Source organism: Strigops habroptila, chromosome 10 (genome assembly GCF_004027225.2).
Source record: "Strigops habroptila isolate Jane chromosome 10, bStrHab1.2.pri, whole genome shotgun sequence".
NCBI classification, from domain to species: Eukaryota; Metazoa; Chordata; class Aves; order Psittaciformes; family Psittacidae; genus Strigops; species Strigops habroptila.
The window spans coordinates 10,894,478-10,964,592 of record NC_046359.1 but is presented as its reverse complement, the minus strand read 5'-3'; the positions used below and the strand labels follow the sequence as shown (position 1 = coordinate 10,964,592).

General features: G+C 42.3%; 4 protein-coding genes and 1 long non-coding RNA gene across 11 annotated transcripts in view; all 5 read left to right on the top strand.

The window, feature by feature from the left end:
- The window catches only part of RPS6KA2 (ribosomal protein S6 kinase A2), a 280,539-nt gene extending 270,906 nt beyond the window's left edge, over positions 1 to 9,633 (top strand). For all 3 annotated transcript variants that reach the window (XM_030499206.1, XM_030499204.1, XM_030499205.1), the window contains 4 exons: positions 3,704 to 3,780; positions 5,729 to 5,846; positions 6,887 to 7,024; positions 7,422 to 9,633. In XM_030499206.1, the coding sequence (XP_030355066.1) occupies positions 3,704 to 3,780; positions 5,729 to 5,846; positions 6,887 to 7,024; positions 7,422 to 7,547 (459 nt within the window). In that variant the 3' untranslated portion in view covers positions 7,548 to 9,633. The remainder of the gene's footprint in view (positions 1 to 3,703; positions 3,781 to 5,728; positions 5,847 to 6,886; positions 7,025 to 7,421) is intronic.
- A 16,326-nt stretch (positions 9,634 to 25,959) lies between these two features.
- Positions 25,960 to 37,985, top strand: MPC1 (mitochondrial pyruvate carrier 1). 2 transcript variants are annotated; one of them, XM_030499203.1, is made up of 5 exons: positions 25,960 to 26,282; positions 31,225 to 31,228; positions 33,760 to 33,856; positions 36,126 to 36,258; positions 37,025 to 37,985. In XM_030499203.1, the coding sequence occupies exons 1-5, from the start codon at positions 26,212 to 26,214 to the stop codon at positions 37,041 to 37,043; spliced, it is 324 nt and encodes a 107-aa protein (XP_030355063.1). In that variant the 5' UTR covers positions 25,960 to 26,211; the 3' UTR covers positions 37,044 to 37,985. The 2 variants fall into 2 exon arrangements, with proteins under 2 accessions (XP_030355063.1, XP_030355062.1); XM_030499202.1 differs by having other exon boundaries at positions 26,115 to 26,282; positions 31,225 to 31,524.
- Positions 37,986 to 46,605: 8,620 nt separating this feature from the next.
- On the top strand, positions 46,606 to 65,500 carry SFT2D1 (SFT2 domain containing 1). Of its 4 annotated transcripts, XR_003993495.1 has the most exons (9): positions 46,627 to 46,753; positions 51,053 to 51,075; positions 52,629 to 52,715; positions 55,329 to 55,411; positions 57,852 to 57,933; positions 60,342 to 60,377; positions 61,143 to 61,201; positions 62,707 to 62,736; positions 64,789 to 65,500. XR_003993495.1 is itself a non-coding variant. In XM_030499638.2 (8 exons), exons 1-8 carry the CDS (start codon positions 46,691 to 46,693, stop codon positions 64,826 to 64,828), a joined length of 480 nt encoding a protein of 159 aa, XP_030355498.1. In that variant the 5' UTR covers positions 46,606 to 46,690; the 3' UTR covers positions 64,829 to 65,500. The 4 variants fall into 4 exon arrangements, 3 of the variants coding, with proteins under 3 accessions (XP_030355498.1, XP_030355500.1, XP_030355499.1); XM_030499638.2 differs by lacking the exon at positions 51,053 to 51,075 and having other exon boundaries at positions 46,606 to 46,753; XM_030499640.1 differs by lacking the exon at positions 55,329 to 55,411 and having other exon boundaries at positions 46,613 to 46,753.
- On the top strand, positions 53,490 to 54,864 carry LOC115613748. The gene is made up of 2 exons (XR_003993496.1): positions 53,490 to 54,683; positions 54,802 to 54,864. It is a non-coding gene; the product is annotated as an uncharacterized LOC115613748 (long non-coding RNA).
- Positions 65,501 to 66,000: 500 nt separating the features above from the next.
- PRR18 (proline rich 18) lies at positions 66,001 to 68,422 on the top strand. Its single transcript, XM_030499637.1, has one exon. The coding sequence runs from the start codon at positions 67,210 to 67,212 to the stop codon at positions 68,008 to 68,010; it is 801 nt and encodes a 266-aa protein (XP_030355497.1). The 5' UTR covers positions 66,001 to 67,209; the 3' UTR covers positions 68,011 to 68,422.
- Positions 68,423 to 70,115: the final 1,693 nt, after the last annotated feature.

Below are 70,115 nucleotides of genomic sequence, written 5' to 3'. Positions count from 1 at the left end.
AAGGAGCAAAAGGTTAATTTCCTGGGTAATTCTCCATTTCTTGGGGTGATGCTTATCAGCAGTTTTGGTATCTGCAATACACAACTTCAGGTGTCTGTCTTCCTCTGCTTGCTATGGTCCTTATAAGAAAAATACAAAGCTATTGCCTTTCAATACTTCATCTGTTCTCTACTGTCAAATATTGCTGTCTCTCAGTTGGTATCATTCAACAATCTTTTCTTCCCCATAACTCTCCTCCATCCAGTGTTCATCTGATACATAATTGCAAAGAGAAAAATGAGATGATCTTTCTGTGAAAGGTCCTTTTGTGATACCAAAAAGTTACAGGGATCACAGCCTTCCAGCATCAGAAGGAGATTTATTAAATTGAGACTGTTGCCAGGGCAGTATAAATTCGAAGCAGGTTTTTTTCAGAAAAAAATAAAAAGTCTTCCATTGCCAAGACAGATTGATTTGTGATTTTATTGCTGTTTGGTTGGGTTCTCGTTTTAGAAACTGGAATGAGCTGCTTAAAATTTATCAAAATACATTAAAAAAGTTCTGTGGCACCACAGCACCTCAATTTCTAAACAAAACAAAAACAAAAAAAACAAACAAAAAAAAAAAAAAAAAAGAAAAAGAACCCAAAAAAAAACCGCCCCCCCAAAAAAAATTCATGTTTGCAAGATTTAAAGCACTTGTATTTTTTCCAAGATACAATGTGCTTAAAATAGGTATAGCTACTTTTCATTATGGGCTATTTTGTATAGTGTCTGTAGCCACAAGCGTTGCCAGCACAGTGCAGTTTCAGGTCACTCTTCTGATTTGAACTGAAAGCAGAAATCATGCTCCCAGACATGTGCGATGAATAAGACAGGTCCTGCTAATGCAGGAAACTTTGGAGATTAATTGAAACATTACCAAAACTGGCAAAGAGCTTATATAAAGCCTTAAGTGCTTTTACATTTTACCTGTGACATAACGCTGCCCTCCAGCCTGGGCTTGATTTTCGTGATCCCTGTCTGAGCCCTGCTGCTATGTCTGCCATACGTCCATGAAACTGGACAAGGCGTCAGAAAATCATCTGAGCCCATGACACAAGAGGACAGTGGCAGAGGGAGGAGGACGTGTTTGCCCGCTTGGATCTCCCTTTATTTTGGAAACGTTGAATTTGGGGGTTAGAGGAGAAGATGAGCAAAGATGAAGGCCGCCCGGGAGAAAGGCGCACGCTGCCACCTAGTGCGAGCCCTGCCCGGTGCAGGGAGGAAGGAGCAGGCCTGGGACAGAGGGGTAAGACAGCCTGGTCCTTCCCTACTAATGCAGCACGGTCCTTTGGGATAAAGTAAAAACATTTCATCCTGCAGTTTTCCCCCAAAATCCCTGAAGAACTACTGTTTTGGCATTTGAAATTAAGAGATTCTTTATTAGCTTTCATACGCATCCCTGCTTGCCTCAAAACTGAGATAAGCCTGGCTTTGTAACATTGTCAATGCAAAAAATCAAAGCCTATAGAAATAAACCAGGGCTGGATAAATATCTGAGCTGTTATCAGAATTGGATGAACCCAGTGGAAGTTTCTTCCTTATCATCACAAGGCACCCGCCGTGTGCAGTGCTAAGAACCAGCTCATGCCTGTACTTCACTTCCCACCAAATTCTCAAGGTGATCTAAACCCCTTCATGGGTGGTAAATTCTTCAGCATCCATTACAGCAGGACAGCACTGCATCTTTTGCAAAGCCCATTCCCTGACTGATTTATTTCTAAGACACATGCCTGTTACTGTTTGATAATATCTGCCCCCCTCTAGGTCAAACACTAATCTTTTTGGCCAAGGTTTCCCACACTTGCTCCTGCCAGCTCAGTGTTCTTGCTTTAACCACAATTGCACAGAGCTGCTGGAGACATTTTCAAATAGCAGTGACACTAACTGATAACTCTCACTAGATCTTGTTTATTTCCATGGGGTGAAGCTGCTATCGATAAAAAGTAATTGCCAGCAAAGCTTTCCCTAGACACTGGCACACAGTGAGTGTCTCTGTTACCGAGCAGCATTCTTGCAAACTGAATAATAGCACATAGCGACACCTGCCCGTCATTCTCGGATTGTGTAACCACTTGCTTAATAGCCTACTCCACTAAATATCATCACTGCCCTATTTTTCTGTCATTTGCCTTGGACTGGATTGTCCTTGGTTACTGGAGGAAGACAATGATGGCAATGAAAATGTAGCTGTTCAAAGAAGCCATGAGAATGGCCACACCAAAAGATAAGTGCTGGGTATTCAGTCTCACAGGCAAAGCAAGAAGGAACTGAGTTTGTCAAATAGCAAATAAGTTTTTCCCATAAAAAAGAACATTAATAGAGGGGGAATTAATGCAAGAACTAAAGAAATAGAAACAAATAGAACAGCCAGTGAGCATATATGTGATGTGCAGAGGAGAGATGCAGAAGCAGGACTTTACCAGCTTTATTAATACACAGGAGGAAACGCGAATTCTTCTACATGTTTTTTTTTTCCAGGTAGCAAATGTTCGCTCAGCAGCATACCTGGCAGATGGTTGTTTTCCCACTCATCATTTGTAAAGTCTGTTGAGGCAACACTTTCTGAAACTCTTTCATCCTAGAAGTCCTTGGTCTTTTCTGTGATAGATTTCAGATAGCTCAAAGCACTCTTGGGTAATAAGGCTGCAGGTCAGAGAAAGACTTGCTGAATTCATACGTTCCTCTTCCCTGTGCTTTGCAAAAATTAATGTATCTACTGATCCACGAGAAGGAAACAAAACTCTCCTTGTGTGCAAGAGCTGAGTAAACAGAGGGGTAGTTTGCTTTCATGAGCAGGTGGAAGATCTGGAGGTGTCCTTGAGTTTTGCTGAGCCAAACAATGTTTTTCTCCTAATCTCAGGAATGCTGTCTTAGTGGTGACTTCACTTTCACTTGGACATGCACTGACTCAAATAGGCATTTCTTGTAACATGCGCCACCATAAACGAAATCTAGATTTTACCCTTACTGCTATAACTTGCCATCCTGCACCAATATTGAACCTACTGGTCAGATCTCTGCTGAGTACCATGGGTCTTGTTTTCCCCATAGGAAAAAGGGATCAAGTTCTAGCCTGTTATCTGGTAAGTCCAGTTGAAATGTGGCTACTTTTCTTAATACAGAAGTAAGATAAGATTAAGCCTTTTAGCTTTCCTTGCAGTTGTCATGCATCTTTACTAGTCTGACATTAGATATGGTTAGTTGTACCAAATCCAAACTAAGCTTAGACATACTTATCACTGTCACTCAGCCCTATGCTTGTTGCATCTACAGTGTTCTTGGTAACCTTTGTGTTTGAAGGATACATTTCAAAGTATGAACAAGCTTTTGTTAAGAAACACTGTAAAACACTGAAATGTTGTTCTGCTTTGCTGCGTGTTAGATGGTCAGAGAGGCTCCCAGAGCCTCCAACAGACTGCACTCATCTCTCTGTGTTGTAGAGGTAACAGATGTGCTGGGCTTGAACACTAAACTGCACATTCCAGCTGGGGCTTCACCTTGCTCCACACCACTACTGAACATTTTGATCCTGAGGCAGCCACCTGTTCAAGCCAGATATGCGGTTAAGCCCCGGAAATGTCACCAGATACAACCACTAATCGGTGCTGTTTGAAGATCAGAAGCTAAAAATTCAGGAATGCAGATTAACCTATTTTCACCTCTCTCTTTCCTTCACACAGGTCCTTAAACGCCAAGGTTATGATGCAGCCTGTGACATCTGGAGCTTGGGGATCCTACTGTATACCATGTTGGCAGGGTGAGTGGAGAGGTTTTGCTAGAGCTGCAGTCTCTTGTGGGCTCAGCACTTCAGTACTGATTAAACCAGAAGGAAGTCACAGCAAACTGTTTGGCCTCCTTTGGGAAATGTGCTCAGTTTTATGAGGCAAGAAAATAGATGCCAAGACCTAGAATTAGAATAAGTTTCTCCAGAACACATAAATATCTTTGACACTTTACAAGTTGTTTTGGTTTTTAACAGCCTGTGCCATAAGCATGCAGGAGACCTAAACTCCTAAAAGGCTCATTCACCACTTAAACAGTGTGAAACTTTACACTAGGGAAGGAGCATAGGAGTATGAAGAGCCATATCATGTTCACCTCATTCATAAGAGGATGTCCATTCATTTCTATTGATATATGTGTTCTTCTTTGACTGTTGTTATCGATGTATCTGACCACATTTAAAGGCTAAAAAAAACTCCCACAAACCCAAACATTTTTTTCAGATGCTATTTGAAAAATATGCTGCAGAAAGGACAAAAAGTAAATGAACAGACCAGCAAGAAGACCAACAGGCAGCAGGAACATTTGCGGGGTACTTGGCAAAAATACCCCTACCAATGTGTTGGCTAAAGTTAAATATTGACACAGGAAGACCCAGAGAAAGAGACATATTGAAATAAGCAGTGAAGGGTAGGCATAAGATGTGCTGGGGCGAATGGGAAATACAGTGTGCAAACCCAATCTGGAGTTATCAGGCCCCTGAATTTCATACCTCAGGGTATGGTATGTGCGTATTTATTGTACCTAAGTGCAGCTTGAAACTTTTCAGTGACTTTCACAGCTCTTTAATCTGCTTCATGATCATTCAGCTGTGGCAAAAAGCTTGAATTCATTCCTAGATTTATACAGAAAACAAAGACCTGGACTCTACCTTTCTGTTATTCATGTCTCTTGCCTCATGGATTATAGAAAAGGTGACAGGAGTTTCTGTCACATCTGTTTTGTTCCTGAGTACAAATGAGTTCACCGTTAGCTGAAACACATTGTAACCTTCAGGGACAGTCTCACAGTCTCCTGGGATTTCCAAAAACCTGTTTCTATTTGGCTAATGCTATGGATCTGCAGTGATACACAACCAGAAGCAGTAAAATAAAATCACCACATTACCCACTGTCACGTTTGTTTAGCTGAATATATTCAAAATGTTTCTTTTTTTAGATGTGAAAAACCCCAAAACAAAATAAATATATCTGAACTGGAAATTTAAATTGCACTACTTAGTGGATATTAAATTTGCTGACAGGTGCTATTAACTTGTATCTCACTTTTTTCAGCACTTAAAAGAGCATGCAAACCGTCGAGAAGTGCTGACTTTTTAGGTGCCACCACTACATTTAGGGATGTTCTTGTTCTTCCTCACTGGAGGAGAGTTAGTAGGAACTGACTATTATGCACATCCAGGATTTTACTCTGCCATCATCACTATAAGCAGAGACAGTTCAGACAGCCAGGACTAGAGCACAAGCCTGGGATCCTGTTAATGCAGGTAGTGACAGACCTCAGAGTTCTAGCTAATCCTTAATTCTTAGTGCATCCCTCCTGATAGTTATATACTGGAATAATTTTTTTTTTAATTATTATTATTTTTATCCTTTCTTGGCTTTGCCAAGGTACTTCTGTTGGCAATAAAGTGGAGTTAAAACAATTAGAGAGGTAAAAACCTGTCTATTTTTTAAAAAGAATATTCCTAAAAAATGAGAACAGAACAAAAATTTAAAAACCAATTAAGGAATCAGTCTTCATCTGCAGAACAACTTAAGAGGAACCACTGGACCATATAGTTTGAGTGAAAATATAGCAGAGATACCTGGTCCACTCTGGAACCAATTCCTGTTGTAATTGATGGCAAGTTAGCACTAGATTCTAAAAATCAGATACTTGCAAATTACGCTACATTATTTTTATTCTCTTTTTTTTAATAGGTTCACTCCTTTTGCAAATGGACCAGATGACACCCCAGAGGAGATTCTGGCCAGAATTGGCAGTGGTAAATATGCACTTACAGGAGGAAACTGGGATTCAGTATCTGATACCGCAAAGGTCAGTGAACTCCTACGCAGATTATTTTCTTGTTCTCTGAAACGGGCTTGCAGTCTGCAGTTGTAGCAAACTTCAGAGAGAGATACTCAGAAAGGTTATTTCTCAGTGCCTTGTGGAATAAAAGCTTGCTTCTTCATGTTTCTACCACTCCACATGAAATAGTGTGTTAGGAATTCTGGTAGTTTATTTCATTATACTAAAGCATAATATAGCACCATCAGCTGTGAACGCTCTTGAGATTTAAATGGCACAGAACTCTTTTTTGGTGCAACTGAACTTTTAAAAGAAGCATAGAATTGTCAATGACACAAATGTATGGTCTATATTTGAATCACCTTTTTGCTCCTCAAAGCTAGCGAGGAGCAGGCAGTTTACAAACTAGCATTTTTAACTCCTGTACAGTTCACAGTGTAGGCTGCCCATCTGTCATAAAGCATGGGAACCCCAGGAGATAACATTCATCTGGTGCTGAGACTTTTGAGCATGAAGCTGTGCACTAGTCTGTGAGACAAGTAGATGGGCAGGAAAGCTGGCAAGCTTCCAGTTGCCTGGCATTAATCAGAAACTTTGACAGGATTCAGAGATTCCTGCAAGAGATTTCAGTTCTAGCAACTGGAAGTATCCAATGGAAGAACATTGACGTATCCCACGGCAAAACTGCAAGCAATCCTAGTAACATCTTAATCTTGCTACTAACACCTGTGAGCTTCACAGTGTGTTTTTTATCAGATGTCCAGTTTTGAAATGAAAACTTTCAGATGTGGTAGAAGTGATCTCATTGAATTTTAGCCACCTGGACATTAGATTTCTATTCTAAGCTCCTTCTGTAAGCATGCTTTGGAGTCAGTGAGCAGATCCCTCCAGATGGCATCCTCTCTAGGGGGAGTTTATCACCCCTATGAGGTCTAAATAGATATCTAAAGTGCATCACTCTCTCCATTGGACATGCCAGTGGTGACACTGCCACCAGGAAGATCTTAGTAAAACCTGAACTGCTGTTAATTACTTCTGTTTTGCTTTTTTCGTCTTTTTAAACCCAGGACATTGTGTCTAAGATGCTTCACGTAGACCCTCATCAGCGCCTCACAGCAGTCCAAGTCCTAAGACATCCATGGATAGTGAACAGGGAGTATCTGTCTCAAAATCAACTCAGCAGACAGGATGTTCACCTGGTGAAGGTACATCCTACACCCGTGCCTCTTCCTTCTTGCAGAATGAGCTGTCATCTGTGTAAATATTGCTGAAAGTGATAGAGGAATTGGGAAGATTATTTGCCTCAGAGGCCAAATTTAATGTGGCATTGTATTAATAGTAATGATTTGTGACCTGTCACCTGCTCACTGTTTTTAACTTCAAGCTGCATTGTAATGACCTGCTGGCGTTCTGTGCACATACTGCTACCCACCACTTTGAATCAGAGACAGTCTAGCTGTCTGCCAGCCTAAATGTTGTTATCATTTCATGGAAATTGTCCATGCATGTCCATTCTTTTCGGGGACTGTATAGGGGAAGAGAGGGCAAAAATACCAAAGAACTGAATTTCAACCCAGCATTTTCTCCTTCTCTATTTTACAGGGTGCAATGGCAGCCACTTACTTTGCTTTAAACCGAGCACCTCAGGCACCAAGGCTGGAGCCTGTATTGTCCTCCAGTCTGGCCCAGCGGCGGGGCATGAAAAGACTTACCTCTACCAGGTTGTAGCAGTACCTCCAGAAGGCCTCTTTGAAAACACACAATTTATTATTTGAGAAATTCATCTTTACTTGGCTAGCAGAACTTTTTTGGACAACCTGCACATGAAATCGCAAGAACTAGCAGAAACCCAGCGTAAGGAAAAGTTCTTCTTTGCTCCATTGTTTCTTTTACATTCCGGCCAGGGTCCCAAGTTTAACAACTTCACAAAGATGTGCCAATTTTGCCAGTAGCTCTGTTCCTTACTGAGATAAAGCCAAATAAAGTAGGTGTGCTCCATCCTTCCTGCCTTAGGAAACACTATTTTTGAGTCCTTAAGATGTTCCATGAGAACACTGTTTTCATTTTGTTTCTCAAGAAAAGCACTTTTTGTTATGAAGAATGAAGTCGGGTTTGAATGTTTCCAGCTGTTCCAGCACGCATCATGATGAGGTGACTTGGCTGGTCACCAGCTGACATTACTGATCTCCACTCACCCCAGGAAGAGTGAAGGCTGCAGAGACACATTAATTAAACCTTACTTGAAACAAGTTCTACACAACATGAAGGAGAGAGAGCTGTCGGTCGTGGAAATACCTTCTGATTTTAAGAAATCCTTTGCACTTCACCCCTGCCCTCTCTGGAACGAAGACAGCACAGCTCAAGGAGCATGTGCCACCAGCCCTGATGTACACAGAGGTCTCCAAGAGCAGAAAACCTCCGAGAAACTCGGTCCTCTGAGGAAAGTATTGGGTCTTGTGAGACTGTGGGAAAGCCTTCACGTAAAACATCATGAGTAGGAGCCTGTGGATCAGTGGAGAAAAAGGTGTCTGGTCTCAGCCAGCAAGTGGGAGGTCTGGGAGGGCTAGGTGAGGGGGCTGGGGAACTGAGCAGAGGCAGGAAAAGGTGTGGGTGACTGAGGACAGCAGGCAAAATACCCTGTGGCAGCATGGTGAGAAGTACTGCCAAAGGGAACTGGTGTGCATGTGCTTGGGGGGCAAACCGGGACCCTCTTTAAAAGCAAGGGACAGTCCCTGTCCAGCGGCTGGTACAGAAGAGAGTTGGTGGGTGGCTGGGCTGACAAGGGCTGGCTGGGTCATGCAGCTGTCCTCCCATGCCATCACCAAATCAGCTCTGGCAGGCCAGAGTGCCACCCTGGAGCATGTGAGGCCATTTCCAGTCTCTCTGCATTTTCACTGCTCTCTGCCCTCCCCTGGCTGCTTACCTGAATCCGCCTCCATCACCCAACGTTTCCTGTCCTTGCCTGGCTGTTCTGCTCTAGCAGAGCTAAACTCCCTGTAAAGTGTGTACAGAGAGTACCCACTTCTGAAGAATCCAGCTAACTCTATTACAAGCTTTAATAATAATAAATTATGAGGAGAAACTGGAGGATGCTCTGCTTTTATATTTATATAAATATGTAGATGTGTATTTATATATATATAAAACAAAAGTTCTGTACCCTAATACCTGGATTTTCCAGGTTCAGGGAAAGAAAACTTTGTTGAAATGCTCTCAGCAAAATGGACCTTTTTTCTCATTCCTTGATTTCAAAGAAAGTGAGCAAGGTTTGTGGTGTCAGATGTGAACTATTTTTTTATTCTTTTTCTTAACCCATCTTGGCTTATGGTGGTCAGAAGCTGACCAGGATTCTTCTTTGTACTGCTTTTGTTAATTTTTATTTTCCAAGTAAATTTTGTCACCTCAGATGCTTTGTGGGAAAAGTGAATGTGCTATGTTGGCTTCTTTTTCTGTCATGATGGGAAAAAAAGAAAAATGTGAACATGGAGCTTCATATGCTAGAGATGGTAATTTTTCCTTGTTCAGTAGTATGTGCATCTCAGTGTTGAACTGGAATTACCAGATCATTGCCTCAGAATGTCCAAGGGAACAAGGAGCTGCATTTGCTGTAGCAATATGCTTCCTGAAACCAGCTCTGTTCCAGTGTTGCCTGAAATTTGTTTGCATTAGTCTATTTTTAAATTTAAATTTATTCTTAATAATTTAAACTGATATTTAATGTTCAGGTTCATGTGCTGTGCACAGAGGACTGCTGCAAAGCAGCTCTCCTTGAAGTCCTTATCTTTTCTAGAATAAAAAATGCTGTGAAACTTCACGCAGTGGCTGAACCCATTTGGACTGATGCGTGCAAACATGCGCAGGTGCGTGTCTGTGGTTAGAGACATAGCAGCCCTTATTCTCTCCTCCAGCTAAATTGTGCTCAGTATCAGCTGTTTGCTGCCTTTACATTTTTCCTCTTGTTAGAAGTTAAGTTTCACATATTTCTGCTACCAGCACACTGTGAGGCGAGTCCACAGGCAGGGGATACCCTGGCTGATGCAGAAACTCTCTGGCCAGGCCCTGTTTGCCTGGAAGTGACTTCTACCCTGGAAGAAGGCAAGGCGGGCACAAGGATGCTAAGGGCAGCCTGGAGAGAGGGCTGGATTTTCTGGGCTCCCATCTGATTTGTGCTGTTTCAACAAAATGTAGTTTTAATGGTCCGTGTAATTGTACTGTCTGTGGGCAGAAAGAGTGTTGTAAATATTATGTACAGTTTTTGTCTCCCCCTGAAATTTCCTGGCCATTTTTCATTGCTTCAGTTTGCTTTCTCTTCACAGTCATTGGCAACAGTCTAATTCCCTCTTGATATGCTTGGTCTTAATTCTTTGAGCATTTTTTTTCATCTGAATATTATTGTAGGCCAAGCTTAGAAGATGTTGCTCTTCCCAAAGTTTAGTGGTTTGAATCTCTTCCTGATTTAGCTCTTTCTAACCCACCAGCTATTACCCTATTAACCATACAAAGTTAACATACAGAATTATATGTGTTGATGCTCATTAATTACTTTATAAGCCTATAAATTACATATAAGGGAGTTTTCTTATTAAGATTTTGTTGCCAGTGCATCCAGATGTATGCACGTGTGTGTGTGTATGTAAATACATGCACAAAAAAGTGCTGTCCCAGCTTGTCCAGATGAGGATAGAAGCTTAATTAGCGCTTGAGGCAACACTCAGAAGAGTTTTGTCTGCAGCATTCTTGAAAATCTGTCATTGAAAATGGTATTGGTTACCCTGGATGTGCATAGGTGCTGTGGCCAGAAGAAGCTGTCCTGTCCAGCCTCTTCTCTGTCCTAGCTGTGTCTCCCCACACACCCCCAAGGCAGACCAGCCCCCCCGCTGCAGGCTTGCCATGGGAGATGCTCTTCTGTAGGTTTCATGACCTATTTCAGTCAAGATGAACCCAATTAAATTATTTCCACATCAGTCTTGCTGATCCAGCTCATTTGGGACTGAAATACAAGAGCTTCCATCAGCAAATCCAACAGACAGTTGCTCCCAGCAGAGGGGCAAGAATATGCCATTGGCACTCGTTATTTCAGACTGATAGCACCCACCACTTCCCCTGGCCCAGCTGGATCCAGGCAAAGATGCATGGCCATGGTCTAATTACTGCTGTAGCTGCTTTTATACCAGTATCTCCTTTCCAGACTCCTTGCTTACAGTATAGCTCAGCAATAAGCATTTATTCTTTGTAGGAGAAAGCATAACTGAAAAAGTCTCTCTTTCTTTCTCTCTTTTTAATCTTAAAGGACTTCTACTAAATGTTAGGTTTACCTCCTGAAAGCCTAAAAATCACTTTGAATTAAATCATACCATCTTGCAGGTCATTAGTCCACAAAGTGACCTAGTGCCTTAGGCTATTACAAATGGTATAGTTACATTTCTGAACCATAAAAGTGTGCAAAGCAACAACCATCCAAGGCATACTCCTTGTTCGACATGACTTTGTGGCATAATATTGTGTGTCACACTCTTAAAAAGTACAGATTGTGTGTCCCTGTGCTTCATCTAATCCTGGACGTACTACTGAAACCCTTTTCAGCCAGGCAGAAGGTTGAATAGGTTTTGGACTGAGTTTGAAAGGGACAATAAATCTGTTGGCTTACAGGGTAGATCAGACTCTTATCAGAAATCAGTATGCAGATCTTTAAGGGACAGGCTGGTTTTGCCTGTGTAGTGCAGTGCTCTCTAACAACTTGTACCCAGCAATGGTACACCCAAATACATCCAAACCTGGGTCAAGTATGGCAACTGTTGTGTGTCTATAATATGAATTACGCCAAGGCTTGGATCATCCCCTAAAGTCATGGGTGCCTCAAGGATTTCTTATGCTGTTGACCCACAGAGCTTATGCCAGCACATGCAAGTGCTGATGCTAAAAAAGGCAGGCAGTCACTTTCTCCTGACTTCAGCTGCTCATCTGTCCTTTTGTACATCCCTTATCCAGGTCACCACTGGGCAAAGCAAATGTTTGTGCGTCAGTGTGGCTGGGAACAGCAGGAAGGCAACAGCACCTTTTTTGCCAGCAGTGCTACCAATGCCTTGGTGTCACCTTTCTCCCTCTGAGTTATGCTGAGCTGAGCCTAGGTGTGGCTCAGAGTCAGAGCAATAAATGACGGGATGTTTGCACAGCAGCAGGTTACCAGTGCCAGGTTGTGAGTACAGAAGGGGAGGACAAGTTCAGGCTTCTGAAAACTCACCACAAGTTCATATAGACTCCCTATAAGCAGAAGGTGTAAGGCCACAGATGACATGCCATGGGGAAATAATCTTGACTGTGTGTATTTTTACCACCAATAACTTTATAAAGAGGATAGAAAAAGTCCTGGGGTTTAATTCACTAGTTTTACAGAGGAAATCTGTGATTTTGTGGAGTGCTACAGCTTTCAAGATCCCTAGAAGGCGTAAGGCAGACAAACGTGGAAGACAAAACAGATTACTATAGCAGAAAACAAGATAACTTCGCTTTCACTTGGAAATTATTTTAATTCATGTGTTTTGAAGCTGTCTTAAGATGTGTGTAGGAAAAACACAAAGCAAATATTTGGAAGCAAAGTCCTCTTGTTGAACATCTGCAGATGGCGCCCTTCAACAAGAACCACCTGAGCTCCAGGGTCACATATCTGAATCCTGAAAGATAGGCAAGCAGCACAACTCAGCCAACCACCTCCGATATTCCTTACATTAAAATAAAAAGGCCTAAAATAATGTTAATAAGATGCTTTACTGTAGCTCATTAAAAATGAAAATGTGCAAGCCTATTTTCTTTTCCTATTTTGAAGTATACATCATAATTCTTTAGAAGTGTATGTTCCTACCTCCTAGCTGAACCTGCTCCTAAATTCATATATTGCCCCGAGACATTGCAGCTAAGCTGCTTCTAGTACCTCAGTTCCTGTGTGAACACAGTCCCACACTCCCCTCTCTGTGTCTGCCCAGAACAGACACAAGCAACAGTTGTGCATCCTTTCCTATTCTTAAAGTTAGCAAAAATTTGAGTGTTTAAACTCGGAAGATAAAGTGAATTAAAAGTAAGGCTCTCACTGTGCACAGAACTAAAATTCTCAGTATTTAGGTGAAGGTTACGTAGAAGCCTGTGCAGAATAAGAATGTCACAGAGCAAATGCAGCCACAGTAGTTCTTAGAGCCAAATTTTAGCTAAAATCTATTCATAAGTTTTGTGAGCCCAGACCTTGCATTTGCATGTGCAACCAGGTGACAACACATGCACGTCAGCCAGCTAACCAGGCATCTGATCATGCATGCCAGTACAGGCTTGCACACAGAAATATTTTGCAGCCCAAAGTTTAGAGTCTAAGATTAAACTGGCCCTTTGCATTAGCCTGTGTTGTGTAAACCATGATGTTCAGTGTTGAACTGTACAACCACTGCTTTTGTGCTGGTACGTGTAGTTACAAAGCCAAGTTGTGCTCCATTATGTCTCCTAAATGGATGTTGTGGTCATAGTTTTCAGAGACTCTGTAGCCTGTAAGGCAAATGAGGAAAATGCATGCCCTCTTTGATAAAGGCAAATTTTGAAAGGGGAGGCTGGAAATAAGCACTTGAAGTGCAGAAAATTAAAACCACTTGCTGAAAGATTGTTTCTGAATTGCTACTCAGAGCCAAATCTTGATTCCTTTGCTCTTGTCATATTAGTTCCATACGCACCTTCAGTGAAATGAGGGAGACAGCTCGGAGCAGGGTCGTCTTTCCTGTCACAGTGGTGGAGTCTGGCCATTAGGTGATGACATGTGCCAGGGGTGTAGTTGAGTAGTATTAAATGAATTTGACAAAATATGAACCGTGATCTAGCACTTTGTTTACAGGCTCCATATTCATGTTTACAAACGATGATTTCTGAGGCTCACGCTTTTTACGTTTCCTTTTTGAAAAGGGCAGCCGGTGTACAGATATTTATTATGTTTGTCAGCGTTTCTGAATAGATTTTTTTTATAGTACATGGTTTTATGAAGTGTAATATTTTTATAGCAGAATGATGATCTTTGGACTTTATATATTGTTACCTACCACTGTTTGCAAATAAGGTCTTTGCTCCCTTTTTTCTGTGCACTCTATTCAGTGTTGCTGCTGCTACTGTTGCTGGCCTCAGCTGCTGCTGCCCCGCTGCGACGTGGGCTGATGGTATTGTGAAACTGTGCAAACTAACTTCAAAGAGCTGTGAGTGTGCTGGAGGGCTGGCTCTGTGCTGGGTCCCTCTTGGCAGGAGGGATGGGGAGCTGTTCTCTACCAGGGCAAGAGTTTAGTGTGGATGGCCCCTGAGGAGAAGCCTTAGTGCTCACCTTTGTCTGTACTCCGCCATCTTGGCTTGGCATGCCCATCCTTTCCTTTCTTTATAAAGAAATAAAAAAAAAAAAAAAAGAAAAAAAAAGGATCCTGCTCATTTTTGCATAATTCCTTTCTAGTCCCCAAGCACTGGCCATCTTTGAATGCCATGCACTGGTCACAGTAAAATCACACAGTTACCTTTTCAAATTATACCTAGAGCTGTTACCTCTGTGCAGCCTGAATACTTAAACTTCTGCTTTGGGAAGCAACAAGTAAACCTTTAACTCCTCATCGGTCAGGCAGTCCACCCACCAGAGAAACTTGGGATTTCACTGCCAGACAAATGAGCTCTTTCCCATAAGCTGCCTGGCATGGATTTCCCTTGTCCTTCAGAGATTTCCTGAGGTACAGTTCTTCTGGCAACTGCTGGTCGCTAGCAAGCAGCCTGCATAACCTTTTCTGCTTGCTGAACTTACTAGTGACCACAAAAAAAAATCCCAAAATCAACGTCTCCTTTGACATTGACGCTTTGAGGGATTGTTTCTGCTTCCCTGGTGTTACGACATCTGAATCTGCACCCCATTACACTGGTGTTCACGTCTATGGATTTCCATCCGCCCCAGCAGCATCACAGAGGTGGCAAGTCCAGCTCAGGCTCCCTCATAGGAACAGCATGTGGTATCAGATATGGAGAAACTGCATGTGATTCAGGTCCAAGCAAGCATAACCAAGCAAACTTGCGAATTGTCCTGAGGCTCAAAAAGTCTTGTTACATGTCTGAATAGCATCTTGTTCAAGGGCAGTGTAACAGCTGGCTGAGCACCTCAGGCACTACAGCAAGGGAAATAATAGGCAGTAACAATAACAGCTAATGCCTGAAAATTACAAGAAGCTGACAGTTTGCATTAAAAGCTATGAAGAAGAGCTGAAGACAAGAATTTTAGGCTATGCCCAGCTATTCAGGTTAACTACAGAAAACTTTGCAGTGCACTGGCTGCTAAAGATGCCATACTCTCACTGCCTGGATGCAAGATGGAAGAAGGGCATCTCTGTCCATTCATCTAGATGGACTGGAGAGCTATTTGTGGCGCTCTCACTGTTTTCTAAACAAGCAAAGCTGGCCTGAGGCCACTTCCATTTTTTGTTAAGGAAATTAGTTTATAAAAAGGCGGATGACTCACAGTCTGTGGTGAGGCTGTGTGTTGTTTTGGCTTGGCACACTCCTGCCTAATTGATTCTTCCTGGCCTTCAGGTTCTGCAGCCACTGGTGAAAACAGCCACAGTCAAAAAGCTTCACACTTTCCCTTTGGTAGAAAGCAGACTTCAATTTTAATTACAGTCTCCTTGCTAAGGCATGCAAACAGAGTGAGAGATTTCCAGTGCATTTACCCAGACTTTCCAATTGTCACACTATTGTCTGGACTCTACTGTAATTTCTATTATAATCAGTTATTTGCTTTACTTATCCATTCAGGCTAGCCACTTCTCCAACAGGATAATCAGTGTGAAGCATGAAGGTATGTTCTAACTTAGCACTGAGTCCTAGAGGCCTAAATTTATTTCACCTATTGGTACTTACACAATTTAGCCTTTAGGAACATTAGCTGTGACAATGGAGCCTTAAAAACAGAATAGAAACAACCTGTATTTGACTTCAGAAAAGTGACAAGAGTGACCCATCAGCTTTTAAACACTCTTGACAATGCTGATCTGTTGCTATTTGGGCCTTTGGTCTCATTTCAACCACATCTGCTGCCATCTGTTACACTCTGAGTGGAGATGCACATCAACTACAGCGCTGCAGCCTTTTTATTGGGTCTGTGGAGTAATCATGCAAGTAAAAACCCTGTCCATGAATGAACAACGTGCTCCTTGATGTGTGCTTAGATGGGCAGGAAAAAAGTGGAACACACAGCTGAGATGTATGCATGCTTTTGGCCCAGCAAAAAAAGCGCACATTCAGCTAAGCAAAGGTGAGGATTATTTATTCTGCAATTCAGGTGCAAATTTGTTATTACTTTCCCAAGCCCAGGAATGAGTGTGACCTTCTGTGAAGCTCATGTCAGATACCCAACACACACACTCACACAACTTGCACAATCCCCAGTTCCAGGAAGTCTCTAAGTGGCCACATGTTCTTCTACCATCAGATAAACCGTAAGGAAAAATACAGCACTGGCATATATATATATATTAGTTATATATATTAGTATGTCTACCAGCACATGCAAAATTCATTGGTCTTACACTAATATGACCTTCAAACTTGATATGTTTTTATACTGTTTATAGCAATTCAAGTCAAGAATACCTCTATCATGATGCAGCCAGCAGCTGAAAACTCAGTCTGAAACAGGCTGGATGGTTCCCTTACTCACAGAAGCTTTCTTCCAGTAGTGCTTCAGTCTTCTCAAAACCTTCAGTCAATATCACCAACAAGCACTTTATGCTCTTAAAAATTGACCTGTAAGAATTACAAGATCTCACCAATATAACTGGAAGCTTCATCCCTGGCTTCTAAAGGAAAGTGGAAGAAGAGATCAAGCAGTATGTGTTAAAGGTAAGAAAATTTCATGCAAAACCCATTATTCAGGCCTCAAGCACCATTTTTAAAATGCACCAACTACTATCACTGAATATATTCAAAGGGTCCAAGGTTCAGATGCAGGGAAAAACACCAAATGCCTGCGGTGGAGATGATTAGACCCTGATGTATTCAGCTTAGCCTGGGGATGGCTGAGAAGCGACTTGATTATTGCATACAAAAATCTTCACAGAGAGAAAAATCCCATGTTCTGGAAGAACAGAGCGCCAAACCGGAGCACAAAAACTGGAAAATGTCTGGGTGCGAAGTCCACACAGATGCAGGATGGAAATAAGGCAGCCTTATCTACTGAAAGTGACTAAGAGGAATAGCAAACTCATTTTCTCTTTTGATAGTTCAAATGAATAACCAGCCTCACTTCTAAGTTGCTTTCAGCAGATATGCCTTAGCACACAAAAGGTTAATATGGAAGCAAGTGGATCACTTCAATAGTCCGCAGTAATCTGGAAATCAATTTAAATGCTGTGATGGTCTCTTTTGGCCTCACATATGACATGCATAGATCGGGTTTTGGCCTCAAGCATGACATGAACAGATCGTGCTTCCATAGGATTGATGATTCATCCATAGGATGAACTCCAAAGATTAATTCCAAGACTGCTAGGCCACAAATAACTGGAATAATCAACCTTCTCTGTTTAAATCTATATCTTTACTGTGGTATATACGGAGAATCTTTGCTGTCTTGGACAATATAGAATATCCCTCTGAAATTTTGTGATGTTTACTATTTATAATGTTAATTTAGAACACCCTGTTTCACACCATTGGTGCAATATGGTTAAAACATTTAACAAAGCTGGGTAAATGGTGTTTCCCCACAAGAAAGTAAAAAACTCACTGCCTTAAAACCAAAATAAGTTACAATAGCATTAGTAGTGCACTAATCCTGTGAACCACAGGAGGGCCTTAAACAGATGTCAAACATGAGCAAAACCTTCAAGTACAAACAGATAAAGGCGGCTTTAATCTTGAATAAACTCTCCAGTTAGAATTAAGCTATTTAAAGGAGTGTGAAAATTAGACCACACAACTATGAATTCTTAAATTTCCAAGGCCTGGAGCTGAGTGATGACTTGTGAACTGACTGACTTTATGCAGCTTCTGCATATCTGTAAGACAGATAGAAAGGCTGCAAGATCCTTATCACAGTACCCTGGGTATTTATTTATTTATTTATTTGTAAAGGAAGGAGGAAAGTAAATTATCAATAACAAATGCAAATGCTGTTCATAATAATGCAAAGTGACAGTGAAAGAAGGTGCTTCTCCAGGTAAAACACTGCCTCGCTCCCGCCTCCCAACTTCAAGATTGTAAATCTTGATATTTCTCATAAGAACAATTTTTGGTAAATCCTAAACACGAAAGATCACATCTAGTGAGAGTTATTCTACCGCTGTGACAAACATTACTGAAGCAGCCTCCCTGAGGTATGATGTGGTGGAGATCTGTCCAGAGCAGCCACACAGTAAGGAAGTGCTGCATAGCCACTCCCTTCAGGGTGCCCTGCTGCAGAGTGACAGTCCCTCTTTTTAGCCCAAAGCGCCTTACATAAGCCTACACAGTTGGAAGCTTGCATCACACTTCCAGGATGTGAGATGTGTGGGTCTGACCTCACCAGCCTGAGGAAGAAGCTGATGGGCTTCCCTGCTCTGATCTGCAGCACCCTGGCCACGTACTGGAACCACAGGTTTTTCACAGGATGCAGGTGACACTCACACTGCCTACACCTGAGCTTTGCACAGAAAAGAAGGACCTTCTCTCAGCAGGTTGTAAAGACATACTGCTGCAGAGCCTTCAGGAGGGACCCCCTAAGCAGAAAGAAGCATCAAAGTCACAGGGTGGTGTCACGGTGAGGGCATTCCTCAACTTCAAATTTCCTCTTGGTTAGCTTTTGTTGAGCTTCCTGCTCAGTGTGAAAGGTTCGCAGGGCTAACCCTCCCCTCCTCACACACACAGTGAAGCTGGGTATGCAGGGCAGATGCTGCAGTGCACTCCAGCTGCCAAGGGTCCATTCGAGCTGCATGGCTTTTGGATGTAGGCTCTCGCATTTAATCTGTAAGGCTCTCAGGGTGAAAAACCAAGATATCTCCTGTAAAAAAGACCCAACAAGATAGTCCTTGTGAACTGAAGCTGTAGCATCACCACCTAATATTACTGTTTATTGGAAAGATCAATACCCATACGAAAGATAGCCTTGGACATCTGTGGGACACTATTTCAAATCTTTCTGACAAGAACCCTTGCTACAGAGTGTGGAGGTTGTCTGTAAGCACCCATCTCACTTTTGCACATGCACATTTGGGTACATGAGTGAAATGCTTTTTTTTTTTTAAAGTATACACACCTAAATCAGTACTTTTTTTTTTTCCTGTTAGACCTTGTATAAGCCTCAGTGACTCCCTGTTGAGTCGTGAATGGCCTTGTAGAAGTCCACCAGGACCTGGTGTTTATTTCACTTTGATCCTAAGCTTTGGAAAGGACTTTGACATGTTTACCTTCAAGTTACTCATCTTGTATGCCCACAGTTTGTTTATTCACTGTAGTCTACTGAAATTTTCCCTCTTTCTTTTAGTTAAAGAAATAGGCCAAAGGTGATTTCAGGGTTCCTATCTGGATCTGCATCACCAATTTGATCAGAGACAACTTTTGGCTTCCTCTAGTAAGTCAGGGACATCCTAGATACTGTCTTGCTCTCACAGTTCTCCAGTAAGTGGGAGAAATTAGCACATCAAGTGAAAAACTGACCCTAACTTGAGTGGTTTTAACACTACCGAGGATACTGTTATTAGACCAAAGTGAGCCCTGGTGTAATCATGCCTTTCTGGCTCAAACATGCTAATCTGCTTTTTTTCCTAAATCAAGCCTACCAATATCGATGTTCAAGTTTTTTCAGTGGCAGTAGTTTGGGTAGTTGTTCTTTAACAGGGGAAGGGCTGGAAGAGGACAGAAGCACAGAATTGTACTTTTCTACCAGGAATGATTCCCCCTTCCTGGACGTCCTCCAGCCTCATCCAGGTGATTTAGGCTGGGGAGAGCCAAAGTATCAGGAAACAGCATATTTAAATATGGTAAGTGGCTTTTTTAGTAGTGAAACATACGAACCTATATTTTTATCATGTCCTAATAAATGTGTATTTATTCAGCTCAGTAAAGACCCATGAGTCCCAAGGCAAGGATTACATAGCTAAAATGACTGTCATTATTTAACAGTGCATCTGAACTTTGACTCCTTCACTTTCTGCCATCAGTCAGAACACTGATTTTAGGCTCCCCCTTACAACCTGTGAGATGTTTTCATTGGATACAACACTTTAAGAATGACACTGAAAGCTTGGGAGAAAACCCATGACTAGTTCTCCTCATGAAGTACCAGTGTTTCAGCACACACTTTGCAAGACAGTAATGGTGGAAGTAGACCTCCTCACAACCTTACTTGAGATGTTCATGCCACATCACTGATACTCCTCCCCCAGAAAAAGGAATATTTTTAATAAAATATTATTTCTTTTTTATCTTTTTTTTTTAGTTCTGTTGGGTCCATCACCCAGGCAGGTTTTCCATAATGAGGAAAAAAACTCTGCTTTGCAGCCCAGTTCGAGACCTGCTAGGTAGGAAGTGCAGCCTGCTAAATGAGCATCACCAGCCCTCCTGCTCTTCTCCTCTGGACATGGTAACTACAGTGATGAAGAGACTATATCTCATTTAACTATAAAAGAAGATTTCCCTAACTGAGTGAAGGAGGAGAATTTTGCAAGGTGGTGTTACAATAAGAGGCTCTCTTACCCCAGCTGACCTGATTTAGCAATATAAAGTGCAGAGTGCACATGACTGAACAAGCAGCCTTCATCCTTCCTTTCCAAACACAAGGTAACCTTTCACAATTGCTTCAAGGATACCAGCAATGCAGTGGTGTGATACTAGAAACAGCAGTCAGTGCTTCTCCTCACATGGATGTGAAGGCATGATTTTAACAAAAATTACCATTTATTATCATAATTTAAGAGAATTTTATAAGTTAAAAACCAAATATTGTTATAAAGATCCATTTTTAAATAGTTATCACTATACCCTTGTAGCCCAGCATCTGTGTCTACATTACCATCTGCAAGTATAAGTAACCTGTGAATAAATCCATTAATCGTCTTTTTTCTCCATGTTGTAGAAACTGATGTATTCTAAACAGCCTTAACAACATAGTTTTATATTTAAAAATAAAATCTAAAATTATCTCATTTGAAGCATTATTTAAAAATATCTTAAAACACTTAAAATCAATTTAGTCTTCATGAACGTAAAAACACAGATGGATTTAGCCTTCACCGCTACATGTATTTCAGCGTGAGGTTGGCCTAAGTAATTTCAGCTACAGTTTTGGCTGTCTGTTTTATCATGTGTGACTAACTGAGACTCAGAGCAGCCTCCTCCCAGAAAAGCCACATTCTCCAGCTGCCCCAAGGCTCTGCTGAACCACACTCATGAAGTGCTGCTCACGCAGGGTGCGTCCTTCATCTACAGCCATTTGGCTTTTAGGGAAAAACCACCCAGGAGAAAACTAGCCCTTTATAGTTGTACTATAAGCTTAAACAGGGGAAGATATTTGGTGGGGGTGGGGGAAAGGAGTGCTGCTCCCACTCTTGAGCAGTGGCCTCCAGCTCATCCAGGCTGCTTCCTGGGCATGGAAAAAAAGCACCTGCGCAGCCTCGCTGCAAACCCGGCTGCCAGGATGAGCTGTTTTCTACGCGCTTATGATATATACTGTGTTAGGGCTAGAGCTTGTGTGATTCCTGCATACATAATTTGCAATAACAGGAATAACTACACTAATAAAAGCTTCAGGTGTTCAGACCTGCCCGACCATAATCGAATGATACTAAGCTATGTGGTCCGGTTGATACGAACCATTTTCTAAATATGATATCATTTTCTAAAATGAGGTATAGCTCCTTCTAGAGTGGTTTAGTTGTTATGCATTTATTTCATTTTTCTTTAGACTGATACTAAATTCGTATTTCTACTAAGATGTCTCTGTGAACACGTTAGGGCTGACCATGCATTTTACAGAGATTATTCATTATTCGTATACAGCAGCCTCCTGAGTTAGCAGTCCCAGGTGTTCAACCTTCTTAGTTGCTGCTGTATAATCCACATGGAATAAAACTCTTCAAGCATCATGCCAGCATGTAAGGATAATGTATCTGTAATCAGAGACGCAAACACAAATGCGAGTGTCATATCAAGTTGTGCACGTGCTTGGCTCCATACGATGTTGCAGGCTGACTAAATGTCAATGGCTCTAGTCAATCTTCTCATTTACCTACCAGATGATCTGTGTCCACTTTAATGAACAGGTATTTCATTACAAGGTCTAGGAAGGCTGTCCAAGCAATACATCTTTTCTTCATTTTTTTCTGCAACTTTAGAACTACCATTTAGAAACAATAACTACTGCAGTCCTGAAGTCAGAGGTTCTTGAGCAGCTTGTTTAATTGTTGTTCCCTTGTCTGCCACGCAACACTCCAAAAGTTTTCCTGCAATTCCTTTCACAGGAGGGAAAAGGCACCATCATTTTCCTCGTCAGATGTGTGTTAACAGTTATATCGGATACATGCTTTAGGACTGTCTTCGTGTCTTATGCCAGAAGCGTAACTACCACATAGCACTAGCAGATTGTTCTGCAATGTCATATCTCATTTTTCTTCAGTTGTTTTATTGCCAGACAGGCAGTATATTCCTCTCTCCCTGACAGGGACATGCCACCAAACATGTGCCTGTAAAGGCACATCAAGAGGACGAGATACCTCAAAAAGAGAAAACCTGCTTTACTCAGCAGTTGGATCTGCAGCTGTTGAGGTCAAGAAGTGCTGGTTCCTGAGCCACAGTTCTGGGATGAGAAGAGGAAGGGCTACACATCCCCCACAGCTGGGAGGCTCACCCCTGTCACCGCTGCACACAGAAATGGGAAATGTGGGATATGGAGACTCTTCTGAGGAAGACATAGTATTCATTTGCTAAACAGACCCCTCATCCAACAGCTCACCTCCTCACAGAGACAAAATCCATGATAGTGTAAAAAGTTACTAATGCTCACTCAGCCCTGGCTACTTTATGTATGTGTCCTTGTGGGCAAAACCACCAGCACTAGGTGTGCTAGCACTGAAGATCTGTGGAACCAATGATGAAGGAGCCAGGGATGCTCTCCTCCGTCCCCCCAGCTGCAGGCAGCTTCTGAGCTGCAGAAATGGTGTCTACAGAAAGTCTCTGATATTAGAGTGTTCAGTGTAGAGTAACTGCAGGTTAACCCTAGAGTCTATCTGCTAAAAACAAGCAGATCTTCCTCTAGTGAGGAAGAGTCTAGACAGTAACAGACAGTAACAAAAGTCAGCGAGTGAGTTAAAAAACTAATGACCTAGCCAAAGGATGAGGGAAAACAAAGAGAATAACCAGTCAATCCAATAAACTTCAGAGGCATCTCCTCACAGAAGTCAAAAGTACAAGGCTAACAAGAAACAAATAAAAGCAATGCAAATTCCAGGAAGAAATTCCAGGAAATGCAGGCAGGGTTTTTCTGAACATAATCTAAGGGATAAAAAATTGCAGGGGGTCTGTCCATTTGAAAACCAAACCAGCTACAATTACCTTTTCTGATTAGAAGAAACATAGGAGCCATCCTCAGACATATGTGGGTCGGCTTATTCACAAGTACATAATGACTTTAAAATCAAAAGGGAACATACAGTAAATAGACAAAAGGACACATGAATAGATGAAAAGAAAGAAATTATGTCAGCCTGCGAATAACAGAATCAGAAATGTTAAGACATGTTTCAACTATCATGGCATATAAAAGACAACTAAATAAGTTTGATAAAAGCATTAGAAATTGAAATAAGACAAAGGAAATGGCAGTCATTAAACAATGTAGAAACAGCCCGTAAGAAGTAAAGGTGGGAGTATGGTAATAACAACAGGTCTACATTTAGTGTGAAAAATGTACAGAAGCATAGTTCAGACCAGGAAAAGAACAGGTGAAATATATTTTAGAAAAAAATATGTGGCAGGACCTAATGAAACTTGCTCTGAGGTCCACCAGGCCCCAGCAGAGCCAATTTGAGTAACCAGTGACTATCCTCTCCATGGCAGTCCAGCACTAGATAAAAGCATGTGTCTGAAAAGAAGGGGTTAGCAACAACCCAGCAAATTGTAAGTCAAATGGACTAGTTCTGATATCAAGAAAAAAAAAAAAAAGCTAGAATAATTAAAAGAATCAGTTAATCTTCACCCAGGGAACAACATGCATAAAAGTCTAGCATGGACTTGTCAAGAGCGACTCATGTCAAATTCAATCTAATTTCTCTATTGAACAGGCCAAGATGGTAAAAGGGAGGCTGTGAATGTGATACATTAAGGTGGTTTTTTTATAGCTTTTGATATCCTTATAAGAAGCCTAAAAAAATAGTATGCAAATGAAACCACTATAAATACCTACAGAACTGCAGCAAATGCAAACTTCAATTCCTTGCCAGCTGCTTCTGTTGTGTAACTGGTAAAGCCTGTCATGTGGGACCGGTTTCTTCTGCGCACATTTCTAGTTAATGATTTTTCCATTAACTACTTTAAAAACAAAGTGAGATTCTCTCAAAGTTAGGGAAGGGTACCACGCTGCTGGTAAGGCTTAGACTGGGACATGATGACCCTGGTTCAGGCTACGCCTTAAGAAAGGTGTAAACAAAACCAGAGTAAGCAAAAGGTTAAAAGACTTAGAAGGCACAGTCTAAGAGAAAAGGCTGAAAGAACTTGTTTACTCCAGGAAGAAAGACTGAAGAACACCACCTTCCAAGGCAGACAGGTATTTTGGTTTTTTCCATACATAAAGAAAAAATTGATGAATTTTCAGTAAAGGAGACTAAGGCTACATTTTTAGGTAAAACTGTAGCTGTAATGTTAATGACTGAGCCTGGCCATAGAGGATATGTAGAACCCCACTACATGAGATTTTTGTTCAAACACACAGAACTGATTTCCTTAGATCTCCCTTCTGCCAGCACAAGTCAAATCAAACCATACAAGTGATTCGAGACCCTGTTCAGATTCACATTGCTGCTTTCAAACGAGGAGTCTACATAGTCCACAGAAATGTGGTGGGCTACAGTTTGACTTTTCATAATGCAGGGGAACTGCTTTTCATAACCAAGAGGGTTAAAACTCTTTCTCCCACAGAGCAAAGCCAGGAGTGGTGGTGGTGGAGTGTCATATCAGATGCTACAACATAGAAAGAGAGGACACGCAATGCTTTTCCTCACACCTACTGCTCCCCAAGGAAGCAGTCAGGGGGAGAAGGGTGCAAAGCTCTCATTTTTTCTTTTTCTCCCCCCCCCCCGTCGAGATCCCACAGAGAAGAGGAGGGAAGCAGAAGGAAACAAGCAACCATGGCCTCCAGGACTTCTTGCAGCACACGGGCATGCCCCAGGCTGCACTTTCAGCCCAGTTCTAGACTGTAAAAACTGCAAATCTTTGGAAAGCAGAGGTAAACATCCATTTTCACTATCTCTAGTGCACTGAGCAAAGATAAAAGATGTAATTCACATACACGTGTTTGTTTGTATGGCCCAAATTTTATGGAGACGGCATTAGCAGGGTTAGAGTTTATCTCGCCTTCTAAATAAGTAACCTCTGCTCAGGTATGAAATAGAAAGTGGTGGTGAGAGGCGGGACCTTAAAACTATTTCAGGTACAGAGGGAAAGGCTGAACTGCTGCAGTGCTCTGTCATAACCCTGTACTATCAGCTCCACAAATTCAACCTCCACAAACCGGACTCTTAAAGAAACCACCGCAACAACAACATAGGATTATTTTAAATAATGAAAGAAAAGAAAATCACCGAAGCAGCCATGGGCCCGGCTGACACCGGCACACCTGGACACCGCCCCCCCCCCCCACGGCACACACCGGGCCCAGCGGCACCCGCCGCCCGCCCCACACCAGCGACGCCCCTGACACTGAGGCGGGCGGAGCCAGACACCGCGGGGGGGGCGGGATGCGCCCCTCACCAGCCAATGGGAAGCCACCAGCTGCCTGCCTGCAGCCAATAGGGACTCGGAAAGCCGTCGCGCGGCTCTGCCCTACAGGCTGCAGAGGAATGCCGGCAGTTCAACCGCCGACGACCCTCCTCGTCGCTCTTTGCGACAATTTCCCCCCCCTCCTCTCGCCGCGTTGCTTTACGGCCTTTCCCCCTCCCCACGTCCACCGCCCCTGTTTCGGAGGCCGACAGGAGGGAGGCGGGGCCGCCGCGGCCAATAGGCGCCGAGAGCGCCGTGGTGACGGAGGGGGTGGTGGCACGGGCGCTGCCGTAAAGCGGGCGCGGGGGCGGTGGCGGGAGGGAGTTGTCACCGGTGCCGGTGGTGGCGGCGGGTGAGGCGGGCGGGCGAGGCGCGGCGCTCCCTGCCACCGAGGGCCGCCATGGCGGGGGCGCTGGGCCGCAAGGCCGTGGACTACCTGCGCAGCAAGGAGTTCAGGGACTACCTCATGAGGTGAGCGGCGCGGGGGTCCTCGCCGGCTGCCGCGCCCGCCTCTGCCTCGGGTGGCCTCACCCGCCGCCTCGCCCCGGCGGGCGGTGGCGAGCGGCGTCCCTTCCCCAAATTCTTCCACCCGCCGTCCCCCGCAGCCTCGGGGCATCCGAGATGGTGGCGGCAGCCGGGCGGCGTCGCTTGACCTCTGTCGGGCTCGCCCTCGCCGATGGTTGGGCGGGGGCAGGAGGGAGCGGGCGAGGGTGAAGCCGGCCCGGAGGTGCCGGTGTGGGGTGTGGGGGGGGCGGTGAGGCCCCCCTTGGCTTGCGGAGGCTGTCGGGGCTGTCAGCCGCCCGCCGCACCCCGGGGAAACCGGGCTTGACCTTGAGATGGCGCGGCACGGTTTGAAAGTGCTGCGGCAGCTGCGCTTCGCTATGACCTTTCTTCCGCCGGCTGTGGGACCCGCGGGGAGCGCTGCCCTGGCGCGGGGGCAGGTGGCAGCAGGCACGGGAGCCGGGGACGCGGGCCCTCGGACGGCTCCCTGCAACAGGGGCAGAAGGAGCTTTGCTCGGTTGTGTGCAGAAGTGAGTTGAACAGATGCGGTCGCAAGACCACTTATTTAAACCTCTGAGGGTGTGTGAATACGTACGTTTTTCAGAGGCTTACTAAAGCCCCGCTTTCATGGGAATGTGGCTTCAGTCACCTCCCGAACGGCTCAATACTTCTTTTTTTGTCAAGCTTTAGCTTGTGTGCTCTGGTGAGAGGAGTGACATCTCAAAGTGAAATCACAGGAACGTCTTAAAGATGCAGTTGCAGCATACTTGCTTAAATCTGGCTGAAATGCTGTATGGAGTGGTCTCAGGCAGGCTGAAGTTTCTTTGGCTGACAAGCAGAGAAAACAGATAAAAACAGGCCCTTCTAATAAAGGTGATTGAGCAACCTTTCAGTATAGGGGTTGCTTGCTGTTCTACCTATGTGTATTGCAACTGATGTTTGATATTGAGCAAGTATGTAGGAGGGCGTCTGTTTTTCTGAGAAACAGTCTTGGTGAAAGTAGCAGGAGATGGTGTAAGCCTGCATGGGAGAGGGATTATAATATAAAAGCTCAGGAAGAAAAATGGTTGGTTTGGCACTTGCAAAATCAAGCCCTGCAGAAACAGTGGGGCAAAAAGATGAGATATGAGAAGGAAGAGAACATCCCTGAAGCAAAACAAAGAAAGGTCAAAGCAGGCTTCTGTGGATTCCTTCTGAAAGTCTTCAGGATATTGTGTAAGCTTGATAGGTGCGCTTTGATGTTAACACGTAGTTCTGAGTGAAGTATGTAAATGCCCAGTAAAACAGCAGTATGCTTCGTACTTAGGAAAACAAACAAAAGTCTGGAAGAGATAATGGCAGCTTCTGAACACCACCACAGTTACTTGCTGGAAGTATATCTGTTCTTAATAAAGACTGAAAAGGTAGCTGAAATAAACCTTTTCAGAGGTATTTCATCCTAGTCTTGAAATAAGCTATATAAATGAGACTGTATTGCAAAAAAAGATAATTCCATGGGATTCTACTGTTGCATACAAAGACACCTGCTTAATTTGTACTTCTGTTACTGAGTGTCGTGAAGGGCCAAAGTCAGTGGCTCCATGTGGTATGGCCTTTTAGTGTTGTTTCTTGCTTACTAGGAGAGGTGTGTCTAAGTTGTTGCCTTTACATTGCGTTTAAAACTTAGATAACATGTCAATAAAAGACCATAGTCTGCCTTCTCTACAGAAGGAATGGAGTGTGTGTACTTTGAGCTATTATCTCTTTACATTCCTTCCTGAAGGCTTTTGCTTCCCCAGACTACAGGATTATCCTGAAGAAAATTACAGTCTTGCTGTGCTCATTGAGTAAGAGTTTTTCCTCAAAGCTCTACGACTATGGTACCTGCTCTAAAAATCGGCATCTAACCACTGCAGTGAAGCAAGGCTTTATAAATGTGAAAGTTGTTTGTGGGAAATGATGACTTGAGATATTGTTTGTGATACAGGTATTGAGCTTTAAAGTCCTTGACCCCAAATAGAATAACAGAAGTTACCCAAAGAGGTGGAATTGTGTGTTCCATTGTTATGGCTTGGGGCAATCAAAACTTGCAGACCTCTATTGGAATAAGTAGCTTCGGTTTCAGCTTTATGACTTGAAAACATGAAAGCAAGCATAATGAATGCATGCTGCTTTTCTCAGGTGGATATATCTGGCATTAGAATTGCATGAGTTAGCTTTTGGATCTTGCACAAAAAAACAAGATAAATTGCTTTTAAAACTGTCATTGGTAATTAATTGTTCTGCCAATTTCACATCTGGCTTCTCTTAAGTGGTGATTAATAGGGATCTGAATGACTGTAAATCATGTAAATACACATTTACTCTAACTGTTGTCTTAATGCTTTAAAGTCAGCATAGTTAGAGTGTTAGCTGTAAGTAGACTTCTGGTTCTTGTAAAATGTAGGAATAATATTAACTTAAAACTAGCTGATTAGCACATGAAAGTTCAGTAGCTCTATATATCATGACCTTGAAGTTGTGTGGGTTTTTTTCTATAGATCCTAAAAATGTCAATTGTCACTAAAGTTATATTATCTAAGCCATTAACAGTAGGCAGCTGAGTCCTCTTACTTTCTATTCTAATGAATTAAGCCAGTAGCTTCTGAAAAACATCCAGTAAAGCAGCTTTCTTTTTTTTGAGAGAGATCTATATATGCCGCTCTAGACAAGTCCTGGCATTGTCTTGCGGTAGAAATCTAAATTACTTTAGTTGCATAAGGAATACCAAGGAGTCCCAAAATCTTCTGGTAATAGAGAAATAAGCATGGAGACTTTGGTCTTCTGAGGTACTTCTGAAATATCTCTTCCTGATGACTCAGCAATAATGCAAATGTAGTCATTGTTAACTTAGGTGGCTTTGAAATAGTTCATTCCTTGTAAAGCTTGAGCACTTACATTGACATAAGCTGTCTAAGACCTTTCTTTTAATTGAAATGAACTTTAGAAGAGTTAGCATCAGTAATATAAACAGAATTAACTGATCTTCTGTTTTCATTAGTAAATATTTAAACACAAGGACATAACTTGGAAAAAAAAAGTCCTCTACTGGGCTGTGCTAGAAACTGAAGGACACTGTGCCTGCTGTCTCAGTCTTGTATGCTCTGAGAACTGAACAATCTAACCCTTTTGCAGAAGGGTAATACCATCACGTCTTAGGGGATGGCAGTGTGGGGGAACAGAGTGGTGACAGTTCATCTGTATTTGCAGGATGGCCTCTGGCCTATTGATGCCCTCACTGCCAGTATGAAGAAAATACATATATGAAATCTTTTGAATAATAATACTTCCCCAATATAGCCTTTTTGGAATGAATTGTAGTAGCAATATAAGGTATTGATCAGCTGTCAGTTCCTCTTTAGATGTCTAGGCACTTAATCAGAAAGCAGACACACAGAAACTGCTTGAGTAAATTCAGCAGCTCCTGCCCTTGGTTCTGGAAATGTTAGTATGAAGTGTTCCCTTTGTCAAGGGATTGAATGTAGTTCTTCATAACTGCTAATTTGAAATGGAGTCACGAGTAGATGAGGACACTTGTTGCAGTGTCCTTGCTATTGGATATGGTGCATTTGTTGTAGCTATATTGGCTGCAGAGCTTTGGGGCTGGATGCCTGCTTCTGTAAGAGTCTATATGACCTTTATCTGCTCTCCTCTAGGAGTATAATAACTGTACCAGTCTCACGTGAACGTGAGGATGATCTTAGCCAGAGCTGTCTACTCTGTTAAAATAGCATCACTTTGATTCTATTTTAGGCTTTCACTTGCCTGAAAACAGCTTCCAATTTAAAAATCAAGGCTGACTTCTGTTGGCACAAAACCATCATGCCAGGAAACAGATGTAAACTTGTTTGTTTAAGGTTTTTTTGGGGGGAAAGTATGCACTTGTTTACTTCAATTAACTATTGCTGCAGTTCAGTTAATAAGAAAACAAAAAAAAAGTGGGTAGATTAATCGAGGACACTCTAACAAGCATCTTGTTACAAGCCACAGGCTGATTCAAAGACTCGCAGCCAACGTGATTTCCTGAGTAGACCTGACTGTTCCCTTGCCATAGCTATTTGTATAACAGTGCTCTAAGAATATGGAAATCAGTGTGAGGGAAGTGACTGTTAAGCGTTCTGCAGCAGTAGGCTTTCTATTAGTAGCTGGTTTCTTGTAAGTCATGATTTAAATTGAGTCCTATCAGTATCTTTGTTGGAAAGAGGACGTTTAAAAATTCTAAGGCATTTTAAAAAGAATAGCAAGCAATCTTAAATATATGCTGTAATCTAGCTTTCATGCATAGATCATGAAGTTATTACATAAATTTGTACCTAGATGATCACTTAAATGAAACCCATACATGACTGGAGTGTAATTGCATGTTAGATCACTGAAAATACACTATAGCTTATGTCTGGTACAGCCACAGTTGGCCTAAGCTTAGTGGCAGTAAGATCTTTGGCAGTATTTGGTTTGACCTACTTGTGTACGTATACAAAGAATTCCAGGTTCTTCAAAGCTTCCACAGAGGAACTGTAGCTGTTTAGTTTTGTCGTGATTGACCTTGTTGTGACAAAAATTTTTGTCCTTTTAAACTAGTTGGGGTAGCATCTCAAATGCTTTCAAGACTATAGGGGATGAATGTCTTCCACAGACCATAATGAGATTTTATTTTGCTATGAAAAAGATGCTAAGCGACAAACAGTTATCACAAAGACAGCTCTTGAGAGAAATGGAATTTTTAATACTGCTACATTAATCAAGGTTAATGCCATGACAGTTTTCTGACTGCTACCTATTTTCTGTTTGTGATGCACTTCTCCTTATGCTGATTATGAAAGAAACTAACACTTTTTTCTTCTTTCTTCCATGTACTTTTTGAATGGAAAACAATGATGGCCCACTTCAACAGTACGGTAAGAAAAGGGAGAGGACTTCTGGTTTCACATCTCTGACTTGAGCAACTTGCAGTCTTTTTGCCTCAGCACTGTTATGACCTTGCCTGCATCTGAAAGCATATTGCAGACTTCCAGGAGTGATGCTCTAGTAATATTTATTTGCAAGTCTGAGGTTGAGGTGACCAAGCATTAGCTCCTTCACAATGTCTCCTAAAGCAATCACTACAAAAGTAAAGGGGCTTCACTTATTCCTTACCCTTTGCTACAGAGATCAGGTCAAGCTGGAACCACTCTTCTGCATAGTAACAGTACAGGTACAACTACCTGGCTTATTTTTTAACCAGCTTTATGTCACCATTTATTGCCTGATGTATAACTCTCACTGCAGACTCTTCTTTCCTGCAGCCTTTTAGTTTGCTTCTGAAACTGGGAGTGGTTTTTTTACGCCTGTTATACTGTGAATCATAATGTTATGGAAGACTCGCTCTTCTATGCAGACCAAAGACAAACTGTATAGGTATAGTTTAATTTAATTCTTGTGTGTGGAAACTTCAAAGTCTGGCTGCCTGGAGGCACTTAAAACTGGATAACCATCTCAAGTGAGCAGCTTCTAAATCTACCTCCCTGGTCAGCAGAGGAAAGTTACTGCTGCAGTGCTGCTGGGATGTGAACTGATGATTCTTCAGCTTGTACAGCCTGAGCTTGAAGTGATCCATAGTCTATGGTGTGTTGTTTGTTTATGTTCTAATAGCAGTTGAATTAAGTAGCAGAAGTCATCACTAGGACTTCCAAATCTGTAAAGACTTACCCTGCTGAAACTACAGTTGTTTAAACAAGACTCCTGAAATGACTAAAAACCTCACCAAGTACATCTACTGCATTACCAGTTTTGATTTGCAGTTTTGATTTGCTATAGTGTGGTAATGCTAACACAAGTTGTCTTGCTGTCTTACTGTGTAAATAATTATGGTTATGACTAGATGTTTGTTTCTGGTCCTCTTATCGTACTTTATTTAAATAGCTACATTAAAGCCTCTAAACAATATCTTGTGTGCTGATGACTGTTTTCTATGAATATTCTTCTTGCAACATCTTGTGTAAGTGGTGTTACAAGTGCAGTTTTTTACACTATTTAACTATAGCTGTACAGTCTAAATGCCATGTAGCCATGCCATGGTACCTCTCATGTACTTGAGAGGCATTAACCATTAGATGTCATTTTTCCTATCAGTAGGAATATAGTAAACAAATGCATTTATTGCATCTTTTGAAATACTCTTATTATAAATCTAAGTTTGGACCAATGTCAGTTCTGTGGACACTTGCAGAAATATGACATTGTTTTGTGTATTGCACTATGTTAAACTATCAAAATGGTGTGTACAACTTAACAAAAAGAAAAAGCATAGAAAAAGTAAGTTTCTTGTATTGCAAACCAAATCTCAAGGAAACAAGTGTGGCTTTTAATAGTGCTGTAGTGTTGACAAGCTAGTATCTGGACTGGCTAGAGTATCTTGAATTAAAATTGCAAGCAACTTAAATATCACCTGACAATTCAAAATTGTTGCAATATCTTCAGTGTTACATTTAGGGGAAGTATCAAAAGAATAGGTAAAGTTGGAATGTACAAAGCTTTTTCTTGCGAAGTGCATCTCTTTTGCCATATCTGGCCAAGTTACTTTTGCACATCCATAGTTTCCCATTAGGAGAAGCTAACGCAAGTACCGCATGCATCTTCTGTGGAAAGAATTCTGCTGAAGGCTTGTTACTTTTAACAATAGTGGATATTTGACTTGGGAGACTATTTTTCTCAGTGTTTTAGACAATATTCATCAAACTGAGCTCTCGTCAGTTTTTCTGAATTCATTCTTTCCACTTCTTGTCTCTGTTTTTCTGTGTACACACCTTTAGCTAACTGCTTTACTCTTATATCTGTCTAATCACTGAGCTTTAGGTAGCCACCAGGTTGTCTTGGCAATTACAGATGAAGCTTTAGGTAACAACTTCGTTTGGTTGCATGGCCCTGCTCTTTCAAGAGATGGTGTAAGCACTTGGAAGAAGATGCTTGCTGAGCATTTCTTCATCCTTGGTGTAACACGAAAACAGTTCCAGTTCTTCACTTCATCAAGTCCTTGAGTTTTCATTACATTTTTGAGGAGCCTTATTTGAAAGAGGTGAATGCTAATTCTCTGCCCAGAAGTGAGCTGTAAATCTGAGGTTATTATTTGTTTATACTGATCAGACTGCTCAGTGATGGCTGAGGTCTTATAATTACACAAAACTGCATTTCAGTGGCCTTTCAGTAGTTCTTCTCCAGTTTGCAAGAAGATTCAGAGTGGGTTCCTTTTCCTTCCACCCTGAAGACTAGATCCTGCTATAGAAGAAGGGTTTAGTTTTTCTCCTTTACATCAGAAGTAGTCCCTATCTTAACATGGAATTTTACCTTTAACTCTGTCCTCTGAAGCTTTGTGTGGCTAAGGAGAACTGTAAGAATACCATAAGAGGTCTGCGTTTCTGTGTAACTTTATTTTCATTTTCTGTCTTTGCAGCACTTTTGGGGGCCAGTTGCCAACTGGGGACTTCCTGTTGCTGCTTTTAATGATATGAAGAAATCGCCAGAAATCGTTAGTGGCCGAATGACACTTGGTAAGATCTAAGATAAACTAATTGTTAGTAAACAGACTACAGAACAGATATTTTTTCTTTGAAGTTTCCTTCAGGCAACTAATAATTTATCAAGTGATGCATTACTATTTGCCCGCAAACTTGTGATTAAAGCAGATATAGATAGCAAATATCTTGTTATATAATTTCAGAGGCCACTTGAAAACTGAGGCACTGCAGAGTTGCAGAGTGGTGGGGTTGGGTTTTTTTGGGTTTTTTTTTTCAGAGTGCTTTCCAGTAATTTGGGAGGGAAAGTAGGGATGTAGGTCTTGAGTCTTGGCGGTTTTGATCACCAGACTCAGTCATAAAGTATAATTCTCTTGGTATCTTCTGCTATTACACACACTAGTTCAGAATGTGTTGTTTTACCCAACTTTATTCTTTGTATGAAGAACAATGATGCTTCGTGGTTAGTGTGAGACTTAAATATCAACACTGACAAAGTGAAGAAATGGCAATGCTTAGTCTTCAGATTGCAAAAAGCAGTTGAGGGAGATGAACTCCTTGCGAAGCAGTTGCTGATGAGAGGCTAGTGTGATTCTTAATGGAATAGTGAGAAACGTGTTTTAAATGCATGAACAGTATTTTTTCCACCTTTTTTGGACCATATATAGCTTTTTGCCTATATGTCTGTCTCTACATTCAAGTTCTTCTCTAGGATCATAAATCTGGTAGCTTTAATTTATTAGCTTAATTTTTGTATTATTTTCTTCCTTAACTCAGCTAACTTAATTCTGAGTAATTCTTCTTTCCCCAAGCAAATAGCTTTGGGTTATGGAAATTTACGCTAGGTTCTTCTTACAGTAATTCAGTCTCCTAATCAGCTTCCTCAAGATGGAAGGCCACTTAGAATAGTCTCTGGCATAGTGAAACTGTTTTGCAAATAGTGTTTTGGTGGAAGCTACCCAGTTCAGCCAAGTTGAGATACACTTTTAATTTTTATAAATATCCATAGGGTGGTGTGTGTACAAATGTTTTTCTTCCCATCTTTTAGGTTCTGTACTTTTTTAAAAAAGAGGCTGTTTTCCTTGGACAATTTCCTGGTTTTTTGGTTTGTTTTTTTTTTTTCTTTAAGCTGTCAGAACTTTGCAAAACTACTGACATCTTTGGTTGTAATTTCCTGCATTTAAGTGCAATTATGATAGAGTAGATTAAAATTGTTTCTTATCTTCCTGGAAAGCAGATAACAAAGCTTTATGCTTCTCAATGTTCATGATTTCTTGGGGATAGAAACCACCTTCTCTTAAAGTCCATTTTAAAATATTCCCAGCAGGAACTGTATTTAAGTAATTAGTATTTTAAAAATACTCTGTCCTAGAAGTTGTCAGAATAATTGTATAGGACAGGCTATGTCTCATTGGGATTAACTCTTCTTCTCTGGCTGAGATAGTTTAGTCTTGTGGTTTAACCCCAGCCGGCATCTAAGTACTGCACAGCTTCTTCCTCACTCCTCCCCTTCCCCCAGCTCCCTGTGGGATGGGGAGGAGAATCGGAAGAAGGCAAAACCTGTCTGTTGAGATAAGAACAGTTTAATAACTGAAGTAAAACATAATAATAGAAATAATAGGAAAAAGAGAGAGGAATAAAATTCAGGAAACAAGTGATGCACAGTACAGTTGCTCACCACCCACTGACCAATGCTCAGCCTGTTCCCAAGCAGTGATCGGCAGTTCCTGGCCAACTCTCACCCCCCCAGTTTATATAGTGGGCATGATGTGCTGTGGTATGGAATACCCCTTTGGTTAGTTTGGGTCAGGTGTTCTGTTTCTGCTCCCTCCTGGCTTCTTGTGCCCCTCCTCACTGGCAGAGCTTAAGAGACTGAAAAGTCTTTGATCAGGGAAAGTGCTATTTAACAACAACTAAAACATTGGTGTGTAATCAGCGTTTTTCTCATACTAAAGCCAAACCACAGCACTGTACCACCTGCTAGGAAGAATGTTAACTCTATCCCAGCTGAAGCCAGGACAGGTAATAAACTAAAGACTCAGTTGCATCACAGGAAAGCATATGAGGGAACAGAGTTCTTGTGGAAAGCTGCAGCTCTGTAGATATTCTTGTGTAGCAAAAATGAGTACTGTTGTGTATTTTCCTTCATTGGATCCTTGATGTGGACATGTTTGTAGGACTATTGGAAAACTCAAAAGCAGTGAGAAGTATTGTAACTGTCATTACATTCCACTAGTAGGCAAATTATGCCTCAACAAAATGCAGGTATTAAAAATCTACTAACGATATCTATGATGTTTTGCAGCACTGTGTTTTTACTCCTTGGCTTTCATGAGATTTGCCTACAAAGTGCAGCCAAGGAACTGGCTTCTTTTTGCATGCCACTTCACTAATGAAGTTGCACAACTTATTCAAGGAGGACGACTGATCAAATACAGGCAAGTTACATATCAAAAAAGGGAAGTCAAACTGATGGCTCTTGGAATGCTCTGTTAGTAGATTTCTAACTGGTGGAAACCCTCGCATGGCTTCTGAACTTGTTTAACTTCATTACCTGTTGAAAACCCATTAACAAGCTTGTTGTCAGTAGGCTAACTATGACTTGTTGCCTTGCACTCCCTTTGAAGCTTCTGAGGGATACACAAAGAAAAAACTGAAAACCCTTATGGTCATGGATGTGGATAGGACTTACGCAGCTGCTGGCTATTCTGGGGTTTGTTTCATGTATTATGTTGATTAGTCTGCATGTGTCTGTTTCAGTAACTGATTTTTGAGATGGAAACATCTGAAGGGGTCATATGTCTGAAGCAGAAATTAAGCAAAACCTCTCTAAGCTGACTCTTCTATGTATCAGGTAGATACGACTGAGTGTGACTGGGGAACAGACTGCAAGCAGTCTCACACCCTCACTGTGTAGCAAATAGTGCAGACACTGCCCCAGGCAGTCCTTGTGAGTCAGGATTATGGCTCTTCTCACTTCTGCTCCAAGAAATCAATGTGGAGCAATGGAAGGATGAAGCTTCCTGACCTATAAATTAAAAAGTGAGCAAAACTGCAAATGGACCTGCCTTTTTATAAGTAACTGGCCAAATGTCTTTCATTCCTAAAGTTCAATAGAACTTGATGTAAAACATTAAGTCCGGACTCTTTATAGCAATTGCAGTTGAATATTCATTCTTATAAAACATTATCTTCTCTTGGCAGGCTTGAGAAAAAGAACTAAACGTCTAACTTGAAGTAAGCCATGGAATGAGTTTATCCTGAGTTACAACCAAGGAAGATTTGCCATCTACGGTTGCTCTGACAATTACAATGGGGTTAAAACAAACGCCTATTATGAATGACCCCACCAAGAATCCTTCTACTAGTTTTTTTTTTTATCTTGCCTTTTAGAGAATAATATTCAGCAATGTAAACCATTGTATTTGAAGTTTTGCTGCCTTACAGGTCCTTAATAACTACCCTTTTAATAAAAAGTTAGTCATCTGAATAACAAGCAATATTTGAAAACCAACTTTTTTATCTAACAGTCTACAAAAGCGGCCCATGATGGCTTGACAACTGTAGGTGGTATCATGATATTAACATTCTTAAAAGCCATTTAACTTGGGTGCATTCATTCCTATCCTGTCTTTTTATTTTTAATTTTTTTTTTAACTTAAGCAGTGGCTTGCTAATCTACAAGAACAAATGTGTAGCAAGGCAGCCTGGAAGTGACCAGCTATCCTTCTTCCCTTACTGCATGCCTTGTCTCAATAAAGAGACTTAATTAATATCGATTTTTAAGTCGCATATTATTTGAAGAAGACTTGGAAGAGCAAAAGCATAGCACTGAATGAATGAAGGCAACAAGGTCTGGTACTGTTAAGAAGTTCTAAATGGATTTTATTTTTTCCTACCATTTGAGTTGTTCTAGATGTATGTAATCCTTACACAGATAAAAACTTAACTTGTTTGCAGTCTAAGATCTGAAGGACATGAGGTGCCTTTCAGTAGTGTTTGAAGTCATTGGGAGAGTGGTTTTCCCGCATGACCTGCCTGAAAATTACATTGCTGTAAAGATATAGATAACAAAGAATGTATGTGATGGATTTTATTTCAGTGCAGTGTTTTTGAACAATAAACATGTTCCAAATGGCAATAAATCCTTTCAACATTTTGAAAAGTTTTAGTAGTCATACTGTGATACCAGATCCTGAAGTGAAATTTTACTATGAGGTGTCAGTTTATTACTGTAACAGCATTAAGCAAAAACAGGCTGGAAAAGTAAGTTATTATCCTTTGTATGTGCTGAGTTTAGGCAAGTGTCCTCTGGATCTTAATACCTAGCACTTCCCTGCCACCCCTAGAAAAAGGGGGTGTGGGTACTTGACTGAGTATTCCTGCTGTGAAAGTCAGGGTTGAATTCAGGGCTCTCACTATGCTAAGTATTGCATATTGTCTTCTAGCAATAATAAGATGGTCAGGTAAAAGACTTGCTTTAATCCTAGACTGATACTGTGATCCAAATGGAATGGTGGCTGAATTTTGTAATGGGCATACAAGAGGTTTATAGGACATGCTCTGCTGTATAGGTAAAACTTACTATTGACTGCTACTTGTTGCTTTAGAAAAGTTGGTGCATTGAGCTGTTCCTTCAGTACTGCTGTCTTGTGACTAGTCATCTTCTCTCCCTCCCCATCTCGTGGAATATAAGAAGTGTTAGACTAAATGAGTGAGATGCAAGCAGATAAGGATAACTGATCATCTTGCCACCTTGTTCTCATATTTCTGGAGGAAAAAACCTCTAGGTGAGTTAAACTTCGTAAGTGTGAAATGTGGTGGTCTGGCCTGTTCTTGGGTGAAGTTTGTAATATGTGTAATACTCTAGCCCCATGCGGTGCTCTTACCTCTGTTCATTAGCTGTTGATTGTCTTAACTTCTTTACCTAGGGAATACTGTTTGCAAGAGTTTATTTCCTTGTTTTCCTGGTAGTTACCTGCACAATAGTTTCTCATGTATTTCTTTCTACCTTTTTCTTTCCTTTCTTTCTTCTATCCATTCACCATGACAAGGCTCAAGTTCTTTCATACTGGGTAAGTACAAGAGTGAATTGCAGGTGGAAAGTGGGCTCTAACTTGCTTTGAGGTTTTAAACCTGTGATGATTCCTGCGATCCATACAGGCTTTTACAAAAAAGGTAATGGGTGGAGCAGAGCATCCTTCATGGGACCTGAAGGGACAAAGGCCCAGGCTGGGATGGAGAACTCAGGCCTGGGGATGGATGTCCCACAGCCCATCGGTCTGTCCAGCGATAAAAACGTTTCTGTGGGCAGAGTGCCACCAAGCGTTTTGTCACCTGTGTCACATCTACCTACCATTTCTGTTTAAATAAGGGGTGGGGGGGGAAGGAGGGCAGGTGGAGGAAGAATCTTGAGGAGAAGACATGAGGAATTACTGCAGTGAGTAATTGTATCATTAATCTGTGCTGCCTTCCTCTGGCAGAAAATACTGAGACACATTGGCATATGGCCATTTTGGGATCACGCTGTCTAGGATAATCCAAAAAGTGAACATTTTTTAAGAGACTCTGGAGGTTATTATACTCTTGAGCCTGAACACCATACAGGAGCTAAGGGCTTCCTTTTTCTCTTTGCTCTCTTACAGCCACTTCCCCCCCTTAAGGTAGCATTGGATAAAAGAATGGGGCTATGCCAGCTTCACTGATTAATAATAATCCACAGTTAAGAGCTCAGTATTTGCATTTGATTTATAAGATTATAGGGTTTATCTCTATATTCTGTTACTCTGGAATGCCTGTTTGGTTTTAATGTCACAGCTTGCTTTAATCTGAACAACTTTGCAACTGTAGGATAGGTCCTGCCAGTACAAACCTGTGCAGTCTGATCCCTTGCACTGTCCTGTGTGTACTGCTCCTATTCTACGACAGTAAGACAGGGAACCACATGGCCTTTCCTGTCTTGCTGCCAGGGCTGCTGCTGCAGTGTCAGCTGCTGTTGTCTACCATGGTTTCAGACAGAAAAGAATTTCTCACCTTTTGAAACAAGTGCTGCTAGATTGCTTCTAAGGAATGCAGCAGCCTTAGGAATTCAATAGGGCGACAATACCAGCGAAGATCTTGGTCTTTGTTCCCCCTTTCTCCCCAGTTTGAGTTTCAGATCTCTTGACCCCATTTCTTCAAGGGGAGGCTTAGACTGTAACTTACTATAGCATTAAAATAGGTCACAGTCTCTTCTGCTGTTGCAAGACTAAATGCCCATGAGCTGGAAGCTCGCCGATTTGAGTCAAATGTGGAGGTCATTTGGTAGCGCTGTAATAAACAGACAGAAAGCAATAATTGTGATTGTGGGGTCAGAAGAGATAACTTACAAGGCTTCTTTAATGAGAGTAACAGCAGATACCTGTAGTGAATTTTGTTCAACCTCCCACAACTCTCATGCTATATAATCATTTAAGCTATGCTGCTATGTATGGTATGTGTATATATATTTTCTTTTTTTTCAAATTTTGCTTGTGTAACTTGTGTGAAAAGTGAGCTTTCCCTACTCTAAAACCAGCAGAAAACTCTTAACCACAGTATTGCACGTACAGCCCCGACAGCTCTCAGAGGAAACGCATTCTTAGTAAAACATAGTTCTCCGTAGCATTGTGAGTTAGCTTTTGTTCTCCTTACAAAGCACAATGATGCTATCTGAGCAAGGACGCCAATACAGAGAACTGGAGGGGGGAAGGGACAAAAAAGTCTCAATATGTTTACAGATTGAGAGAAGGAAGCAAGAAAGGAAGAGTTTGCTCCTTGGGACCAAGACAGATTTTGATATAGAAGTGTTTAGAAAATACAGTCTCAGATTAGGACAGAGCAGTTTTCCAACTACTCCAGTGCCTTGCCTGACCTAAAATGACAGGCTACCAATGATATAAAACGGTAATAGGAAAGACTGGCAAGCACAGTCACCAGCTCTCTTAGCTTTTCAGCTTGTATCTCACCGGGTATTTTGATCCTGTTTTCATTTGGGCAACAGTGTTGTCTAATGTAGTATGTCTGCAGTTGTGCTTATATAAAGCTGGAGCATTTCTGCTGTCAACTTATTCAGAGGTTAAAATGTTTATTCTGATTAAATATGATTGATGCAAGTTTCACTGTTTGTAAAGTGGAAAAACAAGTACTCTGGTGTTCTAGAATGAGGTCATCGCTTTATTAAATGAATTGTGGAGAAATCTTTCTCTCCCTACCCAATACCTTTCTGCTTTAGCTGAAATAATAGCTGCCAGTGCATTGCGTTTAGTCACTGTGGTAACCACTTATAAATAACCAATGTCCATAGAATCAACTCTAACCACAAGGCAAAAATACTGGCTTCCCAGATAACCTGCTCCGAGTGTTATCACTGAAGTCTTGCTCCTTCAGGATCATTGCCTCTCTCTTCATCACATGGTCTAACCCTGACCATGATAGTGCTCTCTCCTACTTTTTTCCTCCTCCTTCTCCCTCTCTTACCAGCTTTTTTTAACAGGAGGTTTCAAGTAACTATGGCAACAACTCTGAGAATTTTCAGTTTACTCATTTCAGCTGAAATCTGGGTCATGTCTTTCTCATTAAGTGAAACTATTGTATGGAGATAACTGACCCAAACTCAGCCCTTGCAGCAAGAGAAAGCAGCACCAATTATAGCACCACTTCCAAGTACTTATGTGATGGCTGTATTTGGTCCACTGTATAGAAAAATGTAAAGGTACGAAGCAAGCCACTTGTAATTTTGAAAGTATTTTGTAATATTGGACACATTTAACCCATAACTTACTGAGGGAGAACTATGTTGTAACTTGCTTTAATGGGTGTTGATTTATAGATTGGTTGGAATAGTCTTATGTCATGCTTGTTGTCCTAGAGTATGTATTAACTGAAGGGATGCCTTTTCAGAGTGGTATTGAGTGATTTAAATGATACTGGTAGCCTTTCTCTCATTCTTTGTAGAGGACATGTGGTGGTGTGAAATCTCAAAGCTGTCTCCTGGCAGAACAGGTATTAATCTCCTTTCACCTGTCACTCTGCAGTCTGCTTGGATCTGAGATCACAGTTTAAACACAGAAACATCTCCAGATTTTAATGTATAGCCATGCCAAGGGAATAGTGGGATTGTCTCAAACATACCTTTCTTACATACTGAGATATACCATGTCTCCTTGCCCCTGAGATCACTTAAAATCCTAAGACAACTACTGTATTTGTTGAGGGGGAAGCCATGTGAAGCAACAATGACAACGCATTTATGTACACACTTGATGTTGTGGGTGACCTGGAAGCAAAGCACAAAGCCAGCAGTGTGATTTGTAACCACTGTAATACTTTGTGTTTCTTATACTGTAAATTGGTAAATATCAGCATCAGCTCTTGGATGGGTTATTGTTAGGAACAGGAAGGGATTCAATGATTTGGCAAAGTATTCAATAGTGTTAACCAAGCCTCTGTGATACCTGATCTGAGTGTATGATGCCACAGACAGAAATGAGCTCACAAAGCTGTTTGTTACTTCCTTGTACATGTTGTATTAGCCACAGTGAGCCACTAAAGGCTATTACCTTTCCTTCCAAAGCTCTGCAGTAGCTCACAATGTTACTGTGAACCACAAACACCCCTAGTTACTTGGTGTCTGCCAAGCACTCTGAGAAACAGCTCTTATTTCTGTAGTTGGTTTTTGTATGCCTAAGCTCCCTGTGTCAGACACCTATGAGTGAGATCACTTTCTGACACTAAAGAACCAATGACTGGATCTGGAAAGGTTTGAGTCACATCACTCTGGATGATGAGCAGGAAATGTCAGACAAATTAGAAGCGATGTTTCCTGAACTGAGGCATAAGAAAAGAGCTGCAGTTAGCAGCTTTTGCTTCCTTGCTCCTTGTTTTGGGATTAGCACTGCCTGTCACTGTCAGGGATGCAGGCTTTTTGGGGGATGTTCATAACTGCATTTTCAGGAGCATGGGCTCATTTCAAAAGACACAAGGGACATTAATCCCCACTGGTAAGCTTCTTTCCTTTCAGTGGGCTTTAGAAGCTGCTGCTTTGTTTGATGCGAGATGTTTGCACCAAACAGCAGGATTGAGGTGGGGTCTTACCAAGTAGAATGGGCAAGTCCCTGAAGCAGCTCCACATTTTCTGTTTTCTACCATGCTTCCACTGGGTCTCTAACAGATCCTTTACTTAGCATTCCTTGTAATCCCCTGGCTTGCCAATATTCATTCAAATATCCAATTTCCAAAGGCCATCTGAGTTGCCTGTTTTTCATGGCAAAGTAATGACTTCCACATTGTATTTCATGATAGTGCAGAGAATCAAGAGTTTGCATTGAAGACAAATGAGGAAAAGTAAATTTGGGGTGACTATGCCAACCTTCTGCTCAATAAAGTAGCAGGAAAGCAAACAAAACCCTTTACCTCATTCTGGAGCGAAGGGGTGGTGCAGCCCAGGCAGCAGCCAGCTGGAAGGAGGAGGCAGCGGTAGGGTGCAAGCTGGCTCCTCGCACTGCTCGGGGCTCAAGCAGCCCAGGTTTGCGCTGCTTTTCTTTGCTTCACAGCGGCGAGACAGTGGGCTTATTCACACAGAAACAGAAACACAGCCTCAGCTTGCTCTCTGACACGTGCTTACGTGCCTGTCTTCCCTGTATGACCAGAACGCCACCAGTAATCCAAGGCAGAGCCAAACACTCCTGCATGAAATCATGCAGACAGAAGGGTAGGTCCAGGTTTAAATTGTCTGTATCTAGCTATTAAAAACTGGGAGGGAAAGAAACAAGAGTAACTTCAGTTTTTTCTCGGTTTTATATTTTGCTTTCAGATATGCTATGGAATTAAACGTGTTTGTTAAAAATCACTGGCAGTACTTCAATGCCATCGTTTTTGTAGGCTTCTCCCAGGCTTTTTGGACCTAATCTCCTATCTTTCCATTGCTTACAGTAGCAGTCCTATCCTGCTCATTGTGCATAGGTTTCTGTAAAAGTAAATAGAAATGATACGTAAAGGCTGGTTCCAGTTAGAGGTAATGGTGAGGTTCATCACCCTGATTCATCAGACTGAAACTCAGGTGTCGGGTCTGACCTAGTCATCCATACTTCCTCTGCAGTCACTGGAGAGCAGAAGGCAACCTCTCCCTTACTAAAATAACTTCCTTAGATGAGATGTAACTCTCTCTCTGGACCACAGCAATCCAGAAAATTGCTCTGAATTTTAGGCTTAATTTTTTGGCTGCATCTAGTTATATTTAATAAAAGAAATGAAACTTAAAAGCCTTGAAGAAAGTGCACCACTGCCTTGAACATCACAGATGACATTTTGAGCAGTCAGCTGAGCATTCAAATGTGTTGGGGCTTTGTGGGAAGGCTAGGAAGGTACAGAATGACTTGCACAGTTCTGGTTTTAGTGGGAAGCACAAAGATTTCAGCAGCGGGAGGAGGTGGGGAAGAGACTCCCATGCTGACACGTTTATTGTCATGCCACCATTTCCAGTGGAAGCATGAGCCCAAAACATTTCTGTGGAGCAGACAAACTAGTAAAAGTAAACTGTGGCTAAGTTGTAACACCCTTCTGCACATGCAAATAGCAGTGAAGCGATCAAAACTCTTACCATCATGCTGCCATGATGCCAAATACACTGAATCCTGTCTTGAAAGGTCTCGCTGATCATGTCCAGAGACACCTGAAGCATCAGGACATTCTCCCTCCTCCGTTCAGCATGCAAAACACACAAAGCTACTTTCTGGTCCCACCAGCTAATGCTAGCTCTGCTCACTACCCCCGTATCTAAATGCCTTGCGCTTCTAGCTATTCTGCTACTGCCGAAGTAAACAGGCCATAAGGCAGAGACCTTCCTGAGGTTCGAGCTGTATGGATGTAGCGTGCCAAGTCTTGGTGGGCCAAGTTCTTCAAAGCTTTGCTTTCCCTGTTCCTCACAGGCAGAAGTCAAGATAGGGTTGGGTCTGTCCTAGTGTTTTAGGGGCAGTGGGTAGAGGGTGGGGGGCGGATGGGGGCAAAGCACCTGCTTGGAACAGCAGCTCCTGCCAGCAACCAGTTTCCTTCAGAGCTACCACCAAATGATGCTGCCATGTTGACATCTTTGGTCCAGTGCAGAAGAGGAGGTGGTCACTGAGGACCTCTGTTCACCACATCCTGCCCCTGTCAGCTGCAAAGTACCCAAGGCATTCAAGCCAGGCAGGTGGCAGCGAGCTCATGACCAGATGCCATGACCAGCTGGGCCTCTCCCTTTCTCCTGGCAGCTGTGGGCATGGGACTACTGGGCATTCTAGGTACCAGAGAGATGACTTTTACACACACACACACATGCACACACACACATTCACTTTTTATTTGCCCTTCCTTGTTCAGAGGGTCATGGTCCTGTTTTTCCCTTTAACATACTCTCCTCCCTGAGCAAGCCCTTGTACGGTATGGGCTGTGCTGGCTGGCTCAGGGGATGATATTTTGCTGTCATTTGACTACTTCCGCACAGCCATGTCTGCAAGCGTTTCTCCCACTCTGAATTTTGACTTTGACTTAAAGCTTCATTAGATGCCAATGGCCTGTCATCAGGCTGAAAAGGTATGTTTTGTGTCCAAGTGTTTCACCTAAAAGCCAATGTCCAAGGCACATGGGAAACTGTTCTTAAGTGTGTGTGGGGAGGAAGCAGGGTGGGAGCTCTCCTCTCACATAAAGGGAGAGTGGAAGGCTTCTGTCCTGGAGGACCTCACTGGGGAATTTGCCGCCCTGGCTCTTATCAAGTTTCACGCACACAGCAGCAGGTTTCACAACCCTTATCACGCATCCTCCCGACCCCACACTGCTGTCTGCTGTCACTGCGCAGCAAAGCAGCAGGCAGGGCACACCCTGCCATCGCTGGATCCTTTTCCCCTGGCCTCGTTCCCCTGCAAACCACACAGGCCAGGGCTGTGGTGCTTGGCGAACGGCTGATCACACAGCAGAGCTACGTGCCAAGATGCAGGAACGGCCCCAAAGGGCAGACAGGGGCTGTGTCAGCACAGAGGCAGGACAGGGAGGACTTCTGCAGAGCAACCATGCTTGAACAGCGGGATGGTGGCTGGAGTGCTGCTGGGAACGAGCAGGAGAGGCAACAACACAGGGCAGCATGATGGCCTCCACCATACCCCTTCTCCCAGCGGCACAGGTCAACAGACACCACGGAGCGGTGCTGGACTCATCTCCACATCAAGAGATGCATTACACTGAACTGTCGCCTTTACAGCTAATCCCGTTTCTCCCTGCCGCACCCGTTCGCAGCTGGAACAGCACCCGTCTCGCCCGCAGGTGGTGTGCAGGGCACCCCCCGCTCACGGAGTGCCGCGGCTGTTTGCCCTGGTGCTATAGCGAGCGTGCCTGCCGCTGGTAGCTAGATCACCAAACGCCAGGACCACCTGCACCATACCCGTCTATAATCACGAGTTACCATTCTGCACCTCCACAACACGCTTTACTGCACCACCAGCTCGACGACCGAGCTCATGCAAATGATGTTTCCGAATGTATCGAAATGAGCCGATTCCGCAGGCAGCGACTAAGCGGAGATGCACCGAAAGAGCCGCTCTTCCTCCCCAGCACGACGCCGACACACTGCAAGGGCTCCCCGGGGAGGCCGCCCCAAGGGGCCGGAGCCACAGCCGCCCCGGCCCCGGCCACGGCCCCGACCCCGGCCCCGGCCCCGGCCCCGGCCACGGCCACGGCCCCGGCCGCGCCTCCCACCGCTCCGCCCAGGCACCGCCCAAGCGCGCAGGCGCGAAGCCTCCGAGGGCTCATCGGTTCCGGTTGGGCCGTCGGTGCGGCAGGGGAGAGCGGTTCCCTCCGGCGCAGCCCTGCCCGAGGGGCGGCATGGACAAGCTGCGGCGGGTGCTGACCGGGCAGGACGACGAGGAGCAGGGACTGACGGCGCAGGTACTGGCCGGTGGGGACCCGCTCTTCTTCTCCGTCCCCGCACCGGCGGCTTGGAGGCCGCAGAGCTGCGGGGAGCTCAGGGGGCTGAGCGGGGCCGTGGCAGGGCGTCGCTGAACTCTCTCTGCCCCGGGCCCCACCCGTGTCCGCGGCCTCGGGCACCGCCGCGTTCCCCGCACTTCCCCTCCCCGGGCAGGCACAGACACCTCACACGCACATACACGTTATCCCGCCACCCCTGGGCGCCGGCCCGCATGCCCGTCCCTGTCAGTGAGCGGGGCCGGCGGGGAGGCAATGGGAAGACGAGAGTCCGCTGCCAGCGCCGGAGTGTGCGCGCACCAGGCCCTGCCCGGGAGTCAGAGTCTTGGCAAGTTCTGGGTGTGTGGAAAAGTTATTTGATGTGTTCGTGGTCTGGGGTCCCTTGGTTTTGTTTTCCACGTCCTGCTTTGGGATAGCAGGGTCTGTGGTGCATACGCCGCTTCGTGCGTGGCCTTGGTACTCACTGATCAGTTTAACAATAGATTTTCTTTCTAAATCGCTTCTCAGTTTCCTTAGGCCCTTGAATTTACAAAAGCAAAGGCTTTCCCTAGGCAGAGATCATTTTGTGCATAGCTCCTTTTTTTCCCCATACTCCTCAGGTACAATTTAACTTTTCCATTCCCTCCCCACTATCTTCCTCATTGTATTTCTTTGGTTTTTAACTGAGTTTGAATACCATACATTCTGTCACTTCACTTTTGTGTTGAATCCAAACTGAGTGTACTTGTAGGGAACAATTTGTACCATCAGCTCCCTTTTAATTGGTGTGGCTGCAGGTCAAAGTGCCCCACATCAAGAAATATCTTGGTGTGCTAGGGGATGCTGGAGCATGGTGGAGGAAGCTGAAACACAGAGCAGCCTGTGTCTGAGCTGAAGTGAATAAGCCTCGGTGAGCCAGCACAGCCTCAGTATAGTTGGTGTCTGTGGTATAATATTAGTTCTAGCAGGTCGCTACTGACATGCATCGTTTGTCTTTGGACTGAGTTGCTGTTGGTCTTCAAGGTTTGTGAACTTGAACTCTTTGCCACAGTAAAGCAGCTGAAGTGTATCCGCACCTGGCTGATTCTGGAAGCTGTGTGGCTGTATTTGCACCCTTTTACACCGGAACTGGCTGCCAGCGTTTGGGAGGGATGCTTCGCCTTCCGATCTTATCTCAAAATTATCAAAGCAATACTTGCGTTTCTGTTAATTAAATTCCAAGAGAATTAATTAATCTGCCACCCCCAGGTACATGTCACATGAGACACACGATAGTGACATAGTTCTCCTTCACTTGACACTGTGATATTTGTTTTAAGGCAGTGATCAATAGGTAAATGGCCAAGTATTTAATACTTTTATGATTTGATATGTATATCCTAAGAAGGAGGGAACTGAGCTAAAAATGTGTTATTTGTTAAATGTCATAGAGCAAAAAAAGTGCGTGCATCTATACAGAGGATACTTTTTAAGAGGTAAAGCTGTGAAAGAAAATGTAAGGATATGCATTTTGTGTGTAAAATCTTCAGCTGTTTTAGATGAACTTTCTGGAACTGAGTCATGTGTTTGGATAAAAACAAGGGCTCTCTCTTTGGAATAGCTGACAGTTGTGGAATAGCCGTCATATGGTTCATGTTCATAGGTATGTCTGCATTCTTCTTGGTTTTTGCAGAACCGTTACCATGAAGTCTGTAGTAATTCCTGTTAAGTAAAGTAGAAGTATACAGTGAGACAACTGTGTGATGATTCAATGAAGTCTTTCTGTACTTTCTAATCTCTTCAGATGACCAACTGTTGCTTCTTGCTGCAGTTAGATCAGTTATTCGGTTTTGTTGGGGTTTTTTTTTTTTTCCTAAAGGAATTAAAGGAATTTGTTACTAAAAAAATCGGTAATAAATTGTAAATATACCAGTGTAATGATATTGTCAGAGCAGCATTATGTGGTTTAGTTTTATCTACACCAAAACGAGAATAAAATCAGTCCATTTGATGCATTGGCTCGTTTTATGCTGTAGTTTCATGATAGTTGTCAATTGACAACTGCTTAGAGCATTTAACAAGATTTTAGCAAGGAGGAATAGACCAGATATTTACATTTCTTACAGTTTACTCTGAAGTGTTGATAGAAATACATGTGAGGAAGCCTGTTAGGAAAAAATGAAAATGTAGATATCTCTTGAAATATGCTTAGGAGCTCAATTCTGCAAATGTACTGAACATTTCTGTGAAATTCAGTTTTCTCCATTACCTTCATATTCTTAAATTTACTATCAAAAAAAAAAAAGATGCAGTTGTGAACTTCTAGAATCTTTCTTAAAACCTGTAGAAGAAAGTGTTTCTATACTTCCTTTTTGTTTGCCGACATGAAAAACTTTTATACAATCATTAATATTGGGAGGAGGGGGAAGCTAGGTGGGTGTTCAAAGCCACTAGAAATGTTTTTGATCAAAGGCAGCCTTACAATGATGTCTTGTGTGTCTATAGCAAGCAATTCAGTAAAGACACTGTTATCTGTCACTTGCAACAGGTGTATTAGACTGTTGAAGGACTGTTCCTTATATTTCAGAAAGGCTGCCTGCCAGATTCCAATTTCCACTTAATATTTTCTCTTGATTTCTGGATGTCTTGGTCATTTCTGTGATGTAATATTTTCTTGGAATATCCTGTGATTAAAAAATCTTTGCTTCCTGCCCTGGAGTTTGGCATTAAAAGCTTAGCTGTAGAAAACTAAGGATTTTTGTTTCTTTTTACTTTCTATTGCTTGGAAGCAAGCTGATAAGCAGTATAGGAAGTAGGGTACATTTTACAGGAACTCCCCTGCTGCCACTACTGCACAGCTCTCTGAATGAATCTTTGCCCAGATGTGGAATTTGCATGGCAATTTTTTCAGTCTTCTAAGTAAAAGCTTCTGCTAATGCAAATATCAAAGAGATTAATGCAAATTCTTTCCATCTGAAATCTAGGACTCGCTGTACGGCTTATGTCAGACAATAAAAAAAATTTCCTAATCACCCTTATGTTGTTTCCTGCTTTTGTTGCATAAACAGCTTAGACTTCCGAAGTTTTTCTCAGGATTCTGGATTATAGTCTCTCAGTATAAAGTGTAATTAACTAAGCTGTTACTTCAGGGTGTCTCACAGTCTGTTATAGAAAGAGACTCTCAGGGTGTCTCTTACAGAAATTACTGCTCCTGCAGCACATGTGGCAGAATAGGCAGGCGCTGTGTTGGATCCTCAGCTTTTACAGGTTGTAACCTGGTACTTTAGTACAAGCTAAAGTCTGTGGTTTAAGTAGTTGAACTATGTGTCTGTCACTCAACTTCTGCAACAAGATGCTTCACTACAGGGTGAAACACAGCTCAGAAAGGTAACCAGTTCCATTGCTTCCATGAAACCTAAAAAGTACGAGGTATTGGGTGCGAAGAAAATGCATTACCAGATCTCCAGGGTCAGGATTTCAGGCATTGTGTTAACTGGGTTCAGCTTGATAATATAAAGGGTGATGGCATCAGAGATGGTTGGAGAATCAGCCTTCATTTTAATGCCAATAAGTTTATTTAGTTTTACTATTGCAAAGAATGCTGTGTTGTGGTGCTCTGGCAGTCCTCATTCCATAGCTTACCTTCCTGCAGTTCGTGTAATGTATTGTCAATTGAAGTTTTTAGGAATTAAATCCATAAAACGTACTAAACTATTTTAAAACAATGTTTCGAATCTCGTGGCGTTTTTTGTTCCAAGCTTTTGTGTGGTTCACTTGCTTAGAGCGTTGGTATTTCTTCCACTTAATAACTGTTAGGGATTTACATGAAGATAAAACTACTTTCAAATTTATATGCAAAATGAAATTTCTCCACAGTTGTTTCAGGAACACCATCAGATATTAAGGCTAGAAGTAGAATAGCAATAAATGGTAGTAATGTGTCTGATACAGCTGAAGAAATTATTTACCTTAAACTTTTTCCTGTTTTCTAGGCAATCTGAAATGTGTGTACTGGGTATACTTACAGTATTGCTCCTTCCACACTTCATTTCTGAGCAGGGATGGAAAAGAGTGTTACTCTTATTTTTTCTTTTTCTTTTTTTTGGGGGGTGTGTGGTTAGTTGCATGAATAGGTGAAACTAAAAGCATGATTCAAATGGGTCCCTTCATTAGTTATGTCCTACCAGCTCTTCCTGCAGTTCTTGCATGTATAGGCATTCAGGAATATGACTATCAAATATGATTTAAAATGCTAAACCATTTTTCAGTTACTGTTTTTGTCTATTTCTTTAATGCATACATAAGGATAAAGAGTTGGACTTAACAAGGTAAGCTGCATCTTCTGACCTACAGGAAGTTCTGTCTTAACAGCTGAACGCAGAGAAGGGGAAATAGAATTCAGAGTTGTGTCCCAGCTCTGTGTCTGCTCACACAGCATGCAATTGTAAAAGATTATTTTTAGTATTCCGATCGCGCTTCTTAAGTATATATTCAAAGTATTCAAAATTATTAAATAATGGTGGTAATTTTTTAGAAGTGGAAAGTAGGCCAAGCTATTCCTTGACAGGCATTCAGATACTCATTTGTCACAATGCATAGATGTGTGCTTGAACACATGTGTTCTTGGCCATTTTTTTATTAAACTAGGTATGGATTCTTCCTTTGTACAGATGAGACGTCATTCTAAGCAGTAACCAAATTTTGTTCATTCACTTACTACTGCTACCTGAAAGAGAAATTTCTCAAGGGAGTATGGGAAACATCAAACTTGTTGGTTGGGGAAGCCCTAACTTGTGTATTTAGTTAATAACACTTGAATGAAAATATCTGTAGGCTAGATAACAATAGGGCAAGTTTGCTTGTGTCATCTGAACAAATAGAAAGGTTAGGTTTTTAAAGGCATCTTGCGTAAGCTGAAGCAACGTTTCACGTAATAGACCAGTTTAGAATAGAAAGTATATTTAATTGTAGTGACCTAGACTAAGCTGAGTACATTGTCATCGCAGCATGGGTGGAGAAGAAGCTGAGCATATCTAACATGTCACTTCTGCTGAAAGGGGCCGTCCCGCCAGCTACGTAGCCCTGCATCTCTCGTTACATTAGCCCCACTGCTTTTCTGACATCTTGCAGAGCTAGTTTGGCTCATTAGTCTATCGTAGGACTAAGTCATCAGAATAGAAGGAACATTATTCTCTTTCCGCTTCATGAGTTGCGTCAGCTAGCTCAGCTCATTCAGGAGTCTTACAGGTTCTGGAGTCACACTGGAGAAGCAAGAAGTAAAATAATCCCTTTCAGCAAGTTAACTGTCTGATGATTCAAGCTGTGTTAATCTGCCTACACCTTCACCCTGTAAGGAAGGAACAGTAATTGAAGTGGAATCATAATGCCTGTAGTAGATACTTGTACTAGTGTGTACAATGGATTCTGTCTAGTAACAGAAAAAGGTAGTAATGTCTATAGAAACATACAGTGCTGCACAAATAGATACATTCCTCTGCAAACTGCTAGGAGGTCCGATCATTCTTCTGCTTTGGTACAGTTGTCATCATTTTCAATTGTAATTGTATGGTGAAAAGAAAGTCTGTTTGAAAGTGGAGCAGTATTGCTTGAGTGCCAGGGTATACCTTCACAGGTTTTGGGTTGGTTGGTTTGGAAATACGTTTCCAGATTGCTAATATAATTTCTTAAACTGAAATAATTAATATGCAAGCACCTATTAAGCAAGGTAGAATAATTGTTTCTGGTTAAAAAAAATACTTTATTTAAAATTAAGGGCTTCAATAGTTAATTAAAAAATGTCCTTTAGATTGTTCAAAACTGGGTTTGTAATATCCCTTTTTTTTTTTTTTTTTTTTTTCCCCTCTCCTCTCCTCCTGTTAAGGTCCTTGATGCTTCAACACTCAGCTTTGGTACTCGAGTCAGATGGTTTGCCATATGTTTTATTGCTGGCATCGTGTGTTCTTTTCTTGTAAGTAAAGGGTTTTTTTCCTTGTACTTTATTACTGTTCTACAGTGGAAGCTCATTCATATTCATACTTTCTATGTGATTCTGTGTTTGCTTTATCCTGTATCCTAAATTTTGTGTCTATAAATTTAAATGGACATTAAATGTATAATTAGCGTGTAAGGGCTGTTGTTCTGTAAATTATTATTTTGACCATCATTCTTCCATTCACAGCAGAGAGCATTTTTATTGTGGTCTAATAAAATTTCTTACTAAAAGGTTTGAACACTGACAAAAGATGCTATTCTTTAAATTTAGATTTGTGAGTGGCATACTAGGAAAGATGTTCAGTGTGTACCCATCTTATTTTCATTCTCTCCGTTAAAACGGGAGAAGAAGGGGGAAGCTTGAAAGGTTTTTAAAGTCTGAAGGAACCGCAAGTGTAACTTGTCACACTCGCAAATCAATAGGTGGTGGCTGTGGTAGCATGTTGACACTTGAAAAACCTGCTGCACTCCTTTTGATCTTACAGTCAGCAAATCATTTGTTCATTCTTGAACTTCAGATGTTGGCAGGAGGATTAAGCCTGCAGTTGAAAGTTGAGATCTATTGATTGATTTGGTCTATCAAAATCTGACACAGGTAACTTGCAGTACAAAGCAGTTCTTCATCTGCATGCAAGAGTACCAGAAGCAGGTGAAGTAACACTGGCGAAGTAGCCAGACTGCTGCTTTTGGTTTTCCTTTTTTAATTTTTGGTTGGTTGATTTGGGTTTTTTTGTTTTGGTTTTCAGTATGAAATAGAATGTTGGTTCTTCTCAAAGCATGACTTTTGATGTAAGCCAGTCAGCAGTCTTTGGCTAATGTGTGTGGCTGACATTTGCAGGTTTTGTGGAGACTGTCAGGCAGATTGTTTTGACTCGGAATGCGTTTTGGTAATAGGATGAAGAAACTTGTCCATTTGGCATTAGTTTCTGGGTTTGCCATTATTCAAATGACTGCTGCTGCTCTTCCATTTACCGTGAAAAGTTTTCAAACCAAGAAGACTTAAGCAGTGACAAGAAGAAGCAGTTGTGGAGGAGCGACCTCTTGATTGAGGCACTCACTTAGAGATAGCCACTCACTGAATTCTCCTGCAGGTGGAAGCTTCTGATTCTTTATCAAAATTTCTGGTTTGTTAGACTCCCTGAGACACAGAGGTAACCCAGAACAATTACTGGTCTTACCTATGAGAGGTCTTATTTAAGTGGCAGCCAGCTCAATGAAGGAACTGTGGAGTGGTATTCTTCATATTGATATCTATGCTAAGTACAGTGACACAGAGTCTGGCAAGGGGGCAAGTTCTAGGAAGGGAGCTCAAGAGTGGGTTGGAAGATCCGTTTTTTAAGGTAGCTTAAGCATTATTTGGTTGACTCCTTTCCCCTGCTCCATTTTTTTTTTTTCAACTTGTATTTAACCACTGTAATCACAAATTTTAGTACATGCTGTGTCTGTGCTTTAGCACCGATTTCTGGACAGGTTAACATCACTCTTTTTGCTGCTATTCTTTTCATGTTTAATCTTTGTTCTACATCACATTGTCTGAAACTATGAAACCACAGGTAAAAGGCTTTAGGATCTTGATTTCCTCCAATTTCCTTCAGTCATTCCGAGTTTGATAGGAGTCAAAACTCTGAATAGTGAGTTTGTGGACCTCGTGTCCTGGGGAGTTTGGAGGCAGCTCCCTAGCTAAGCTTTGTCACATGAAGCTGAGAGCTGGAAACTCCACCTTCCACTGGTTCAGATTGTTGACCTTTTCGTGTATTTATTATGTTCGGGGCTGACCAAAATTGCAGGTCATGTTTTTTCTTTAGTCTTTCCAAAGTGCCCATAGGCTTTCCTTGTAGAATATAATTATGCCCTTTTTTGGCAGTTTTTCACGGTTGCTTGTGCAGTGGTCTGTGTGAACAGACACCACAGATCCCCACTGAAATTGCAATTGAGTACAATATAGGTGCTTCCCCCTCTGCCCCCTTTTTTTTTTTGACACAGTGTCCATATCACAGCTTTTAAAAAACAAAAACAAAATAAAACAAAAACCAACCACGTTTTGCTTCTAACTCAGGGTTTAGTTCTCCCTGATCATCATAGGGACTGTAATCAGCAGAAGGCTTCGGATTTTTTTTGTGCTTAGTGGGTATAAGATGTCTGCAGGTAAAAGTTCTAAAATATCTCTCTTAAGCCTCAGTGTGAATCTAGACTGCAAGTCCGGATTGAACATTGGAGGAGAAACATGGTGGATATTAGTGTGGTTTTATGATATTTTATCCTCTGCATGCAGAGGTGTATGTTAGGCATTGTAATAAAACCAAATGTGCCATAAATATAAACAGTACAAATAAATACTAAAAACAATATAAATAAACATTGCCTAGTTGTAAAAAACATTGTAAAATATAGTAAACCAACACATTGTTTTGCCACTAGGTGTCAACAGAAGTATGCTAAATGTTGACTACTACAAATCTGAGAACAGTATCATCCACTGGTATATGTTAGAATAACACTCTTCATAGTCTGAAAATACATTTATAGACTATAAAATCTAAATAAATTGATTTAACTATTTACAAACATACAAATAACATATCTTTTATAGGGAACAGCATTGCTATGGCTCCCAGCGGGGATCAAACTTTTTGCAGTGTTTTACACCCTGGGAAACATTGCTGCATTAGCCAGGTACGATTTCTTAATTATTGTTATTAGAAAAGTACCCTCCTTTTCATCTACATTTGCATTTGCTTTTACTCTAAAATGGTGTCTGTTGTCTATGAACAAGGTTGTTTTCGTATTGAAATGCTAATTACAAAATCTTGTCTTACTGTTTTAAGATAATCATAATTAGTGACTATCAGGTGTACTGATATGCTGGATGAATGTTTGTGCATTTGACAGTGAAGTCTTTCTGCCAGGTACAGAGGTACCTCAGTGTCCTGGGTTCAGCTATAGCAGTCATTTTTCTCCTTCTTAGTAGCTGGTGCAGTGCTGTGGTTTTTAACTTTCAGCCTGGGAGCAACGCTGATAACACCGATGTTTTTAGTTGTTGCTAAGTAATGTTTATTCCAACCAAGGACTTTCTCAGTCTCATGCTTTGCCAGGGAGGAGGGGAAGCCAGGAGGAAACAGAGACAGGACACCTGGCCCAAACTAGCCAAAGGGGTATTCCATACCACAGCACGTCATGCCCAGTATAGCAACCAGGAGGAGTTACGCGGAAGGCCCAGATCGCTGCTCGGGTCGGGCTGGGTATCGGTTGGCGGGTGGTGAGCAATTGTATCCTCTCCCCTTGTTATTTCACTAATCATTATTATCATTGGTGGCAGCAGTAGTGGTTTTGTATTATACCTTAGTTGCGGAATGCTCTTATCTCAACCCGTGGGAGTTACATTCTCCCGATTCTCCTCCTCATCCCTCCGGGAGCAGGGGGAGGAAGGGGGGGAGTGAGGGAGTGGCTGTGTGGTTCTGAGTTACCGGCTGGGCTCAAACCACGACACTCAGTTTCAGGGGCAAACTGGTAGTCTGCCTGCTGCCTGAATGCTTTGTTACTGGAAGGAGCTTTCTGCTTTTAACAGAGCATCCTGGTTTTAGGAAAACTCGTTGAAATCCTCATTTTGACTGTAAGGCCAGGCACAATCCAAAAATCATTTGCAGTGTATTTTTAAACTCTCTGCTTGGATCTATGCAGTGTGTCCTATAGCAGTTAGTCTTAAAAAATTTGCAAAAGGGACCTCTTAGGATCTAAAACTCTTCTTTCACTGTTTGAAAAACATTTAAGAAACAACTTAATGTCAATAAAGCATTTTCAGTTTCTGTTTGTCCTTTTCTTACTGTTTTAGAATAGTTGAAGCATGGTCATGGGACTCAATACTGATGGAATCCGGTTCTTAACTTTCATGGACTGTTACTACAGTCGAGTCACTTTCCTGAGTCAGAGCATTGTTAATCTGTTAAAAGTCAGGCAATGTGACATTAACATTTGAGAAATGTGATGTGTACTGCTTTTCCTCAGCAAATACGTTAGGGGACAAAAATGTTTATACTGGTACTGAGTCTCGTTTGTATAAATATCCCATCTCATACTAAAACAAGACACTAGCTAACTAATTTTTTTATCCTAATTCTTCAGGTTTGGTTTTTGGGTTTGGTTGGGGTTTTTTTTTGGTCTTAATTTAGTGGCCAAATTTCTCAGTAAAAAATACTGAAAAAAAAGTTAGTTTGGATTGCAATGAATTTAATTTTTTTTTCTATTGAATTGAGAAAACTTTCTGCATTTAACATGGGCTTTTGAAGTCTATCTACATAACTTCAAGAAGAAAAAAATCAAAAGGGGAAGAGGTGGTGATATACGCATGAAGTTGCTGGTAGGGGAGCATCTGGGTGTAGAAGATCATGGGTTTCAGTTTGGGAAATTTTTGGATTTTCTACGAAGAGTGTTTTGTATTTTTGTATTTTCTACAAAACGTGGCTTTAATGACAGGGAAGGAAGAGACTCATCTCAGAATATTTGAAGCCAAGTAATTCCTATTATGGTTGTGAATTCTTAGTTCACATTGCATTTCTTTGCATGAACAGGTACAGCATAGCATTGCTGATGGTCTTTATTCTCCCTTCAAGTTTAAGTGCAGAGTAGAAGAAAGCAGGAGGACTTAATACAAACTACTGAACCTTTTTTTTTTTTTTGTGCTTAGTGAATTTGGGCAGAGAGTTAGAGCTTCCTTGTGGTCTTGATTGTAGGTACTTGCACACTGCCTGGGTAAGAAGTTTATCGTTAAACAGAAATTTTCTGCAGAAGTTCGGTCTTTGTATTCATTGCATTCTTCTGACAAGTCAGTTCTTAGAACAGCCTCAATATGAAATTCTCTAGGCTTCACTTGACAACCATCTGCTATAAGTGGTAATGATTTGGAAAGAATTTCATTACCAAGGGTGACTCTATATATAAGCTGTTTCCAGGACTAAATTCATGGAATATTTCACCTTTCATTCTAGTGGATCTGGTTCTAAACATTGAAATGCCTTTTTTAAAACCTTTGTAGTCATCTAACTGTTGGAAAACTCATCATTTCTTGTCTCTTACTTGAAAGTATTTACCATTTGTTGTGTTTTTTCCCTCCCATTAGTACGTGTTTCCTGATGGGGCCACTGAAGCAATTGAAAGCAATGTTTGAGCCCAAAAGATTAATAGCTACAGTTGTGATGCTGGTAAATATACTGTCTTTATTTCCTTTTGCTAAAAAGTTTTCCTTTGGCCTCAAAACTAAATTTGAGGTTTTACTAAAGGGAGGTGATTTCTCAGTTCATCTCTTCTTTATGCTGAGTAGTAATAGTCAAGGTGATTAGCTCTGTATATCATAAAGATTATCTGACTCCTTTCTATAAGCTTGTGTTCTCGTTGCTTATGGGGTTTTTTAATTATTTTAATTAATTAATTTAATTATTTGGAACTAAATATTTCTTACTAATGCTAACATTAGGTTGATTATTTGTAATTTATTTTCTAAAAGAGTATCTTTGAGAACAAAGCTAGAGAGAGACTTTTCAGCTACTGTGACAAGTCAGTAGTCCCTAAGTCTAGCTTGACAGTTGTCTGTTGGCTGCAGCTCTGCAGCACTTTCCACCAAAAGTGGTTCAGCACTTTTGAAGCCATGGAGAAAATTCATTTTGCTCCCCAAAGTCCAGGAAGCCACATGTTCACCTTCATGGTTCTCTATTGTGAGGTCCTTGGCTCCTTTACTTCCATGGCCATCATTCCTCCTTTCAGGAGGATGGAAAAAACAGCTCCATCCACAATCTCAGAATTCCTATCCCAGAACTCTACATTAGGTAGTTAAAAACAAGTTTCTGCCCTTGCTGCTTCTCAGTTTTGTGCTTACTTTCTCTTGTTCCTCCTGATTTGTTTCAACTTTTATTTTTAAAATATAGTTGGCTGTCTTATTCTCCCTATCATGTAACTTTCTTTTCTAGTTGCTTATAGCTGATGTGGATAAGAAACCCTTCATGAATTCTTTCTGGATGGCTGTCATATGAGCTGTATATTCTTTCTCACACACATGCCCATGTGAAAAAAACAGAAGTTGTAATCTCATTTGAGCAGCTCACACTTTTTGGGGAAGTGATTTGATCTCTGTTTGGGCTCTGAGCTTTGTTAAAGAAGTGACTTTTTGCCATCTCTTCCAAATAATACAAAGTTACAAGTCCTAGGGGAGTTATGTTTCATAGGTCTACAGTAAAAATGTCCAAGAACATCTCCAATTACCTAGAGTCTGTGCTGAGCGTGAATTCTCCAACACTTTACAGCTGTGGGCTTTTTCTGGTCAAGCTGATGGCCTAAGCCAGACACTAAAACAACCAGCACAAAAATTACTTGCTCTGATGATCCTATCATCTGCTGTGCTCAGACATGGTAAAGGAAGTACCAAAGAAAGGCAAACAAGTAACTTGCTTTGAAGGCTGTAGAAACAAGACGCATCAGGGAAATGGAAAGAGAACACAGAACAGAGAGCAGTAAAAACATCATAGACCTCCCTTCCTGTGCAGAGAAGCTACCGGCAAGGTTAGGAAAAGACAGAATTAAAGGTCTCCTCTAATAGAGGAGAGGAACATTGGATGCGAGCTAAGCTGCTAGGATGGAAAATTTCAGTAATACAGAGAAGAACTGGAAAACTTCTGAAGTTTAGGAAACTTTAGATCCCCATCCTAACACAGAGCTAGAATTGTGGGCAACTCGGGAGTCACAAATATGTTTGGAAAATTTCAAGAGAGACTGCTATTTTTATTTCTTACAATAAACCACCACCAAATCTTTGTCAGTGAAAATTAATTTAGAGTTTCATTCTGTTTTCTACTATGTGTGATAACAAATGGAGAGAAATGGGTGAGATTTAGTGGAAAAGTTAAAAGTGATGGTTAAGCTCGCACAAATAGTGTGATTAATTTGGCATAGTAAACCATATCATTGTAATGTTTCATCAGAGGCGTAGAAGTAGATTGAGTACAGCTTCATGTGAGCTTTTTCACTGTGCATGAGGCAGCTGCTCCCTGGTGGGCTCTTCATTACTGTCAGAAGATGAAAAAACACTGGCAGAAGAAGCAGAGCCTGTGTTTGCCAAATACTGTAATTGTGAATGGGTGTTTTTAATAATGGGTTGTTCATAGCGATGCACATACGTTTCTTGTCACATTTTGGTGTTACGATCCAAAATGATACTGTGTACTGAAATAATAGAATAGCTGTTCCCAGATTACTTGGTTGCTTTCAGTAAAATTTTATAATCTAAGCCCACCTCTGAATAGAGCTGACACGTAAGTCGGCACAGACCTGGTTATAGTTCTCCTGGTTGCTGAAGTCAATTCCTGCCTCCTCTTTCTTCTAAGACTTGCCCCATCCCTTCTAGCCAGGGAGCACAACATACCATGCTTTGGAAAACACCACTTCACATGGAGTTCAGCATACAGTCACTGTGTGACAGCCTTTGGCTTTGATTGTTTCATGAGTCAACTTTGAAAATGCTGATTACCCACTGAAAACATGAAAATAGTTACTGTATTTGCTTTGTTGTGTATTGGAGTGTTCATTCTGTTGTTTTCTCTCTCCTTTCATCGCCCCCCAGCTTTGCCTAATACTGACCCTGTGTGCTGCATTCTGGGTAAGTTCGAATACTTTGTTCCACTAAAGAGCAGACTAGCTTGGTTAGTTTTTTAATTGTATTATGGCTTTGACATATAGTTCAGTTGCAGAGGAAAGATGAGCTTGTGTATGTGTATTACTTGTATTTTCAACTGTAACTGAGTTTAAGTGGAGTGATGAGCCTGCTGGCTACAAAGCAGATGCACCCTTCCACCCACATGTGGTGAAGCTGAGAATACAAAATCTAGAGCATCAGGTTCAGTCTGCAGACCTCTGGAATAAGAACTAGGAAAAGCAAGTTAAAATATACTTTCATCTTAGTGATGTACTTAGATCAAAGAATATCAGAGAGTATTTAGTGGTCTTTAGGAACCATGGGTACAGAATATTGAACTGATAAAGACAAAGAGAGACAGATCAAATACCTTCAGGCATCTTGATTGAAAAACTGGCTGTAGTTACATGGCATAGAAGTAAATATGTGGCTGAAGTGAACTTCCCTATTTGCAGAAGTACAGTATCATGAATGAACATGAAAGTGTTAGTGTTGATGCTGTTAAGTGTTTTCCAAGCTAGAGGTATCATAGCATGATGCTAATGGAGTAATGGATAAAATGACTAGAAAGTTGTTAGAGTGGAAAGGAGTAGCAAATTAAGTTAAGACAAGGAAATTTAGGCATTGTCAGTTAACTACATTTTTGACTGAACAGACTGTTCCAGTTGTTCACAGTATAGACTGGTGCAAAATGAACTAACTTGCAATATTTGCTTTGTTTTTACTTAGTGGAACAAAAAAGGTTTGGCACTGTTATTCTGCATATTGCAGTTCTTGGCAATGACCTGGTAAGATTCTTGAAATTCATTCTAATTTCTTCTCCCTGCCCCTACACCCACGTGATTATAAACCTATATATATCCACTTAGCATAACGTAAGTGTGCCCAAATGCTAGCCTCAATCTGTTTTTCTAAGCTAGGTTGTATAACTTCAGCAAAATCAATATGCAATCGTCTTGCAAAAATGGTAATTTTAAGTATATTCTGCAATGTGTGAGCTTATTTGAGGCATTATGAAAGGAATATATATGCAAAAAAATTCTCATGCCTTTTCTCTGTTGTGAAAGTAACTGTATATTAACATGCCCTGCTTCTGATGATCTGCCTCTTCTTCAAGTTCTAACTAAATCTTCGTTTTGGAAGTGGAACAAACTAAATAACATTTTTATAGGGTGTGTCCTGCCCCAAGAATATTAAGTGGCACTGGGTGAAGATTGGGTGGATGTGACAGGGTAAATCAATGCAGTACTATAATGACCACCCAGATGTGCTCAAGGACTAGGCTTGGGTATGCGTGAGCAGAGTTAGGTGAATGCCTGCAAGCTTAGCAGAAGTTTTGGAAGTTACTGCTTTCTCCATGGAGATGCAAGTGAACATACTCAGTTTCCTCGTCCCAGGTGAATTAAGTGGTACTAACACTTAGGCAATCCAAGATGACCACAGTTCTTGTTTGAACTTGCCCTAAATACACAGTGTCTGTACTGAACGTGGATTTGAGGACAAATAACTGTTTGTTCAGGATAGGGACTGTTGGGCATCATGCTGGGCCCAGGTCAATGCTTGATACTGGATAGAGGGAAGACCGCTAACTCACACTACGTTCTACATCTTTACAGCAGACAGCTTTGCATTTGTGAGGTGTCCTAGAGCTTAATCAGGCTGGGCGTGAGAAAAAAACGTAACCTGGAGGCCTGTAAGAAGCAAGGAAAATGGAATTAGCAGCTATTTGAGTGTCATAAGTACAGCATATATCTGTAGCTGTAATTATTCATATTACAGCATATATCTGTATTTATGTTATGTAACTCAACAGTTATGTAAATAACATGATAAGATGTATATTTGCATAGTAATTTGTATTGTCTTTTAATCTGGAAAAAGTTGTCTCTATCATCCTGAAGAATACCGTTTTCCCAGAATCTCCATTCCTTTTGAATCTGGTCATAGTAAATCTGCTTTTCAAAGTTTATGTACAACAGAAGTTTTGAACTATGTTTAAAAAAACAAGAAAAAAGTAAACCAGGAAATCCTCTGCAGTACATTTCGTTCTTGTCCGAATGTGTCATCTTTTCTCAAGTAAGCATTAAATTGAGTAGGTAGCCTTGTTTAAGGTTTTGTTACAACAGGTTGCTTTTGTTGGTAGGGCGGGTTGGAACTAGATGATCTTTAAGGTTCCTTCCAACCCAAACCGTTCTGTCATTCTATTAATGCTGGACTAAAGTGAAATAATTGTGTTCTAGGAGAGGCATGAATACTCTGTCAAATATAATTTTTTCCTCTTTCTTTTTTCCAGGTATAGTCTGTCGTATATTCCTTTTGCAAGGTGAGTCTGCATAATAAAGCTAGTGTGGGGGGGAGAAAGTCCTTATATTCAGTATGTGAAAAAACATAACCTCTTCCCTTTTCTTTTTAGAAAATGACATAGCTGAACTCAAAGTAATGCTTGATATAAGTTTTAAATACAAGTAAAGGGCACAGTAATTCTCTTTGTTAAATTTCATTCTAGCTTTCATCACTGAAAATAAATTGAGGTGCTTTTTTTCCACATTCTCCAGTGATTTAAAAATACATTGATGCAATAGTGACTTTTCCAGTACTAAAATTAAAGACAACATATGGATCTGAGGTCTTAGTTAAAGCACACAAGCAAGCATAGCTTCAGCTGCTAAGTCTACTTCTGAATTCCTCCATCATTCTTAGGAGAGGCAAAGGCAACTCTTTGTATTAATTTTCATTTTGGGAAGCTTCTCTGTCTCTTTTTGAACTCTTGTGTGTACAAAAAGGGAATGAAAGTTAGCCGAACACATAGTGAAACCACATGCAAGTAAACAAACGGAGGAATCTATTTTTATTATGATGTTTTATGTGAGATGCAGCTTGGTGTCTCAGCAGTGTGTTTGTAAAAGAAATAAAGTGCTTCCATGTCGGTATGTTACTTGGTGAAGTTTTCTGTAGTAGAAGTGGGGGGCAGGAAAGAACAAAGTATTGTCTCTCCCTTTCATCTTCCTATAGTGTTCCTGTAACTTTGCTGAAAAATCTGCACTACGCTTTTGTTTTTTTAAGCTTCAGTTGATCTAGGGAGGATTAAGCCATATATATATTGTTTTAAAGACAGTAGTCGATAATTACAATGGATCGAACATACTAACTGAACTCAGGCTTCAGTTTGACATCTTACTATTTCTGACATTTCAAGCTACCCCAGTCAAAAGTGATAATCTGAATTCTCGTAGTTCCTGTGGCCATGTAACAGTCCCACTAGTCTTCTCTCCTCTATCAACAGTGCTTTAAGATCTGGGCAGAAAAACATTAGGTTATACATATCACTTAATATCTTTGGTTTTATTTGTCTATTAAATTTTATGATCCAAAAAACTGAATTTTACACAGGCTGCTTTTAGTAGTACAGTTATTTCTTCAGGGATTAAGTTACTTGCTTATGTGGAATGCTATCATAAATTTCTTGTGTAGGCTGCCTTTCTCACAGAAATAGTGATCTAAACCATGTGAAGTGCCAGAGAACAGTGTTATGTGATTTGTTTAAAGTATGCGTTCTTCTTGATTCCAACAAAATCATTATTACTTGATTTAACTCTGTTAATGGTTTACTCTTTACAATTTACTTGTTCATAGGTTGTTTTTCGCTGGCATGGCAAAAAAATCCCCAAACCAACAACAAAAACCATACATGCTGTGACTTAAGAAGTCATGATAGTATTTGTCTCCATTTTTCAAATTTACTAACAAGAGAATACAAATTCCACTCCTTAATAAGCTGATACATTCTTGAGAAAATGAAAAATAAAGGAGTCTGAAGTGAGTGACCTCAGTAGTCACAAAACTGTTTAGTGTTGGTTAAAGAAGTAGAAGACCCCTTCAGATCTTTCAAGCCTTAAGGCCGAGTCAGCTCTCTGCCCTGTGCTGTTGGTACATGCACTTTAAACCCTCCAATCTGTGTTCTTCCTGCAAGATGATGGTCTACCCCCCATGTGGCTTGGACTGAAAGCACACCTGTGCTTTGCTGCTTGTCTGGATTTGGCCTTTGCTGGTCAGCCTTTGCAAAATAAGGCTTTGACCTCTGTGAAGCCCTCAGGTGTGCTGCAGAACGATTTCGAACACCCTGCCTGCATTTTAGCACCTGCCTGATTGCAAACAGTGTGGAAGGCTTAGACAATATAGGCAGACCTGAGCTTCAGAGTGGGTTATAGCTGGTGCTGTAGATGTAGTCAACGTAATGATGGTTGTAAAGATCCTGCATTTGATAAACCATTGATTTTTTTTGTTTATATAATATTTTTAGTTTTAAATATGTAGTGGTTTATATGTATATGAAGAAAAGAACATATAATTGACTTTTTTTTTTTTCTTTTTAAAGGGATGCTGTGATTAAATGCTTCTCATCCTGCCTCGCATAAATTAGAAACAGAAACCACTGTCCACATTAAAGGCCAACTTTTATTCGTCTGTGAACTTTGCTATGAAAACTCTACTTTTCTACTCATGAAATACCCAGTAACAATTTAGTATTTTCCTTGCCTTTTGCATTTGGGAGATTAAATAATTTTTACTGGAAACAGTTTTAAAAATAAATTGGGCAAACTGTTCATGTTTACCCTGGAGCTTTTAGGGTTTATTTTTTTTAACAGAACAACACATTTAAATACTTTGTGCAGAGTAGTCTTAAAGCTACCCTGCATCCAGTAACAGTTTATTCCCAGCAGAGGCAAGCTGCTAAGATCTGGGCAGTATGCATAAAAATTTCATTTGCAGTTCTGTCTAAAATTTGCAATGTGCCATTTATGTTTGTATACTATTAATTGTGTGCTTTTCCAAAGACAGAGTTTTATAAATGTTGTAAAGACTTTGTAAGTTATAATTAACTGCTCCTTTGAAATGTCTATACATGTGCCTTATGGAAAAAGCTTAATGAGAGTATGTGAAAGGTCTGTTTAAAGCTTGTTGGATTTTATTAAAAGCTATATTATAAATCATTGGTTTTTTACTTTCATACCTAAATACTTTTTGCTAAAAGAACTTATCGCTAATGTATAAATGAGATTTGTGAAATAAATTAGTTTTAAAGGTGCCTAAACTGTTTTTTATTTAGGAATCCTCTATTAAGGGCTGAAAATTTCAGCATTACCACTGAATAAATATGAAAATATAAATAGGATATGTATATGACTGTATCCAAATTTGGTTATTAGATTTGTGGAAGTGATCCTTCCTGCTGGTGACCGGGGACTAGGCATGCTGGGCACTGCAGCAGGCTCTTGGGCCCATTAGTGTACTGCGTGGAGGAGTGGTGGGCAGCCTCTCCAGCTTTGCCTGTCACAGCCCTTGGGTGCTGGTGGACCCTTGGGCGAGTTCTCTGTTCCTTTTAGTTTCCAGTTTGCACTGAAGATGAGCTAGTGTGCCTGTAGGTAGTGATGGATGTCATCCTGGAAATGACAGTCACTGCCACCGACCACAGCTGCCACTGGGGAGATCCTGTCCCATCAGTTGGTGCTTCAGGACCAGGCAGCTGTGGGCTCCAGCACTGGTGTTGCCTATCAACCATCAATGTGTACACAATCACCTTCACTGTTGTCTTTAATTAGAATGGTATTAGTTATTCAGATATTTATTTATGTATGTGCTATGGTAAATAACAAAGTTAACACTCATCAGTTAAGATTACCTGAACAGAATGAGTTCAAGAACTGATGTCCAAAAGTTCCATCAGCTCATATACTTTTACCTGCACTTGGATCTGTTACATCATGTGCTTTCTTATTTTTTCTCTCCTGAACATTTGAGGATTGTTTCTTCATCTGTAGCCGGAGCACACACACTCTGTTCCAAAACTTCACAGTTGGTGCGTCTGCATTGTGTGATACCCTTTTCTGGCAGTGTGAAACCAGACGGGGGGAGAGCTATCCTTATGGATTGCATACATCCTACCCAAGTAAAATCTGTAGAAATAATATGCCGTAATCTTTTAGACTAAATTTCGAAGTGGTAGTAATCTTGGATTTGTAGGAAATAGGTGTTTGCTTACCTATTACTGCCCCATGAACCGTCTCCAGGCATCGGCTAGTGTTTAGCGTAGCTTAAAAGGTAAGAAATTAGTCTTCCTCCTTAAAAACAAACACAAATCCTCAACAAAACAAACAAAAAACAACCAACCACAACACAAGTGCTGAGCAGTGTGCTTTTTTTCTCGATCACAGAAGGCACTGAGGCTGGAAAGAAGGATCTTTAGAGGAGGCTCTTCGTTACCCAGCTAGGCTCCTGTTGTCCTCCAATTGTTTTGTGCGTTTCGGAGTTCCGTGTAGGCGCAAGACTGTTGTAGGTACTCGTGTGGTGGACAGCGCTCTTGTCTGCTCTGCCTACCCTTGCTCACGGCAGTGCAAGCAGTGAAGGAGCTCACAATACCGTTCATGTTTTGAAGATGGCGTGAAGGTGCTGGTTTAACGTGACACTAAAAGCCCGCCCTTTCACACTCGGACGCTTGAGGACTCGGGGAGGGATTTAGAGCTCGCCGGCCCTTCCCGTCTCTTCGGGTCCGCTGCGGGCCGGGCGGGAGACGTGCGGAGAGAGGCGGCAGCGCACTACCGGCGGCCGGGCCGGGACTATCGCCGGGAGGGCTCCGTCCCGCCCGCCCACCTCGCGCCGAAGAAGGGTGTTCCCGGGGCGGGCGAAGGGCGGGAAGGAGGGCGGGTTACCGCGGGGGGAAAAGCAGCGGCTGTCAGCGCAGACGGATCCCGCGCTGCTGCCGCCGCCGCCGGCTGGGGCTCCTCGCCCACCGCTCGCCATGGGGCTGCAGCCCCGGCGTGCTGCGGGGCCCTGCCCGCCGGCGGGGAGATACGCCGCCTGGGCCCGCGGCGAGGAGCCGGAGGGAGCGCCCGGCCGCACGGCGTCCCTGCCGCCCATCCTGCCGGCTCCCACCTCTTCCCCTGTCGCTGCCCGGGCGCAGCCCAAGAAGCCGACAGCGGCGACGGCGGCCCCCAAGAAGGCAGCGCCCCGGCCCGCGGAGGAGAAGGCGACGAGGAAGCCGCGCGGGGCGCCCCCGGAGCGGGCGGGCCCCCTTTCCAGCTCCTGGCCCTGCTCCTCCCTGCAGCGACAGCCGCCGCGGAGGCCGCCGGCCGAGCGCGGGGCGCGCCCCCCGCCTGCCCCACCGCAGCCGCGGGGCCGCCCGGGTGCGCCGGCGCCGGGCAGCCGCTCCTGCGAAAGCCTCGGCGGGGCGCCGGGGGAGACGGCGCCGCGGTTCTCGCTGAGCCTGCCGCCGGAGGCCGTCCGAGTGCTGCAGCGCCGCAGCCTGGAGCGGCAGCGGGGGCAGCCCGGGTCCGGCCCCGGCGGCAGAGCTACCCCGGCCCCGGCGCGGCGCGGCGCTCGGGCGGGCAGCGGGGACTTGCGCGCCTTGCTGAAGATTTCGCTGCTCAACGAGAAGCATCGCTACGACGACGAGGAGTACGAGGAGGAGGAGGCGGCGGGGGCCGCGGTGGACGAGGGGCTGGTGCGGAAATGCACCGAGTGGCTGCGCGGCGTGGAGAGCGCGGCCGGGCGCGACCGCCCCGACAGGCTGGAGACGCTGCCGCACCTGAGCACTCTCTGAGCGCCGCCGGGGTACCGGAGCAGCGGGCCGGCGGGGCCCGGGGCGGAGGCGGGGTCGCCATCCGATGTCCGTAGCTGTTGTCTCCTTTGTGATGTCGGCCGCGCCGGCGGCGACCCGGCGAGTGGCAGCGGGGCAACGGCCCGAAGCTGGTCCTCGGAGCGGCGCCGCCGCTCAGTTGAAGGACAAAGGAGAGGCGCCGGCCTCCGCCCGGCAGAGCCCGGGGGTCGGGAAGGAGAGGAGCTGGCTGTGGGCGTCGTCATGTCCCGTGTTCCCCCCCCCTTCCCTCTGTGTTTTTTAAGACTTCTGACTACTTTGTAAGACGTGCGTAATGATTTTGTATATTTGTACATAAAAGTTCATTTTTATTTATTTGAATAAATGACTCAATTCCTGTGTTGCAGTAGCCTTGGCAGCCTCGCCTTGGGCTGTTCGTAGTCGGGGGCTGCCGGAGCGGGTGCATTCGCTGTCGAGGTGTCCCCACGACCCAGGTGACGGGCTGCTAACTGTGCTGGAGCGGGTGCAGGTGCCTGTTCGGGATGGGTGTCTGGACAGTCACCGCCGACTCGGCTCCAAACAACTCGCTGCGCCGCGCATTCAGCGAGACGAACCCGGCGCAGCGGCGACAGGGGATTGACCAACAGCGGGGTTAGCTGGACCCTGCCGGAGGAGTGGCGACGATGGCCGGGAGCGGCCCTCGCGGGGAGCCCCGGACAAAAGGTGGCTGGGCAGGGGCTGCGCCGGTGGGCGAGAGGTTGGGTCTGTGCAGGCTGCGGGGTTTCAGCCCCCTCCCAGGCCGTGATTCGGATACATCCGACCTTTCAAGCTGCTGTCGATGCACGCGGTGGTGGTGGAGGAAAGAGGGAGGGAGAGAGGGGGGTGGCCCCATCCTTTGTCAGCTGGTCCCGGCCTTCCAGCTGTGGCCACAGCTGGCGCTCATCGGGGCTCAGAGGCGAGGAGGGGGCGGGAGAGGCTCAGCGGACCGAAATTCCCGGTGGGAAGGTAAATCTTCACAGGCTTACCGTTGTTGTCTCGGCCGCTTACTGACACTCTCGTGCCGGTGTTATCCAGCTTTTCAGAACAAAAGTAAGAATTAAGTATTTACTGTGGTAGTGTGTTTACAAAATAGTAAACATTTTGTAAATGAATGAGCTTGTAGAAACATGGTAAGTTGAGTTTACTTAGCAGAGTAAAACATAGTTTAGTGCTGCAAATTGGGAATTATACATTTCACATAGATATCAGCTGTTTACACCAAATGATGTCTGTGTCGACTGTTCCATGAAATTATGGGAGACAAATCTTTCTGTAGATTAATTGGATGACGTAGTGATGTGCTACATTTTATGTAACATTCCTTTTTGCTCCAGGTTTATGCAAACATTTTTTCCCCCAGAATGAGGAATGACAGGGAAGATGCTTTGAGAAAATATTTATTGAATTGTTACAGCCATTGAAAAAATAATGAACCAATATAATACGTGTGAAACAGCTACATTCAAAGGCCAGAGAGAAAAGTACAGGTCGTGAGAATGTATGGAGAGTAATTCTATTTCATTTGAGCAAATGTAGGAAGTTATTTGTAGCGCTAGCTATGAAACACATGCATCATCACTCCATTCTGAGTTTGCATGTAGTTCTGCCATATTCACCAATCTTCAGTAACGTTTTCAAGTAAATATGCCTAAAAAACTGCGAATTATCTGCCAAATTTAATTTATGCTGGATTGGTGTCAGACCCACTTGTTTGTTTGTTTTTCCTTCTTCTAACAATAAGGAAAACAGTAGTAGTAGCGCTGTAGCTGAGTTTTCCTCTTGTGTCTGTCTTGAGAATGCAAGTTTATAAAAGAGCATCCTGGACTCTGACAAATGTTCCTTAGAACTGCTCCATGCTTTCATGTTGACTATAATCAGTATCTCCAATCATCGCAGTGAAAAGTGCTTCACTCATTAAGGGCTGAAGTATGATAAAGCTTACTTGTGAGGCTGAAAGCTGCTTTGTTCAGTCTGAAGTGCGGCAGAAAAGTCAGTAAATTTGAATGCACAGCAGCAGCAAATACAGCATTAATAGGTGAGGGGTGGATTGAAGGGGGCTGCCAAGTCTGACA

What these genes read in the sequence shown, in the direction of transcription:
- SFT2D1 (XM_030499638.2), top strand. Translation starts at nt 46,691, where the DNA reads ATGGACAAGCTGCGGCGGGTGCTGACCGGGCAGGACGACGAGGAGCAG. An exon ending in AACATTGCTGCATTAGCCAG is followed by an intron (nt 55,412 to 57,851) that starts GTACGATTTCTT and finishes CCCTCCCATTAG; the next exon opens with TACGTGTTTCCTGATGGGGC. An exon ending in CCCTGTGTGCTGCATTCTGG is followed by an intron (nt 60,378 to 61,142) that starts GTAAGTTCGAAT and finishes GTTTTTACTTAG; the next exon opens with TGGAACAAAAAAGGTTTGGC.
- MPC1 (XM_030499202.1), top strand. Translation starts at nt 31,414, where the DNA reads ATGTCTCCTAAAGCAATCACTACAAAAGTAAAGGGGCTTCACTTATTC. An exon ending in TCTGCATAGTAACAGTACAG is followed by an intron (nt 31,525 to 33,759) that starts GTACAACTACCT and finishes CTGTCTTTGCAG; the next exon opens with CACTTTTGGGGGCCAGTTGC. An exon ending in TAGTGGCCGAATGACACTTG is followed by an intron (nt 33,857 to 36,125) that starts GTAAGATCTAAG and finishes GATGTTTTGCAG; the next exon opens with CACTGTGTTTTTACTCCTTG.
- PRR18 (XM_030499637.1), top strand. Translation starts at nt 67,210, where the DNA reads ATGGGGCTGCAGCCCCGGCGTGCTGCGGGGCCCTGCCCGCCGGCGGGG.